The sequence below is a fragment of the Henckelia pumila genome, chromosome 3, assembly GCF_033568475.1.
Source record: "Henckelia pumila isolate YLH828 chromosome 3, ASM3356847v2, whole genome shotgun sequence".
NCBI lineage: Eukaryota > Viridiplantae > Streptophyta > Magnoliopsida > Lamiales > Gesneriaceae > Henckelia > Henckelia pumila.
This window is the reverse complement of record NC_133122.1, coordinates 161,101,387-161,173,475: the sequence shown is the minus strand read 5'-3', so window position 1 is coordinate 161,173,475 and position 72,089 is coordinate 161,101,387. Positions and strand designations below refer to the sequence as shown.

Genomic DNA, 72,089 nt, shown 5'->3' with positions numbered 1-72,089 from the left:
TCGACTTCTAGAAATCCAAGAACTTAGACAAGAGTTTTTGGTAAAGATACAAAGTATTCTTGATCGGTACAATCCATTTGTTCATGTATTTCGACAAATTGGCCAACGTCAGGACATACCTTCATGCAGACTAATCATCAAGCAACAAAATTCAAACCAACGACAATATTGTCTTCCAATAGCATCTGAAGTTGCAGCCGTTATTGCAGATAATGAAGGTTTAAAAAATTTTAATGGTAGGGATATTGTAGTCCATGGTGTCATTGGACGTCTTACAAACATTCAAGACATTACTGGCTATTATGATCCTTTACAATATCCTCTTCTCTTGCCATATGGTACATATGGATGGGATATAAATAGTCGCAATGTCGATGGAACTCGATTGACATGCTTAGACTATTATGCCTTCATCGTACAGGTTAGAAATAAAAAAATACACTAAATTTATATGAATATTGCAATCATAAATTATATTTTAAACATATTACTAATCTCATTGTTCAAATAAACATCTATATCAGATACAGACACATTCTGCATCTTTATATATTGCTTCGTAGAGGTCGCTTACTACAACAATATGTGGTTGATAACTATGTGAAGATTGAGACACAGAGACTAAGGTGGATACGAACAAATCAACATAATATTAGATCTGAGCTTTATCAAGAACTGCAAGATTGTCTAGATGTTGGTGAAAATAATGCAGTTAAATGACATCAATTATGAAAATGTCATGTTTGACATTATAATAGTTTCAAATTTGACACAAGCATAAACATGAATTATCACTGCATATGTATAACGACCATATATAATGCAGGAAATATTGGTCGTCGGATTGTACTTCCTTCATCCTTCATCGGAAGTCCACGTGACATGTACCAAAGATATCAAGATGTCATGACTTTGGTCCAAACTTATGGAGAACCAGATTTAATGTTGATAATGACATGCAATCCACATTGGAACGAAATAAAAGAGCAACTACTACCTGGACAACAACCTCAAGACCGTCCTGATTTGATAACAAGGGTATTCAGATCAAAGTTTGAGGAATTTAAAAAAGATATTGTCGAGAAAGGGGTTTTAGGAAAGGTTATCTCATATTCATATGTCATCGAGTTTCAAAAAAGAGGATTGCCTCATGTTCACATGTTTGTTATATTTGAAAACTTTGACAAGCTGTGTACTCCAGATGACTTAGATTCAGTTGTTCGTGCCGAAATACCATTAAGAACTGGGGAACCCAATCTTTTTGAAGCAGTTACCAATCACATGATACATAGACCATGTGGATTATTCAATCCTAATAGTCCATGCATGTCAGATGGTATTTGTAAAAAGAAATTTCCCAAACCATTTGCACCATACACAACCCGAGGAAATGATTCATACACTGTATATCAGAGACGTCAAGGACCTCCGGTGACGAGAAACGCTAATGATCAAGTAATGATTGATAATGGTTGGGTTGTTCCATATAATCTGTGGCTCTTGATGAAGTACGATTGCCATATCAATGTTGAAGTATGTGGTGGGATAAAATGTGTGAAATATATATATAAATATATTCATAAAGGACCTGATAGAGTCGCATTTGAATTATGTAATGTTCAGAACTCTGACGAAATAAAATAATATGTAGATGAAAGATGGATTTGTGCACCCGAGGCATTATGGAGACTTTATTCCTATGATCTTAGTAGGATGTATCCATCAATAATCAGACTGCAAATACATTTACCAAATCAGCAGCTAATTAGTTTCAATTCACAAGAGCATGTAAGTGATATACTTGCAAATGATGGTAACTCAATGACTATGCTCACAGAGTTCTTCAAAATGAATTGTTCTCCAGTGCTGAGAGGGAAATATTTGTATCATGAATTCCCACAACATTATAGGTGGATGCAAAATCAAAAGAAATGGGTTCAACGAACTGGAAATAATGAGGAGAAGAACTTTTCAGCACAACCTTTCACGCCATTTTCGTCCGTTCGAAGCTTCGATTCTTCGATATCCAGCCATCAGAATTCAGAATCGATTATATATATGTGATCACCACTTTGAGAGCTACATTTTGGTATATATTTTTTTAAGTTCTATCATCGTTTAATTTTTGAAGATATTATGGAATGTTATTATTATTGATTATATGAGTATATGAGCTAGCACCGAGCGTATATTTGAAGAAGTATCGGAAAAAGAACGCCGTACGGAATTTTTATGATTTTATGAAGCATTTTCGAAAATCCTACCTTCTGAATTTCTGTCTTGGAACGTGTATGTGCTGATATGGGATATATTTGAAGTGTATGAGATTGGTATATTGATTGTGATATTGATTCGATTACCGGTTTTCAGTCGTTATGCCGCCGGTTTATGATTTGAAATTGTTTTGTTATATTGTGAGTGAGATGAATCTGTTATGATGCTATTGCTGATATATATTGATTATGAACACTTAAATTTCAGTTTTGACAAGAGATTGATTGACTCGAGAGTTAGTCTTTAAACCGAGCAAGTTTTGATCAAGATAGAAGCGAGGTTTGAAGTTTTTTTGTATTGAAGATTGAGTTGGGAAAATGAATAGCTTTTGATCTGTGTTCTTGATGATTTATTTCAGATTTGTAGCATTTCAAGAACGAGAATAAGAAGGTATAAGATTACATCGAGAGTTAGGGATTCGAAACTCGAGAATGAAGCTTCTTGAGTTATCCCGTTAAATCACATACTTGTTTATCGTTTATTCTTGATTCAAAATTGATGTTGTCGATCCATTTCAGGCAGTGGATCTTTATTTGACTTGATATGGTAGGATATATGAATTTATTCTTATGTCAAGGTCTGATACAACCTTGGTTTTGAGTCAGATGTGACGACGATAGATGGATATCCATGTCAAGATTGAATACGAATCTTGATGGCAAAGTTTGATATGAATCAATTATTGATATATGCATTATATTACTCTATTCTTAAACCGATATGTTTAGAGTTTATATGATGTTATTTTCACGCATGTATATTTTGATTATACTAAGAATTATATTCTTATCGGATGTTTTTGGCTATTGTCTTGTTTTGTATGTGTGCATGGCAATAGATGGGGCAAGAGCTGGCCAGAATCGACGTGGGTAGCTCGAGAGAGAGTCTAGACGTGGGGCTCTGGTTGTTGTAGCTGAAGTGATGTCTTTAGAGCCTTATCAAGCATGTTTAGAAACTATATGGTTTGATTGTAGTTGAATAGCATGGTGAACAACTTGTGTAGTTTAATACTATTCATGTTTTGCAAACTACTAGTTGATGTAAGGATTGCATGAGTTTTTATTTAACACTTGAGACATGGTTATGTATATATTTTAGAATTGATTTTTATGCTTGGTAGCTAATTTTGACAGCAACATCACAAGAGCTGAATTGCAGATTTTTCGAGCAGGTAATGGCTCGCTCGATCGGCATTGTTGCACCAATCGAGCGAGGCCATTTTGGCTCACACCTGAGAGTTTCCATATTATGCTCGCTCGATCGGTCATTCTATGCAGATCGAGCGAGATCTGCTCGGTTTTAAAAAACAAAAAAAATAGTTTCTTGAATGATCTTGAATGTTTTGTTTAATCTTCTAATTATTGCCCTAAATTGAGATTAGCAACCCGAGGCCCCACAACAGGTGGTATCATAGAGTAGGTTCTGGACTGATTAAAAATGATTGAGTGGGGTAGATCGAGTTTTTTTTATTGTTTATTTATTCTTGAAGAATGTTTATGATCTGAACTGATTTACAACATTAAGAATTATGTGCTTACCTGATAATCTGATGTGATTGGAAGCATGTCTTGACTGAGAATGAATCAGAACTCGATCTCTTGAGAAGACATGATTATGCTAATCAGAGGAGGACTGAAACAGAATTTTTATATCTGATATTGAATTGTGTACTAATCTGTTTGATTATCAAATATGCCTCGATGACCAATTACGAGACAGACAGTCGTAGTTCCTCAACCAGAACATTCAGTTATAGCACCGACAGTGTCACCAGCAACAGAAATTCCTAGAACTGAATAGGGTAGTACTTACATAGATGTGATGGATGTGACTGCCAATCCGATGAAAACGTTGTTGAAAAGATTTCAATCCTTTAAACCGCCGACTTTGCATGGAACTGAGAATTCTGTGGAATGTGAGAGCTGGTTAGAGGATATTGATCAGCTATTTGATTCTCTAGATTATTTTGATGATTGCAGAATTTGACTCGTTATTCATCAACTGCATGAAGTGGCAAAGAGTTGGTGGATTTCAACCAAGAAAATATCGGAGAATCGAGGTACGATTTTTACCTGGTCTGTCTTTAAAATTTCATTCTATCAACGGTTCTTTTCAGTTTCTTACAAAAAGGACAAGGGAGCAGAATTTGCGAGTTTGTAGCAAGGACAGTTGAATATTGAAGAATATGTGGCTAAATTGTTTGCTGAAATTTGCTCCGCATATTGCTGAAAATGATGAGGCTCAAGCTGATCAGTTCATTAATGGGTTGAATCCTGATGTGTTTACGTTGGTAAATTCGGGGAGACCCAATAGCTTTGCAAATGCGCTGAATAGAGCCAAAGGAGCTGAAGCTGGTTTAATCAGATAGCGAGGAGCACCATTTGTGCCACAACCAGTTAGACTATCCCAAGTGCTGCCAGAGATTCCACCACTGCCTCGATTTGAAGGAGGAGGTAATAGCAGCAGTAAGAAGAGTTTCTTCAAAGGTAAAAGGAAGCAATTTAAACGTTCTGGAGGTAGTTCATCAAGCTCGAGTGGATCCAAACAGTTTAAGGCTGGACAGAAGTCTAGTGCTTCTGAAGTGTACTGTACCAAATGTGGAGGTCGTCATGCCAGCGACCAGTGTCGAAGAGTTTTTGGCAATTGTCATATTTGTAACCAGACGGAACATTTTGCGAGAGTTTGCCCACATCGTGGTTCTGGAAGTTTACAAGGTGCAGGGTCATCGAGATCAGTGGCTCAATTGGAGAGACAGGCATCTTCGGTTCATTCATTCCAACCACATTCTCAGCAACAAAGTAGACAAGGAGTAAGCCAGACAGTGATTCAACCTCCGAGATAGCAAGCTCGAGTTTTTGCTTTGATTGAGGAGCAATCTCAAGCAGCACCTGATGACGTGATAGCAGGTACTTGTTCTCTTTGTGGTTATCTTGCTTATGTGCTAGTAGATACAGGTGCTTCACATACCTTTATTCCTGAACAATTTGCTATATTGCATTCATTACCTGTCGAACCATTATCTGCGATAGTATCTATTTCTTCACCTTTGGGAAAAGGTATTGTGACTGTGAAATCAGTCAGAAATTGTACATTGCAGTATGACGGTAATGAGATAGAGATAGACTGTATTGTGCTTGGTTTATCAGACTTTTATTGTATTGTTGGCATAAACATGTTAACCAAGTACAGGGTTACAGTTGATTGTGTTCAGAAAGTTATACAATTCAGACCTGAGATGGCAGATGAATGGAGATTCTATGGAAAAGGTTTAAAATCTCGAATTCCTTTGATATTTGTTCTATCTATGACAGCAGAAAGAAGCAGAGGGATTCCTTGTATATGAAGTAGATGTGCAGAAAACTAGCCCAAAATTGGATGATTTGCCAGTGGTTAGTGAATTTGCTGATTCTTTCCTGATGAGATTCCAGTATTGCCTCCTTTTCGAGAGATAGACTTCACCATTGAACTGATGCCAGGTACGCAACCTATTTCGAAAGCACCTTACCAAATGGCACCAGTTGAATTGAAAGAGTTGAAAGAATAGTTGGAAGATCTCTTGGCTAAAAAGTACATCAGACCGAGTGTTTCTCCTTGGGGCGCACCGGTACTTTTTGTACGAAAGAAGGACGGATCAATGAGATTGTGCATCGACTACCTGACTGGCTAAATCGGTATGATTAAAAATCAACTGGCAAGCGCACCAGGTCAAATTATAGATAGTGAATAAAATTCGAATGTCGAACCCACAGGGACTGTATATATATGATTACCAAAATATATTTATTTCTACTTAATCTAGACTAATTAATAAAGATGATTCAGATTTTAAAATAAAAATAAAAATTGCAATTAAAATTTAATTAACTAAAACGCAGCAGAAAACTTTGGATTAATTCAAATATGGGAAAAATTCGATCAAGGACTCACGTAGGTACCAGACAATTCATGTAACAAGCAGTCGATCTAAGGCATCAGACTTAATCTTAATTCACGGAAATTTTCCTAATTTGTTCGAATGACTATTTCTAGAACAATCAAACCTATTCAAATATTGATGAACTAATCTTTCGTAATTCTAATCAAATTTGAATGCATGAATAACTGTGAAAATTCAGTTTACACCCAAACCGCATAATGAAACCGAATTCTATTTCTAGTCACTTTACACTATGTTGAATATCAAAGTGATCGAATTCGAAACCTCCTCTGTCGACTTGGAATCGATTAACAATCAAGCAAATAACTGGCCAGGAAATTCACAAGACAAATATAAATTCGACAAACAATAAATTCAAATCAAGTCTGAAAATCTCAAATAAACAAATCAAGTTTTATACATAAATTGTCTGGCCCAATCACGTGGCCTTGATCGAAAAAGAAAACTACTCAATAAATAAATTCATGATCAAACAAGGTTTTAATCATGAAAAGTAAAAATAAAACAAAAGAAAAGAAGAAGAAATCTTCTCCCAAGCCTGTAGCAGTAGCCGCCTTGCGTCTGAAATTCTCCAGCTCTGGAACCCTTCCTCATGTCTGAATAAGTCCCTTAAATACGAGTTTAAAAAGCCCATGAAAAATAGCCCGTAAAATAAGACTTTTTAATTTCCAAAATTCTAATTTTTTCTGATTCCCGACGCCTCGCTCGAGCGAGCACAAATCTCGCTCGAGCAAGAGACTCTCTGTTCCGAGGATTTTAATTCACGTATTTCTCGCTCGATCGAGCACAAGCTCTCGCTCGAGCGAGCATGATTCTGCCCGAAAAAAATAACACACGCACAGATCAAGCGCGATAGCTTCCTCTTTAGCGTGTTAGTGCCTTCTCATGCGCCCTTCACCTTCTTCAAAGCGCATTAGCACTCTTCCTAGTGCCAAACTCAAGTGCAATCGTGCTACAACACTCACCATCAGCGCAACTTTCAACCTGCTCCGAGCGACAAATTTGAAAAATTCATATCTTGAGTTCTAGTTGTCAGATTGACCTGAAATTTGGAAAACAGCTTCAAAACATCTCGGATTTCAATCTCTCTAAAATTAAATATGATTTTTCGATCAAGGCTGCTCCGTAATTACTCTTCAAAAATCCATTTTCCTACAAAATTAACCGAGAGAGTGAAATACACACACATGAACTAAAACACATAAAAACACATAAAAAAACAATATGAATGCACATAAAATAGACATAAAAATATCACAAACTAATGCATACAAAATGCACTTATCACTACCGACAACTGAATAAAACAACGGTAAAGAATCGTTATCCTTTACCTTCAATTGATGATTTATTTGATCAGTTTCAGGGTTCATCGATATATTCAAAAATTGATTTGAGATTCGGATATCATCAATTGAGGGTACGAGATGAAGATGTCTCTAAAACTGCATTTCGAACGAGGTATGGTCACTTTGAATTCATTGTTATGCCATTTGGTCTGACGAATGCTCCAACGGTATTTATGGGTCTTATGAATCGAGTGCTTCAGAAATGTCTTGATGATTTTGTTATCATATTTATTGACGATATTCTGATCTATTCCAAGAATCTTTGTGATCATGCTGACCATTTGAGAACTGTTCTGAAGACTTTGAGAGCAGAGAGATTGTATGCCAAGTTATCAAAGTGTGAATTTTGGTTGAGGAAGGTAGTATTTCTCGGACATATTATATATGGAGATGGTATTTCTGTTGATCCAATCAAGGTAGAAGCAGTGATCAGTTGTCCTAGACCGACGTCTGTACCAGAGATACATAGTTTTATGGGTTTAGCAGGTTATTATCGCCGCTTTATCAAAGATTTTTCTAGCATTGCCAAACCTATTACTCAACTTACTCAGAGGAATGCACCGTATATCTGGACTGAAGCTTGTGAAGATAGTTTTATTGAGTTGAAGAAGAGGCTGACGGGTGCACCAGTCTTGACTTCCGGTACTGGTTATTTCACTGTTTATTGTGATGTTTCTCACAGGGGACTAAGATGTGTTCTTAAGCAGAAAGAACATATTGTTGCTTATGCTTCGAGACAATTGAAGCCACATGAGACTAGATATCAAATTCATGATCTTGAATTGGCAGTCATTGAAAGAGTGGGTGCCCAGTGAGCCAACTTGTGGCTATGGGCTTTGATGACTATTTGTAAAAACAATCTTTTGTTTAATGTAATTTACACTTTTATTAATGGCAATGACTTTATATTACTTCATATTGTTATATTGTGATATACTATTGTTGTTTTGATAAAGACCTTGAATATACCATAGTGTATGTAAGATGTGGTAGAACATGGAGATGTCTATCATGAAATACATCTTATAGTCACTGTATATTCTAAACTGTTCCTAGTCGATTGAGCCGTCCGATAATAAGGATAAGGATCGCTCGAGTTTGAGACTAGCATTTGCGATGCGAAGTACCACGTTTCATTGGTAGGGAACATGGAGATGTTCGAAGCATGCAAATGGATATTCATAGGATGAATAATCGAACTACCCTATCCGGACTTTCCAAGTGGTTATCACTTATCGAGTGGATAAAGTCCGCGGTTTTGGTTGTACACCATTAGTCCTTACGACTTGAAACATCATGGAGACTCTATATGCTAGTGCTGTGCTTTGACTCGTTTACCGACTCTATGGGGTCATCAGGTGTCTAGATTGGGTACAGTTACGACACATATAGGAGTCGATGCATTGTTGTCAAGGATTCACCACATACTTGCGAGTGTGGATATCCTATGCGATCTGAGGAGATATTAGTGTGACAAATCTCTGGCCAGAGTACTTGATGTGATTTAAGAAATGGTTTCTTAGTAGCACATGCGATGTCACTAATTTGATCTTCAAGATGTATTGCATAGTTATCGAATCTTGAGCGACTCTCGATATACCAATGGTTGTTGATTCGATCGGGATATTTGGATGAAGGGACCGTACTGTACGCTAACCAAAATCTACTGGTTCTTGTAGGCACTATCAGTGATACCTAGGGAATCATGGGGCGATGTTGCTAGGCGCTTTACCATGATTCGTTGGGCAAGTCGGAAATCGTTGTTCCGAGTCACAAGGAGTTGTGAGCCCACGGCTAGCTGTATCCCTGAACCATTGAGGGTCACACAGTGTAATGGAGTTTTAATCCCCGTTGAGATAGTTAAATTTAAAGAGTTAAATTTAATGAACTAAGGAGTTGGACTTCTTAAATAAGAGTAAGGGAGTAGGATTTCCTAAAATGACATAGGGATGGACATTTTTGGAAACCACTGAATTCGGATTCAGGAAAATTTATTTTGACTTTAAAATGTGCAGAAATGGTTTCTGTGCACATTGGTGAAATCGGTTCATCAATCGGAGTCACGATGAATTTTATATTAATTTCTGAACGTGCGGGCTTTGCTTGTCGGGCCTCAACTTATGACTAATGGGCCCTAAGCTGTTAGTGGCCTGCATTATAAATAAGTTATTGCAGTACAGAAATTACGGACAACAGGTCATTATTTTGAGAGCAGAATTTTTGAAACCCTAGCCCCTTTCACTCTCACAATTCGGCCGCCCCTCCTTGCTCTGTCAGAGAATTTCCGGTCTGTGATTTTTAATTGCAGTCAGGAATAACGAATCAGATTCGTTTAATCTCTTCGCAGAAAACTTCTGATAGATTTTCTAGTGCAATCTATCAGAGGGATTTAAACCCCATTCGTGGACCTGATTGAAGGAGTTCATCGGTTCCAGGGAGAGACAACAAGAGCAGATTAATTCTGTTGGTGTCCAATAATCTCGCTTCGAGATTGAAGGTAAAATTTAATTAATTGTTATTTGAATTTTACACACACTTATAATTTAATCGTTGAACGGTTGATACCCACACCATGGAATTGTTCCATGATAAAATTTTAAACTTCCGCTGCACCGGGTATCAATCGTGATTGATCTGAACGCCAGTTTTCCTACAGTGGTATCAGAGTCAGGTTGCTCAGATCAAACGATTAAATTAATCGATTGTACAAAAAATTTTTGAGTCTCGGTTTTTGAAACAAAATAAATATTTTTAAATAAAAAAAAAAAAATTTCGGGGCAAAACCCGGGCAGCGATTGGATCGCTGCCCGGTGGGGCAGCAATTGTTGCTGCCCCGGGCGGCGCACGGCGCCGCCAGGGCAGCGCTGGGCGCTGCCCAGGCGCAGCACGGCGCCGCCCATGGGCGACGCTCGGCACCGCCCAGGGCGACGCACGGCGCCGCCCAGGCGCAGCGCCATGCGCCGCCAGGGCAGCAACTGTTGCTGCCCCGGCCCGCACCCACGGGTGCGGGCCGGCCCGGGAGTGTCCCGGGCGGCCCGCGGGAAAAATTAAATTTTTATTTAAAATTAATTTTAATGTGTTAAAATTTTATTTTTGGTCCGGTCAAAAATTGTTTTTGATTGGTTCACAAGATTTCGGATCGAATTGTTCGAGTCCGTAAACTTTAAAATTGATTTTTGGATAAATTTGAATTTTTGGAAAATTTTAATATTTTATCCTTAAATTGAATTTTGAAATCAATTATTTTTGGTACAATTGATGATAAGATTTGATCTTATGCATATATTGAGTAAAATATGATTTTATCCATAAAATTGGATTTTGTAGATAAAATATGATTTTATTTGATGAAGAGATAAAATATGATTTTATATGTAAAATGAGATTTTATATAAAAAATATGATTTTATCCTGTTTAAATTTGAATTGCCACTGCATGTTATCCAATAAATTAATTTTGAATTAAATGTTATTGGATAAGGATGATCGATTGCCATGACCAATTTTGTAGGTGTATGTTAGGAATTTACATTTGTTTTTATTGTTGTTGGTTTTATTAATGGGCCTGGTTTATGGCCCAGTATGAATGTCATATGTAATAAAAGTGGGCTTGGTTTATGGCCCGTTCCCACCCCTAAAAATGTATCCCCTACTTGTCATTGTTATTTATTGTAAATACATTAGATTTAGTGGGAGATCAAGATTTGAAGATGGTGGGCCCAGCAGACAATAAAGACAGAAGAAATGTAAATTGGAATCACATGTAATAGGATTGCATTGCATACTGCATATTACCTAGGATTGGACTAAGACTCGTGATTGGCAACCACGGGTCAATTAGAAATGGAATCGATCATCCTATATAATATATGATATTATGATTGTATGCATGTTTTAGACATAATTGCGTGAATCCGGCAAGCATGCAATAATTTGAAATTGATGAGACAAATTTTTATAATTAAAAATCTCTCATTTTAAATATGATTTAAAATTGATATCAAGATAAATAAAGGAAATTTAAATTTGTTTAAATGTTCCTACCTTCCATCAACGGTCAATGTATGTGATGCTACCCGCGGATACGGTCCGGCTCATATTATTGGGGGGGCCCGTCCGTCGGAAAGCTGTACATTGGATCGACACATGTTGTAAGTTGGGTGGAACTCCCATGGGATCGGCTCATATTATTGGGGGATCCACATGGCGACCGTCCATCACAACTTAATATTGATGGGTCATCTTGACATGTCACTTTAAACGGCGTCATATTATTGGGCCCTTATTGGACATGAGGTAAATACATGGGGGTTGCTTTGGAAGCAATTGGGCTCTACCTTTTGAGAATTATGGTTGGCTGATATTATTCGGGACCATAAGTTTGTCAATTGGACTCCATGTTCTCACTAAGGAAAAAGATTCCCGTTTTCACTAGAGGGTAGTGAAATCGTTAAAATAGTGGGAGTGAGATTCATAAAATTAAATTCGCCTATTTTATGTCTTAGTAAATTGCTTAAACAATCATTGATATATGTCTGTTTTTTTTTTCAGTATTTCATACGATGAATTCGCGTAATCCTTTATTCTCGATCCTCGAACAAAACAAGTTAACTGGCGCGAACTATACGGAATGGTTCCGGAAGTTGAAGATTGTCTTGACTTCGGAGAAGATGCTCTACGTGTTAGAGAAATCACCTCCGAAGGAAGCTCCAGCTGACGTAAGTCCGGAGGAATTGGCCAAACTTGATGCATGGTGGGACCATGACATCAAGACCAAATGCTATATGCAAGCCTCGATGTCTGATGAACTCCAGAGGCGATTTGAGGACACCGTGAATGCTGCTGACATTCACGCTCAACTCAAGGAACTTTTTGGGGCTCAATCGAGGGCTGAAAGGTTCGCTACTGTTAAGGAGCTAATGACGTGTCGCATGCGTGAAGGGACTTCGGTCCGTGATCATGGGGTACGAGTGATTTGGCTCATACAGAAGCTGGAGACCCTTGATTTGGTGTTGGAGCATGAACTCAATGTGGATTTACTGCTTCTGTCTCTTCCTTCTTCATTTGATGGATTTGTGGTAAATTTCAATATGAACAAGATAGAGGCCACCCTTGAAGAGATGGTCAATATGCTTGTGACATATGAAACCACACTTAAGAAGGATAAGCCAGCTTTCTTGGTGGGCTCCTCATCTTCTGCTAAGAAGGGGCCAAGTATGAAGGGCAAGAAACGTTCTGCCCCACCCAAGAAAGTCGAGCCCGAGAAGAAGCACAAGACAAAGGCTTCAAAAATGGAAAAATCCAAGGATGTTTGCCATTACTGCAAGAAGCCCGGTCATTGGAAGCGCAACTGCAAGGAATATCTAGAGCAGTTGGGAACTGCAAAGGGTATGTTCTATATTGAAATAAACATTTCACTTAATACTACTTCTTGGGTATTGGATACCGGATGTGGATCTCACATTTGCAATGATTTGCAGGTGATGACAAGAAGTCGCAGGCTTAGAATGGGTGAGACCCAGCTGAGGCTCGGGAATGGTTCCAGAGTTGAAGCTACAGCCATTGGAGATGTTTGTTTAATTTTGCAGAACGGTTTTAAGTTATTTTTAAGAGATATTTTATTTGTTCCGGATTTAATTAAAAACATTATTTCTGTTTCTATGTTAGATAGAGATGGTTATTCTTGCAATTTTGTGAATGGGATTTGCAATATTTACAAGAATGAATGTTTTATTGGAAATGGACAACTTGAAAACGATCTATACAACTTAAAACTGAAAGACGTTTCAATAAATTATATTGATAAACCGGCTACAACAAACAAAAGGAAAATCGATAGTCAAAACCCGGCAAACCTTTGGCACGCTAGGCTAGGTCATATTTCCTCAAGGAGGATGAACAAGCTAGTGGGAGAGGGCATGTTTGATATGTCTGATATTAACTCTCTACCTACTTGTGAATCCTGCCTAAAAGGAAAAATGACTAAATCTCCTTTTAAGGGGAAACCTGAGCGTAGTCAGAATCTGTTGGATTTGATCCATACAGATGTTTGTGGTCCATTTAGAGTAGGGACTCAACATGGCCACACCTACTTCATTACCTTTACTGGTGATTATTCAAGGTATGGGTATTTATATTTAATGAAATATAAGTCTGAAGCATTTGAAAAGTTCAAAGAATTCAGGGCTGAAGTAGAAAACAAGTTAGGTAAAAGTATTAAAGCACTTCGATCGGATCGAGGTGGAGAATACTTGAGTACCGAGTTTTTGGACTATCTGAAAGAGAATGGGATTCTCTCTCAGTGGACTCCTCCTATGACACCACAGCTTAATGGTGTATCGGAGCGTCGTAATCGAACTTTGTTGGACATGGTTCGATCTATGATGAGCTTCACTGAGCTTCCACCTTCGTTTTGGGGCTATGCGCTTGAAACGGCGGTATTGTTGTTGAACAACGTCCACACTAAAGCAGTGGACAAAACACCATACGAGTTATGGAATGGCAAAGCTCCTAAGTATTCGTACTTGAGGATTTGGGGATGTCCTGCTTACGTGAAGCAGACAGTGGGAGATAAGTTGGATAGTCGATCCAGCTTATGTTATTTTGTGGGGTATCCGAAGAACTCAATCGGATATTATTTCTATTATCCTGCTGAAACAAAGGTGTTTGTTTCTAGGAATGCCACCTTCTTGGAGAAGGAGTTCTTATTGGATAAGAAAGGCGAGATGATGGAACTCGAAGAAGTTCGAGAAGAACCCGAAATACAAAATAACGATCCTACACCTCAGGAACCATTGCTGGACACGTCTGAATCTAGAAGATCCGAGAGGACTTCTAGACCTCCAGTTCGATATGGTCTTCTTCTTGAAGGGGGTCAAGATGAACCCGACATTGGATGTGATCCAAGAAACTTCAAGGAAGCAATTTCTGATGCGGATTCGAATTTATGGCTTGAAGCTATGCAGTCAGAATTGGATTCGATGCATACAAACCAAGTTTGGTCTTTAGTAGATCCTCCCGATGGAATTGTTCCAATAGGGTGTAAATGGATCTACAAAAGAAAGCTTGGGCCTGATGGTAAGGTATTGACCTACAAGGCGCGATTGGTGGCGAAAGGTTATACTCAAAGGCAAGGAGTTGACTATGATGAAACCTTTTCACCAGTTGCTATGTTCAAGTCCATAAGAATCCTTATTGCCATAGCTGCATGGTATGACTATGAGATATGGCAAATGGATGTGAAGACTGCTTTTCTTAATGGAGACATTAAGGAGGAAATCTATATGAAGCAGCCTGAAGGGTTCACATCCATGGAAAGCGAGCATAAGGTATGCAAGCTTCAGAGATCAATTTATGGTCTAAAACAAGCATCAAGAAGTTGGAACCAGAAATTTGATGAAACAATAAAAGATTTTGGTTTCATCAAGAATCCGGAGGAACCATGCGTGTACAAGAAAGTAGTTAAGGATGCGGTGACATTCTTAGTACTTTATGTTGATGACATCCTACTCATTGGGAATGACGTAGGGATGTTGCAGTCAACAAAGATATGGTTATCAGGTAGATTCTCGATGAAGGATTTGGGTGAGGCATCCTACATTCTTGGGATACAGATCTATAGAGATAGATCTAAGAGAATGATAGGACTCACACAATCAACCTACATCGACACCATATTGAAACGGTTTTCAATGGATGGGTCCAAGAGAGGACATCTACCCATGTGTCATGGAGTTTCTTTATCCAAGTCTATGTGTCCCAAGACTGATGCAGAGATAGAGAATATGACACATGTACCATATGCGTCAGCTATAGGTAGTATCATGTATGGGATGATATCTACCAGGCCGGATGTAGCATTTGCTCTGAGTGTCACGAGCAGATATCAGTCTAATCCTGGTCAAATGCATTGGAAAGCCGTGAAGGACATTCTTAAGTACTTACGAAGGACTAAGAATATGTTCATGGTCTATGGAGGACGAGAACTCAAATTGGAAGGCTATACCGACTCTAGCTTCCAAAGTGACGTGGATGACTCGAAGTCAACCTCTGGATTTGTATTCATGCTCAATGGCGGTGCTGTCTCTTGGAAGAGTTCCAAGCAGGACACCACAGCGGATTCCACCACTGAGGCTGAATACATTGCAGCATCAGCTGCTGCTAAAGAGGCCGTTTGGATGAGGAATTTCGTCCAAGAGTTGGGCGTCATTCCTGAATTTGTTGGTCCAGTCCCGGTGTACTGCGACAACACGGGTGCCGTTGCTCAAGCAAAGGAACCAAGGTCTCATCAAAGATCCAAACACGTACTGAGGAAATACCACATCATCCGGGAGATTGTGGAAAGAGGAGACATCACTGTCGAACGAGTGGCCTCTGCAGACAATATCGCTGATCCGCTTACTAATCCCTTGCCAGGACCATTGTTTGACAAACATCGCGAAGCAATGGGTCTACGTAGTATGACTAGTTGGCTATAGGGCAAGTGGGAGATTGAAAGAGTGGGTGCCCAGTGAGCCAACTTGTGGCTATGGGCTTTGATGACTCTTTGTAAAAACAATCTTTTGTTTAATGTAATTTACACTTTTATTAATGGCAATGACTTTATATTACTTCATATTGTTATATTGTGATATACTATTGTTGTTTTGATAAAGATCTTGAATATACCATAGTGTATGTAAGATGTGGTAGAACATGGAGATGTCTATCATGAAATACATCTTATAGTCACTGTATATTCTAAACTGTTCCTAGTCGATTGAGCCGTCCGATAATAAGGATAAGGATCGCTCGAGTTTGAGACTAGCATTTGCGATGCGAAGTACCACGTTTCATTGGTAGGGAACATGGAGATGTTCGAAGCATGCAAATGGATATTCATAGGATGAATAATCGAACTACCCTATCCGGACTTTCCAAGTGGTTATCACTTATCGAGTGGATAAAGTCCGCGGTTTTGGTTGTACACCATTAGTCCTTACGACTTGAAACATCATGGAGACTCTATATGCTAGTGCTGTGCTTTGACTCGTTTACCGACTCTATGGGGTCATCAGGTGTCGAGATTGGGTACAGTTACGACACATATAGGAGTCGATGCATTGTTGTCAAGGATTCACCACATACTTGCGAGTGTGGATATCCTATGCGATCTGAGGAGATATTAGTGTGACAAATCTCTGGCCAGAGTACTTGATGTGATTTAAGAAATGGTTTCTTAGTAGCACATGCGATGTCACTAATTTGATCTTCAAGATGTATTGCATAGTTATCGAATCTTGAGCGACTCTCGATATACCAATGGTTGTTGATTCGATCGGGATATTTGGATGAAGGGACCGTACTGTACGCTAACCAAAATCTACTGGTTCTTGTAGGCACTATCAGTGATACCTAGGGAATCATGGGGCGATGTTGCTAGGCGCTTTACCATGATTCGTTGGGCAAGTCGGAAATCGTTGTTCCGAGTCACAAGGAGTTGTGAGCCCACGGCTAGCTGTATCCCTGAACCATTGAGGGTCACACAGTGTAATGGAGTTTTAATCCCCGTTGAGATAGTTAAATTTAAAGATTTAAATTTAATGAACTAAGGAGTTGGACTTCTTAAATAAGAGTAAGGGAGTAGGATTTCCTAAAATGACATAGGGATGGACATTTTTGGAAACCACTGAATTCGGATTCAGGAAAATTTATTTTGACTTTAAAATGTGCAGAAATGGTTTCTGTGCACATTGGTGAAATCGGTTCATCGATCGGAGTCACGATGAATTTTATATTAATTTCTGAACGTGCGGGCTTTGCTTGTCGGGCCTCAACTTATGACTAATGGGCCCTAAGCTGTTAGTGGCCTGCATTATAAATAAGTTATTGCAGTACAGAAATTACGGACAACAGGTCATTATTTTGAGAGCAGAATTTTCGAAACCCTAGCCCCTTTCACTCTCACAATTCGGCCGCCCCTCCTTGCTCTGTCAGAGAATTTCCGGTCTGTGATTTTTAATTGCAGTCAGGAATAACGAATCAGATTCGTTTAATCTCTTCGCAGAAAACTTCTGATAGATTTTCTAGTGCAATCTATCAGAGGGATTTAAACCCCATTCGTGGACCTGATTGAAGGAGTTCATCGGTTCCAGGGAGAGACAACAAGAGCAGATTAATTCTGTTGGTGTCCAATAATCTCGCTTCGAGATTGAAGGTAAAATTTAATTAATTGTTATTTGAATTTTACACACACTTATAATTTAATCGTTGAACGGTTGATACCCACACCATGGAATTGTTCCATGATAAAATTTTAAACTTCCGCTGCACCGGGTATCAATCGTGATTGATCTGAACGCCAGTTTTCCTACAGTCATTTGAAGATATGGCGACATTATCTGTACGATGAGAAGTTTGAAATTTATTCGGATCATAAGAGTCTGAAATATCTGTTTTCGCAATCTGAATTGAATATGAGGCAACGAAGATGGCTATATTTACTGAAGGACTTTGATTGTGAGATCAAATATTATCCAGGAAAGTCAAATGCTACATATGCCCTAAGTAGGAAGGTATGTGCTTTATCATTATCTATTGTAGGTGTATCTAGTTTGATTGAAGATTTTTGTATTTCTGGATTGACATTTGAGACATATATGAAGCCTATTCGAGTTTGTGCTATTCGATCTGAGCCTGAGTTGTTGATTCAAATTAAAGATGCACAGAAATAAGATCAGAGTATTCAGAAATCCGTTGAAATGGTTAAGTCTGGACATCAATCTGAATATAAGGTTAGATTTGATGATGTTTTATATGTGAATAACCGAATATTTGTTCCAGATGTTTCTGATTTGAAACAGCAGATACTAAAAAAAGCGCATTGTAGTAGATTCAGTATTCATCCGGGTGGCAGATAGATGTATAATGATTTGAAAAATCATTATTGGTGGAAACAGATGAAATCAGATGTCACTAAATATATATCTAAATGTATGAATTGCCAACAGGTGAAGGCTGAGAGAAAGAAACCTGATGGTCTATTACAGAGTTTGTCAATTTCTGAATGGAAATGGGATCATATTTCTATGGACTTTGTGACAAAGTTGCCACATTTATCCCGAGGTTGTGATGCGATTTGGGTGATTATTGACAGATTGAAGAAATCAGCTTGTTTCATTCCATACAGAATGACATATCGACATGATCAGATGACATAAATATATGTCAGAGAAGTGGTAAGATTGCATGGTGTGCCTAAATATATTGTGTCTGATCGTGACCCTAGATTTACTTCTCATTTTTGGCACAGTCTGCAACAATCTCTAGGTACGCAATTGAATTTAAGTATTGATTATCATCCTCAAACTAACGGACAGTCAGAACGAATGATTCAAACGCTTGAGGATATTCTCAGAGCTGTAGTGCTTGATTTTAGCACTAACTAGCAAGATTCATTACCACTCGTGGAGTTCTCGTACAACAACAGCTATCAGACTAGTATTGAGATGGCTCCATTTGAAGCGTTGTATGGAAAGAAGTGCAGATCACCATTGTACTGAGATGATATTACAGAGGTACCTGATATTGGTCCTGATATGATTAGAGAGATGACTGATAAGGTGAAACTCATTCAAAAGCGAATGAAGACAGCTCAGGATAGACAGGCAAAGTATGCAAATGTGAGACGTTGACCTTTGAGTTTTGAGCAGGGAGACAGAGTATTCTTGAAGATTTCACCTTTCAAATGTACAGTTCGATTTGGCAAGAGAGGGAAATTGTCTCCACGATTTATTGGACCTTATGAGATTCTGGAGAAGATAGGCGATCTTACTTATCGACTTGCATTGTCTTCAGCTTTATCTGGTATTCACGATGTATTCCATGTTTCTATGCTGAGGAAATGTCACCCTAATATATCACATATTATCCAAGTAGATGAAGCTGAACTCGATGATACTCTGAGTTATTTTGAGAAGCCGATTCAGATTCTTGATCGTAAATAAAAGCAACTCAGAAACAAGACTATTCCGTTAGTTAAAGTTCAGTGGAGTCGACATGGAACTGAAGAAGCTACGTGGGAGACTGAAAAAGACATGAGACAGAGGTTCCCTGATCTATTTCACTGGTGTGATTCTTATTCAGTATTTCTGTAATTTCATTGTCTTATTTGTTACAGATTGCTTATGAATTCGAGAACGAACTCATGTCTTAGAGAGGGAGAAATGTAATGCCCCAAAATTATTTAATTTTAATTCGAGATTATTTAATTTGAGAATATATGGAGTTTAGATTTAAATTCTAATATTCTTAAATTATTTAGGATTGAAATTGAATTAAAAAAATTGACGAGGATTGATTTGCAAGTACTGAAAGTTCTCAGGGGCTAAACTGCAAATATGCTTATATATCTCTCTTATTCCACTTGTTTCCTTAGCATTAAACGTGAATTCTTAGCAGAAGGAGGAGAAGAACTTTTCAGCACAACCCTTACGCCATTTTTGTCGGTTCGAAGCTTCGATTCTTTGATATTCGGCCGTCACAATTCAGAATCTATTATATATCTGTGATCACCGCTTTGAGAGCTACGTTCTGGTATATATTTTCTTAAGTTCTATCATCGTTGAATTTTTGAAGATATGATGGAATTTTATTATTATTGATTATATGCGTATAAGAGCTAGCACCGAGCGTATATTCGAAGACGGATCGGAAAAAGAACGTCGTACGGAATTGTTATGATTTTATGAAGCATTTTCGAAAATCCTACCTTCTGAATTTCTGTCTTGGAACGTGTATGTGCTGATATGGGATATATTTGAAGTGTATGAGATTGGTATATTGATTGTGATATTGATTCGGTTACCAGTTTTCAGTCGTTACGCCGTCGGTTTATGATTTGAAGTTGTTTTGTTATCTTGTGAGTGAGCTGAATATGTTATGATGCTATTGCTGATATATATTGCTTATGGACACTTAAATTTCAGTTTTGACAAGAGATTGATTGACTCGATAGTTAGTCTTTGAACCGAGCAAGCTTTGATCAAGATAGAAGCGAGGTTTGAAGTTTTTTTGTATTGAAGATTAAGTTGGGAAATTGAATAGATTTTGATGTGTGTTCTTGATGATTTATTTCAGATTTGTAGCATTTCAAGAACGAGAATAAGAAGGTATAAGATGACATCGAGATTCAGGGATTCGAAACTCGAGAATGAAGCTTCTTGATTTATCCCGTTAAATCACATACTTGTTTATCGTTTATTCTTGATTTAGAATTGATGTTGTCGATCCATTTCAGGTAGTGGATCTTTATTTGACTTTATATGATAGGATATATGAATTGATTCTTATGCCAAGGTCTGATACGACCTTAGTTTTGAGTCAGATGTGACGACGATAGATGGATATACATGTCAAGAACGGATACGAATCTTGATGGCAAAGTTTGATATGAATCAATTCTTGATATATGTGTTATATTACTCTATTCTTGAGTCGATATGTTTAGAGTTGATATGATGTTATTTTAACGCATGTATATGTTGATTATACTGAGAATTATATTCTTACAGGATGTTTTTGGCTGTTGTCTTGTTTTGTATGTGTGCATGACAACAGATGGGGTAGGAGCTGGCCAGAATCGACGTGGGTAGCGAGAGAGAGAGTCTAGACGTGGGACTCGGGTTGTTGTAGCTGAAGTGATGTCTTTAGAGCCTTATCAAGCATGTTTAGAAACTATATGGTTTGGTTGTAGTTGAATAGCATGGTGAACAACTTGTGTAGTTTAATATTTTTCATGTTTTGCAAACTACTAGTTGATGTAAGAATTGCATGAGTTTTTATTTAACACTTGAGACATGGTTATGTATATATTTCAGAATTGATTTTTATGCTTGGTACCTAATTTTGACAGCATCGCAAGAGCTGAACTGCATATTTTTCGAGCAGGTAATGGCTCGCTCGATCGGCATTGTTGCACCAATCGAGCGTGGCCCTTTTGGCTCATACCCGAGAGTTGCCATATTCTGCTCGCTCGATCGGTGATTCTATGCGGATCGAGCGAGATCTTCTCGATTTTAAAAAACAAAAAAAAAATAGTTGCTTGAATGATCTTGAATGTTTTGTTTTAGCTTCTAATTATTGCCCTAAATTGAGATTAGCAACCAAAGGCCCCACAAAAGGTGATCGAACCTTCCAATCGTGAGTTCGGAGCTTCCGAACTCACCCTCTGCCTCCGAAGTACATCGCTGCATTCGAACTGGTTCGGTGCTTTCGAGTTGATCTTCGGAGCTTCCGAACTATCCAACAACTTGAACCTCTCGAAACTATTTTCGATCGATTTGAATCCAATTTTTAACTCTTTAAATACAATTGGGTGTCCTTTAATCATGTTTTGACCAATAAGCATGTTTAAGTAGTTGATTAACTTAATTAAGAAATCAGGCTACTACAGTTTCTCTGCTACAACCATCGGTCATACCTTTGAATAAATCAAGGAGTACAGATGCATATAAGGAACATGCAACACCATCCTCGATTCCACGTTCTTGATTTTTTTCTTTTTCTATGCAAATGGGATTTGAAAAAATTGTTATCGATATTGATAATGAGATGGATGGGAAACAGACACCTTGGTCAGTTGACGAACTCAAGCTCCTTGCAAGGTCATGGGCCACTATTAGCATCGACCCAATCATCGGTAATGACCAGAAGGATCAAGCTTTCTGAAAATTAATTACAAATTACTACAACAAGCATCGTCCTACCGAATCTAAAGAGAGAGATTGGAAGAAGGTAAAATCACATTTCTATTTATTTCATCATTTGGTAAATAACTTTTCTGGTATATACAATAATTTATACAATCATCGTCCGAGCGGATGGAGCGATGATGATGTCCTTGTTAAAGCTCATGAAATATTGAAGACAAATCATAATAGCAAACTTTCAAGCATGAACATATGTGGAAATTTCTTAGAGAGTGTGAGAAATATGTTCCACAACATCGTCATGCTAATGAGAAAAGCTCTAACCTCTGAGTCAGAGGCACACAACCTTATCAAATTCGGATACGAGTGTTGGCGTAGATGATTGTCAAATTCACACGTATGATGAGAGAATGGACCATAGGTGGCAAAACATGGAAGAACTTTACATGTAGATAATGGAACTTAAAAAAAACAAAACAAAACGAGGCGACGACCCAGGAGCCTGAGGTCCTTCATAAGATTATGAAATCCTTATGAAAGATACTACTGGCTTGACATCGGAACAGCTTAATATACATCTCAAAATATACACAAAACTTAAAAAGAAGCATGACATAGAGCAAATGTATTTTAGTTATTTTTTAATATTGTTGTAATTTATGTATGTTTTTTTTATCTATTGAAGCATTGTGAAGTCGGAATTTTAATTATGAATTAAAGTTGAAGATTTAAATATCTTATATTTAATATTATGAATTATTTGTAATAAATAGTCATATTGTATCCTTATTTTAAAATTTATACATTTGAATAATATTTTTTAGTTTCATAATATATATATATATATAGTCAATATATATATATATATATATATATAAATTTCAGTTAATAATAATTATATTTATTGTTTTTATGAAATGTATATTATGTATACATTTAATTATATGAAACATATCTTTTCAAAAAAAATTATATGAAACATATAAATAATATTTCAAATATTTGCATTATTTTTTAAACAAATAAAGAGTGGTAAATTTGGGGAATGGATCCCCTGTTGTGGGGTGCTCACAACAGGGGTGCTGTGGCATCGTTTACCACCCACAATACAAAATTTAATTTTATTTTTTTTTGCTTTTTTAATATTATTAATTTTTTATTTTTATTTATGTTTTTGTGTTTTTTTTTGCTAATTTTTTTTGTGTTTTTTTTTTCAATTGAATATGAGATTTTTATCATAATAAAACACATTATACTTGATAAATTAAAAATAAGAAAAATTAAGTAAAATATTAAATATATAAACATTTAAAAATCAAAATCAAAATACGATCTATTTATAATTTTTTTAATTTGGTTAAATCGAATTTTTTTATGAAAACAAAAAATCAAATTGAATTATTTTTTAAAACTAAACCAAATTTTTGAATTAACCGAATCGAATGTTTGAATTCATTCGGTGAGTTAATAATTCGGTTTAACCGAAATAATGAACACCCATAATTTCTTTGAAATCATTAATTTCAATTATAAGACAAAAAAATGATACAAGATAATGACAAGATAAAAAAAAATGATGTTTTTTTTTAAAAAAAAATTAAAATTTATAGTATAAAAAGGTCAAAATAGAGAACAAAAGCCCCAAAAATTTTAGAAAAAAAAAAACTCAAAAATGTTTTAAAAAATAAATAATTAAATATATTTAAAAATGCAAAACAAAAATAATATTGAATATTGTGTTGTTGGTGGTATAAAAATAATTTAATTTAAAATGAATTTAAAATATATAAAAAAAATTATTAAAAAAAAAAAAAAGAAAGAAAAATGTGCTGTGGTGTGCCCTCTACTTGCCACAGTAGAGTAGAGGATCCTTTCCCGTAAATTTGATATGGTGATGTAGCTGAAATCAAAGGATAAGATACCAAAGCTCTGCAACTGCAAGAGAATGAAAATGGCTTCACCAATCTCCTTTTTCTCCTCCTCCATATTCATGCCCACTTCCAACACCAACACCAACCTCCATTTCCTCAAAGCCCAACCCCACCTCAGACTCCGGGCCACCGCCGCCCGCGCTCAGCTTGCCACTCTTCCTGTCCTCTCTTTCGAAGGAACCCAGGTCGGCTCAGCCACCCTCAACTTGAAATCCGCCCCTCCAGACACCGCTCGTGCTGTCGTCCACCGTGGCCTCACCACCGACCTCACCAACAGCCGCCGAGGAACCGCCTCCACCCTCACACGAGCGGAGGTTCGAGGTGGCGGCATTAAACCTTATCCCCAGAAGAAAACTGGCCGCGCTCGCCGTGGTTCCATCCGCACTCCCCTCCGCCCTGGCGGTGGTGTTATTTTCGGCCCCAAACCCAAAGACTGGTCCGTCAAAATCAACAAGAAGGAAAAGAGATTGGCCATCTCCACCGCCATTTCCAGCGCATTCGAAAGTACCGTCGTGGTTGAGGATTTTGACGATAAATTCGACAAGCCCAAAACTAAGGCGTTTGTCGAAATGCTGAAGAGACTTGGGCTCGACCCCAAGAAGAAGTCTTTGTTTTTAATGACGCAACTTTCGGACAATGTGAAGTTGTCGAGTAGGAATATTGGGACCTTGAAAATGTTGACGCCTAGGACCCTGAATTTGTTCGACATTTTGGATGCAGAGACTCTGATTCTTACTAAAGGGGCTGTCGAGTTCTTGAACGAGAGGTATGGAATCATTGAAAGTGAGGAGGAAGATGAATTTGAAGACGCCGGTGAAGGTAACTTCTCTTTGTTTTCTGAGTTTTTTTTTATCATACAATCCAAAATTTGATTCATTGAAAACTTATTATTTGATTCCAAGTATTGTTAGAAGTAGCAGAGTTTGAAATATTTAGCAGTTCTAAGACTTTATACAACACTGTTTAACTCTAGGCTTATTCAGCTTTATATTTCTTTTTTGTTTCTTTTTTGCTTTTTGTTTCATTTTGAGTCTGTATAAGAGTTTGGGTGCAGCATTGAGAACAGTTTCTGCACACAGTAATTTTGTTAAAGATTACAACTCAAATGAGTAGTGAATGTTGAGCTCAAGATGACTAAGTATTGAATTACTCGAGCTTGGGCTTGACAAGCTCAAAATTCAAGCATCAACTGAGTTCCATCTCAGGTATAAATACTAAAACAAGGAGTCGGACAAGGCAAATACTAAATCGCTCTACCTTTTACTGTTTTACATAAAAAAAAAACAAGTACGAGCTGTTCAATATGTAAACTTTAGAAGTAAGGATAACATGCTTAGTGAAATGTGTAAAAGTAAACATCATAGCTTTCCTTCATGTAGCCTAGTCATTACTGGAGCCAGAGTAAAAGGTAAGCAAGCTTTCCTCAAACAAATGCTTCAGCTGCTCAATTTTGTTCAAAATCTCGCTCGAGCCAAGCTTTGACTGATTGGCCTGTGAGCAAAACCCAGCACTGGTCTGTGAACACCTGTAGTTAAGCCCTCGGCTCGAAATTTTATGATACATTTTAATATATGTCATCTTTCGCTACGACAAAGTAGTTCATTGGGATCAAATTTGCCACTAACTTGTTTGCGTTTTGTTATCAGCATGAACCAAATTTGAAGGGGGATTTCTTATTCAACAGAGTAATGCTGCTACCTACATATGGATTAGAGTTCTTTCCGTTACGACTTTTCTGCCTGTTTTGATCTGAGTGATAATTTTTTAATTCATACCTCAAAATTCTTTAGGTTTTGATAGTTGACACTGTTGTATTACGGAGTATGATATGCTTATAATACTCTTTTTGCTGGTTAATGTATGGTAATCAATATAGAATTTCTGACCTTTTCTTTCTTATTTCCCACTTTACATACATATTATCTCTTCTTCCATTTCGTTATGCATCCAATTAATGAACATAGCACTTGTATGCAAGTTTGTGCTATTTGGATCAAGAAATTTAAGCTCCGAAAATATGTAGGACTTTCACAGTGGCTTGTAGATGAATAATGGTTGGTCTTAGGACTTGGAGACAATTTGTACGTATGTATCTATAGACACAACTATGAATAACTAATGCACTTGTTTCATCTATGCGAAGTTGGTATGATATGGTCATCTTGCTTGCGGTTAACAGTGCAACATATGCCTGGCAAAATCTTGAATCGAATTGATTACATGTTGGTGCAGAAGATGAGCGTAGATTTTCACGTTGTGACAACAAATTCGTTCAATTCAATTCCTGACACAATATGTACGATTATCCCACCCCAAAATCGCCCTTTTACAAATTCTGTTCCGATACATATTCCTCATCTCCAGATCGATTGGTCCGAGCATCAGTCCATCTTGTGGATGATCGTTTTCTATACTAAGATATTTTTGTGTTATGGATGTGATGCACGAAAGACGTGTACAAATGTAATAAAAATCTGATAAGATATAGATGAATCATGTATAGAGATAATAACAAGTTGTTTGTGTATATTGTTTAAATTTTGTGGGATTATTATTTTTACTATAATGTAATGTCTTGAATGCGCTTGTTAATTGTAAAAACAATTGTTGGGAAAATAGCTATATTATTAAAATATTTGTTCATATCAAGTCAATCATGTCTGATAACATGAGTTAGGAGTGATTTCTCGTCAAAACTCATATGCTAAGACATCACTTACCATGATATGAAATTAAGTTAGCTAAAAAATAAGACAAACATAGAATGAATAAAAATTGTAACTCATTTCATTTTCATCTATTATACCAAACAGTACCTAAGTATATTAAACGAATCAGCTCCAAAAAAATTGGCTTGCATTCAAAACTATCTAATTCGGTTCGAATTGTATATGTTAATACTATTTTTCGAGTCCGAGATTTAATATTTTATTAATATGATATAATCATATATAAATAAATACATTGGAATATTTCAAGCTCAACACGAGTATTTATTCTAATTGAATTTGAGCAAAAAATATAAAAAAGTTCGAGCTCCAAATTCAATTTGGTCTTGAAGATATCCGAACCAAATTTGAACTCAAATATATATATATATATATATATATATATATATATATACTACTCTTATAAATATATGAGTTTCAATTGTGAATTCTCTAGTGAATTCTCTAATTTACCCTTCTTTATCTTACATACTATTAATTAAATATTTTTGTCATTTTCAATGTTTTTTTAGGTTTTTCATTTTATTTTCTAGATAAGTCAAGAGTAATTAATTTTTGTCCATTTATTTATTCAAGGTATATTAATTTTTATTATTTAATTCATGTCTTAAATTAAAAAAGTTATTAATTGAAATTTATCTTAATTTTTTTGTCCATTAATTTATTATTCAAAGTAGATTAATTGTTAAATTTAATTCATTTCTTAAACTAAAAAATTATTATATTAATTGAAATATTTAATTTTTAATATTTAATTTTGTTTCACTTTAGTTATTATCTTTTTTATTTAATAATTAATATTTTTGTCTAATATTTTTTAAAATTTTAGGGACTACAAATATAATCAACATCAATATTTTCTTATCCAAGGTAAAAAATATACTCATTTCGTCTCATGTATTTAGGCTTATTTGTATTTTCACATATATATTAAGAAAGTGTTTGAAAAAGTAAATTTTGTAAAGAAATTTCTCATTTTGCCCTTATTTAATAAAATTTTAATAAAATAAAATAAATATACAAGTAGTTAATAATATGAATTTAATAAAGATAAATTGTTAAAAGAGTAGGATATATGATATTTAATATGAAAACTAGACTATATAATTGAGACATATAAAAAATAAATGTAATTTAAATAAGTGAGACATATAAAGTATGATTATAACTTACTTTTATGTTCATATTTGTATTACAGTATAATATTTGGCTAATAGAATCAATTTATACTAATAAAATAAAATAAAATAATTATACAAGTAGTTAATAATATGTATTTAATAGGGATACTACTCTCATAAATATATGAGTTTCAGTTGTGAATTCTCTAGTGAATTCTCTAATTTACCCTTCTTTATCTTACATACTATTAATTAAATATTTTTGTCATTTTCAATGTTTTTTTAGGTTTTTCATTTTATTTTCTAGATAAGTCAAGAGTAATTAATTTTTGTCCATTTATTTATTCAAGGTATATTAATTTTTATTATTTAATTCATGTCTTAAATTAAAAAAGTTATTAATTGAAATTTATCTTAATTTTTTTGTCCATTAATTTATTATTCAAAGTAGATTAATTGTTAAATTTAATTCATTTCTTAAACTAAAAAATTATTATATTAATTGAAATATTTAATTTTTAATATTTAATTTTGTTTCACTTTAGTTATTATCATTTTTTATTTAATAATTAATATTTTTGTCTAATATTTTTTAAAATTTTAGGGACTACAAATATAATCAACAACATCAATATTTTCTTATCCAAGGTAAAAAATATACTCATTTCGTCTCATGTATTTAGGCTTATTTGTATTTTCACATATATATTAAGAAAGTGTTTGAAAAAGTAAATTTTTTAAAGAAATTTCTCATTTTGCCCTTATTTAATAAAATTTTAATAAAATAAAATAAATATACAAGTAGTTAATAATATGAATTTAATAAAGATAAATTGTTAAAAGAGTAGGATATATGATATTTAATATGAAAACTAGACTATATAATTGAGACATATAAAAAATAAATGTAATTTAAATAAGTGAGACATATAAAGTATGATTATAACTTACTTTTATGTTCATATTTGTATTACAGTATAATATTTGGCTAATAGAATCAATTTATACTAATAAAATAAAATAAAATAATTATACAAGTAGTTAATAATATGTATTTAATAGGGATAAATCGGTAAAAGAATATGAAAATTTTAAAGAATTAATAAACAACATAAATATTTTCTTGTTCAAGGTAAAAAAAATATTCATTTCGTCTCATTTATTTAGGCTTGTGTGTATTTTCATATATATATATATATATTAAGAAAGTGTTTGTAAAAGTAAATTTTGTTAAATAATTTCTTATTTTTCCCTTATTTAATTAAATTTTAATAAAATAAAATAATTATACAAGTAGTTAATAATATGAATTTAATAGGGATAAATTGTTAAAAGAGTAGGACATATGATATTTAATATGAGAACTAAACTATATAATTGAGACAAATAAAAAAATAAATGTAGTTTAAATAAGTGAGACATAGATAATAATATGATTATAACTAAGTTTCATGCTGATATTTTATTACAGTATAATACTTGACTACTAGAATCAATTAATGTTAATTCTTAAGAAATCGTAAAAAGTTTGTGTGACAAAAAGTAAAAAATCACACTAAATTCAAATCGATTTTAAGTCAAACAAGTTATTCTTATATCTAAGTTACTTAAATACTATAAATGATTGATTATAAAAGTTTTTAACTTGTTTAAAATATGATTGCTCATCCTCTAAAAAATATTTTTTTTTCACATTTTTTTTGTGTACTCAAATTTTTATTGCAAATAATATATTTAACATACTATTATTAAAAATTATATATTAATTATCACACTCCATATAAATATTTTTTATGGCATGTACAACAACATGTGCTTTATATGCATATCAAATTTAAAACAACTCAATTGGATTATTATTGAAGAAAATTAAGAATAAAAACTTATTCAAGTCAAAAATTGAGATCGAACATTGTTGAATTGTCAAAAATCACATTAGCAATTGGACTAACAATAGTCGAAAATTAAATGTTAGTGTACCAAAACCAAATTTGACAACTCAATGGACTAAAACTCAAATTTGGACAAATTAATGAATCAAAAAATCATTTATCTGAAAGAAATTACTGTAGAAAGTTAAGCTACAAAAATTTGTGTAATGATTAACATGGTTTATCAGAGAAAAAATAATACGTGATTTATATTACTTTAACAATAGAAGATCAAAATTCATCTCTAAATAAATCTAGCTTTTAAATAAAGGAAAATTAGTTTTTTTGTGCACTAACTTATTTAATATTATGATTTGATCCACTAAGTTTACAAAGTTTGTTTGTGATACGCTAAATTTTAATTTGGCTACTTTTGGTCTAATTGGGGACGTGATACTGGAAAATACTGATTTATAATTAAAAAAAAATACTTACACGACGTAAAAATGCTGAAGTGAGAACGAACATTATTGAATTGTCAAATATCACGTCAGCAAGAGGACTAACAATAATTGAAAATAAAATGTTAGTGCATCATAACCAAATTTGACAACTCAATGGACTAAAATTCAAATTTGGACAAGTTAATGAATCAAAAAATCATTTCTCAGAAAGAAATTACTGTTTTTTCTTAAAAATGAATATAAGTAAAATTAGCATTTAACATAAATTGTTTATGCTGGAGTGCAATAATAGTCTCTGAGAGCATTAATCGAAACATGACGCTTGAGATTTTGTATTGTTTAAAATTTTGAGTCGTATTGTTACCATCAACTATAAATTTTGGTAAAGCGAGACGTGTTCGGTCATATAATTAATATCAGAGTCAAGCTCGTAGTTTCGATTCATATTTATTGAAAGCACAATTCTTGGTAAGGTGATTGTTTGAGTGCAATAATTGTCTCCTTGGGTTGAACAATTGAAATATGTATTCGTTTGAACTGCGATACAATCTAAAAGATTTGCGCTACACAATTATCACTAACTATAGCTTTTAGTAAAACACAAATCTCTTGATCCTATAGTTTGTAACGAATATATATATTTTACGTTTTTCAATAAATATATAACACATGTTATTGTTTTAAAATTGTTAGCTAAAAAATAAATCAAACTGAATGCATAAACATTTAATATCACTACAAAAAACCGTCGATCAGAAACCGACAAATATAACAAAAAAAATTTAATAGGTCATATGAGCACTTCAGTAGCTAATTAGATATTGAATCATGGTGACTAAAGTTTGAAGTTGCCCGTAAAAAGTATAACACTTGATTTTAATAAAGCTAAACATTCGAAATTTGATAACTTCGGTCTCAATCAAATAAAATTATTGTTACGTGCAACATACGTACATTTTTCTAATATATATATATATATATATATATATATATATATATAGATAAATTTTCAGCTGCCCAACAAGTGATGCTCACTTCGTGCCCGACCACTAAAAGCCAGTGCCGTATTTTAATGGCTAAAACCCGACACCGAATTTTAGTGATAGGGGACGAAGTGAGCAGAAATTTGTTTGACAGCTTAAAACTTCTATATATATATTTTTTACGTGATTCGGTTAATTAACTCTCCAATTTTATAGTGTGAGATGTAAATTGTTCAAATGCTGAAATCAATAATTATCAATCACAGGAGCATAATTACTGAAATTTGACCAGAGTCATAGGGCCATGCAATAATGCATTATGATCATATATATATTCAATTCTGTTGACTCCAAGTATAAACATTTAAAGTACCTGAGAAAAAGAAACAAGAGCAGACAACAATGGGGCGTGTGGGATCTTTCTATAATTAATAACTGGCATATACAACAATACGTTTCTGAAAGTTTACTCTAGTGTCAATTAACCGCTACAGCAAGACACCCTACGAGCAGCTGCGACCACAAGCTAATTTTCCCTCGAAAACATCTAGAGCTTTCTTCCTGTAGCCACTATTATTTGGCAAACACACTTTCTTTCCCAATATAATGTCCAAGAACTCAACATTCCAGCATCCTGCCACATGATGTTAATGTTGTGAAACAACAATTGTTCTTATTAGAGAGATGTATGTATTATGCACAACGATGGCATGAATAAGCCACCCGTCGCCCAGTTTTTTGCCAATGGCATCCTTGGTGGCATGAATGAATCTGCTGCATTCTTGAGAATTAACCATAGGCGAGTTTAACCCAATCTCTGGTTCTACGCTATGGAACTTTCAGTGAGCAACATTCGCTATCTAGACTCTGTTTGCAGTGGGAGAAGAGAACCTTGCTTTCCTCTGATGAAGAATGTCAGCTCTGCTGGCGCAACCACTAATTTCAACCGTTCTTGAAGTTCTTCACCTTCAACTTTCTCTTTTTCTAGAATAAATTGTACAGTCAGATCACTATATCACAATTCATTTTCCCTTTTCCTTCTCCAAATTCAAAAACACAATTCTAAAATATTTCATTGCAAACAAGGTCAACTGATCAAGTCACCAACTAGAAAGGGGGAAATATGCTTCAGGGTTCCAAATAACATAAAAAAACTAGGTAGCAGTAATGAAAGAAGCACACAGGACTCAAGAAGAAATCTATTCATGTCCGTCAGGATTCAGTTGTACTCATTCCTACCTACAGTTTCTATAAATCACCCAGGAACATTAAACTTGAAGTCATGTATATGAACTTGTTGCAATCAAAACAACATAGCTTTCATTCTGATTAAATATTACAATACAAGACTAAGCTTGCATAAGTAATTTCAACAGAGATTAATTGAGATGCTCGAGAGAAGTTCGACCCTCTTTTGTGTGAGCGAGTGTGACGCGTAGGGGGCCCTATCTGGATTGCTCGTTTAAACTTCACAGGTTAGAAAATTTGTGCCGCAGGCTTAAACCAAAAATTAAATGATACCTTACTTCAAAAAATTAAATAAACGAGATCTGGTTTTTTATTCACAGCAGTGCTTGGTGAAAGATTTATATCTAATAGAGGAGTGTGCCAGATTATGACCCAAGATAATATATTTTCTATGGACTTGCTCACATTTGTGGATGATAAATTGGACTGCTTATGTTTCACGATTCCATCGAAAACTGAAGTCAATTGCTGGCTTATCATTCCAATTTTATCAAGACAGATGTCCAAGGTGTCTAAGGCTTGCAGGATTTTATTCAAATACATGTCACCCAGGGATAGAAACTAGTAAAAAAAAAAGTATTACCTTCCAGGTGCGCCCCAAGTCCCTCCAAGACAGTAGGATTAGCGCGAACAACCGAGAGTGCAACATCAAATGCAGATTGCAGCAACGCTTTAACCTCTCTTTGAACAAGATCGACAAGGTGCCCCTATCAATTTAATATTTACAATCAATATGGATGCCATGGAACATGCTTACAATCAAATAGTCGCCTAAATCAAGAAGAAACATGAGAATGTATCATAGTACTTGATCTCTCCCCCAAGGTAGTGATCCCCCAGACTCGTCCATTCCACCAGCAGAAAGAGTTGCCAATGAAATAGGGCCTATGGTTTCGTTAAGACCATATTCAGCCACCGCTTTGTATGCCATATCTGTTGCTCTTCGAATATCATCAAGCGCACCTGTTGATACACGTCCAGAGTAGATAAGCTCTTCCGCTGCACGACCACCAAGAAGGGTAACAAGGCGCCCACGCAACTCATCAACGAAGAGCAAATACCTATCTTCGTTGGTTGGAGGGGTATAGGTAAACCCCAATGCTCCTCCAGATCTCGGTAATATGCTCAGCTTCTGGTGACAATAGAAATGATACATATATCCTTATGATATCACGACTACTTTATTAATCATCACCTTTGCATTGAAATGACTGATTGAAGAGAATTAAGCAAAATAAGCATCAACAGTCTTGGGATGATGAGGAAACTGTTAAAACTACATACGTTTAATATTAAATTAAGATATGAAAGATAAAATATATTTATAAAGCTGGATGAGGAACACTTCCAAACCGTTGACTGAGCTTTCTTCAAGCTAGGGCTTGTTCATGGCATCTATATTTATGTAACTGTAAGAACTTCCTCAGATGGAATTTATCTCGGAGTTCAGAAAGGAAGTCATGACCTTTGTCACTCTCCTCCAGATCATACGTTGATTCAGAATTTCAAATTAATGACAAGAATTAAACTAGGTGTTAAATCAGAATTATACGTAAGTATATCATTTTAATGTGGAATATTAAAAACATAGAATTTATGCTTCAACTCAAAATTACAAGTACTTATTGTGATGTTCAGGACTGAATATGAAAGTCGAGGATATTTTTCGATGATGGATGGGTGTAATTATATAGGCATGATATGCGTTTTTGCTAACTAGGGAAGTTATAACATCAATGTTCCTCCCCAAAAAAGTAATATCTCATCATTTTTAATATTTCTTTATATACAAAATTTATTAAAAAAGTTCCAACGCACACCAGGGCCTCAGCCAACCATAGGGGATGACAGGGTAAAACATAAACCAAACCAAATATAAGGCAGCAGCTCAGTGTTACCTCGACCCGAGGTTGACCAGGAAGAAGATTTGCGACTGCAGTTCCAACAACAGCGTGGCCAGCTTCATGCCGAGCAACAACAGCTTTCTCATTGCCCTGCAACTTGGCCGTCTTCTTCTCAATCCCCTGTCACATAGAAACACTCCCTCCTAAAGACTCAAGCTTACTAAATAACAAAGCCAGCAATACTAAAGCCAATATGGCAAAAACAATTTAGATATCACAGCTATAAGATCCGTTTTTATTCTTTCTCTATACGATATACATAATGCCCGAGTAACATATTTGGTTTGGCAGTTGGACAGTTACGATGAGTATCACAAGGAATTCAGTAATTGGTAAGTCTTCCTTCAAAATAAACAGTGGAGAGAGCAAGTTTACCGCTATCGACCTCTCTACAGCTTGAATGAAATCAATTTTCTCCACCACAATTTTATTGCTTCTTCCAGCCAATAAAGCAGCTTCATTTACCAAGTTTGCCAGGTCAGCCCTGTACGACATACAAAACGGAGAAAAAATATTTTCAAAAGTCTACAAATACTAATACCCCTTTATGCATCAAAATGCCTAATAGGTACCCTGTAAAACCAGTTGTCATGGAAGCAATATCACCCAAATCAACATCCTCGCCAAGAGGAAGTTCTTTCTTGGAAACATGCACTTCCAAAATGGTTTCTCTTCCACTCCGATCAGGTGGTTCCACCTAAGGGCCAGAAAATACAAACTAATTCTTAATAAAATTAGCCAAATAAACTCCTGTTCACCAACAAACACTCCGAATAAAGATGAAAACATTACAGTGATACAAGCAACTTAGCCTGAAGGCTAAACTCTAGGACTTAAACGAAAATTTAACTTTTTGGTAAAATCGTATGTTCTTGGAAAATAGTACCATCAATTTCTTTCTAGCGATTCAGAAAAGTTTGATGCAAGATTTAAAGAAATGTTTTTTTAAGTTTGTAGAAATGATTTCTGTTTGCCATCTGACTTTATTTGCAACTGTCCGGCATTTTGGGTTTTTCAAAGCATGAATTAATCAACGATTTCCAGTTCTGGTGCAACCCTTTCCCGATAAGAAAAAGACTCATGGATCTTATTTCAATCCAAATAAATATTTTGACATGCCTTTCCAAGAAATTTTGTAGTGAGTATCTGAAACATATTCAAACACTACTGGTGTCACGATCCTAATCCATCAGGATCAAGGTCTTTGGCAAAGGATAAACGAAGCCTAACTTGAAGGACTTGTTACGTATAAGAAAAAGACAAAACCGTGTTTCCTTAGGTGAGCATAGAATATCTCCTTAAGTTTATTTCCAATTTTTAAGAATTGATTGATTGTAGTCTGGGATTCACAAAAAAAATTGACAATGTGTGTTTGTGCGTCTCCAGGGTTATATAACAAATTAATTTAGTGGTCTAGGCTCTTAATCCAACAGAGCAAGACAGTTAAGTTCATATCGACTACCTTTATGATGTTAAAAAATTCATAGCGTCCCCACATACAATGAGTATGCAATACTACCTTTATGATGTTATGAAAATTCATACCCCCAGCCCCCACCATACAATTTAACCTGAACTGGCAAGTTAAAATTTATTGTTCAGGACCTGAAATAACGACTGGCAAGTTGCACTACATCATAAAATATCCAGAGTAACTTGCTTACCGTAACCACTCGGTCAAATCTACCAGGTCTGCGCAGTGCAGGATCTAAAACATCTGCTCTGTTTGTTGCTCCAAGTACAATCACCGCAGAGTTACTATCAAATCCATCCATTTCCTGCATGGTTCTCCTAGCATGCTTATTGAATTTCGATAATGTGAAGAAGTCCTTAAACTAAAACTTTAAATCTTAAAACCTTACAGTTAGCAGCTGATTTAAGGTCTGTTCACGCTCATCATTGCTGACCATGCGGAATCTACCATCCCGGCTCTTGGCGACAGCATCTATCTACAAATTGAGGAAATGATAGGTATCCAAGTGAAAATACTAGGATAACTTATGAGTTGGAACATCAATACCCAACAAAAAGAAGGGGTGGAGAGGATACCTCATCTATAAATATTATGGATGGAGCCTCCTTCTTTGCTCTGGCAAAGAGGTCTCTGACACGAGATGCACCCATACCAACATACAATTCTACAAACTCACTTGCTGAGCAGCTTATGAAGGGCACATCAGCTTCTCCGGCAACCGCTTTCGCTAAAAGTGTCTTACCTGTTCCGGGGAGACCAACCTGTTAAATAACCAGTGCTATATTTAGTATTTACAATTTGATTGCACATTTGAAAAGTTCAAAATAATAACGGAAACAAGTGCACCTGGACTGTTAAAAATAAAAAGGAATAAGGCCTAACCCAGAGCAGGATTAAATCCATCTATCTACCAATGAAATCATAAGAATTTTGGAGAAGTGATGGCAAAGAACCAGCCTAATGTGTTCTATATCTTAACTAACAAAGTATATGTGCTTGTGTATGGAGATGCTGTCCGTGAAGAAAGTGAAGAAATACATTCTTATGAAGCAACCACCATGAATTTTTCAGCTAATATAAGCACACAGTGGCAGAAAAAATGTATTTATTTTACAACATACATTTGTCAAAAACAACTCACCAAGAGAACACCTCTCGGAGGGCGTGCACCAAGTCTTACATACCTGTCTGGATTCCTAAGAAATTCCTGCCAGTGAGCAGATGAAAATTTTGAAATATGTACCTCCAAAATAAGATGATACAAATCTAGTATGCAAGTATTTTTTATCACTCAGGTAAGCTACAAAAAATTCAAGAGGATTTACACACCACGATTTCTTCTAGTTCCTCCTTCGCCTCGTCAACACCAGCAACATCAGCAAATGTAACAATTTCCCCTTGTTCAGACACTTTGGCGCCCTTTGAATTTGCAGACTTGCGGTTCCTAAGTTGTCCCGGAGTATTCTGTATATTTGCGATTTAAACAGAAAGAATGCCCATAACCTCGTTTTGACATAAAATAGAAAAGCATGATGGTTTATACCTGAAAAAAGTTCATAGGTAACCGATGGAGAAGACCAGCAAGCACTGCGGCGTAAAATAAAGCAATCTATATAACACAGAAGACAATGGAGTGAGTTTCATAGGTAAACTTGTCCAAGCTGTTTCAGCCATGCATAACAAAAACATAAAATCAGAAGAAGACAGTAGCAGCCGCCCGATGGAATTCGCAGGAGGCCCCCTGGCCTGTTGCATGAGTAAATCCCCTAATTTTTAGCAGAAACTAATATATATATATATATATCATTTCCCAAAAGGCATTAAATAAGTTGCAGCACAACTATGAACTGCTTTTCCTCTCATTTTCTTTACAATATTTCTTAGTTGTCTTGTTTCCTTTTTTCCTCTGTATTGAAATTAATTATAATATGCTGATATTTCTCAAATATAATACAGATTTGCTAACAACCAAGACATTTTCTGTAATTAATAACCAACATTAAAAGATTCTCTGCATTCCACACAAAATTCATAAAAAATTCATTACATTAACAATGACTTAAATCTACTTCACTTGCTGCCGACTGCCGAAATAATTTGATGTAATTACTTGGAGATCGAGGATAGATGGCAAGAATTAGTTGCAAAGGTACTGTGTAATTTGACATTTAGGGCATTCAAAGAATTGAATTTTCTTCACAAAAATTTCAGAATCTTATTTTATTTTCCTTCAAACTGAATATCTATTGAATATACATAATTTTTCTGTTCTCAGAAAGCAAAATAATCACCTTATTGTGCTAAGTACTAAGATATTGTGATTACAGCATGGGGAACCATCCCCATTTCATCAACAAAGTCAAGTAAAACTTTTATGTTTGTTGGATTGGAAATTGCCAACACTTCTCATATTCTTTAGAAATAAGCATTTTTTTCACCTATCATATACAAGGCCAGTGCTTTTTGGTGCTCAGGTAGTATTTGGGAGAGCTTCTAAGAATCAAGTCTCAGCTTTTCCTTAACAAAATTTCAAAATTTTGTTAATGAAAAGTTGAGAAGTGCTTTCTAGAAGTTCTCCCAAACACTGCGCCTACGAAGTCTTTGTACCCAGGTGGGGCCTTTGACAATGCCGCAGAGGTGATAGAAACACAGTTCTCAGCAGCTAGAAATTATTTAATCGGTAAAAAATAACTTCATTACTAAGTCCAGATAATTCATCATGAGCTCATTGCTACAGAAACAAAAAATTAATGAACTTCACAATCAAAAGAACTTGCAGACAAATATGACACCAAGTATTGCACGTTCATGGTGCTGATTATTCAACAAATAGTTGAAAAAAAAAACTAATTGGCAACTCACCAAAGCAGAACTCAAGAATCCACCAGACCTCTTATCAGGAGACCCAAACTCAACATCATTCTCCACCATCTTCTCATAGGGCGTTTTGATATCACTCGGCCTTGTGGTGGTGTACACTATTCTCTTAGTCGGATTGACACTCCGTAACAAAGAATCAGAGTCCTGCAGCTTACTATTCAGATCACCAACCACAGTCTCCACTCCCCCAATAGCCGTGGCTTCAGTCTTCAACCGAAACATTATATGCACCCCGTCAACCTCCACCTTCTGCACCTGGTTACTGTTGATCTTACTAAGAAAGTCACTATAAGGGACACTGACAAGTGTGGTAGGAGGGCGAGGCTCAGATCCCGGAAGGGTAATCCCCGGGCGGAGAAGCCTCATCACAAACATGACAATTCCTAATTGAACGAGCAAGACACCAATCTCTTGAGCTTGAATTATAGGCTTCCAAGTCCACTTACTGTGATTTCTCTTGGACTTCCACCACCAATTGTTCTTGTCCCGTCCGGGGCGGGGGGCTTTTTGAGGGTCGGGCCTGTTAGGCTCAGTCTGGTCCGTGGAATCCGTGTCGTGCTCACGGGAACTATGGACGTTGATGTTGGTGCATCTATTGCGGTTCTTGAGGAAACAATCCCTCCAGAGGTGAAGCTTGGAAACCCTCGATTGCAGCCGGAACGACACCGTATCGTAAAGCAGACGACTTGGGAAAGCTCCGTAGCGATATCGATTGGAGACGACGGTGAAATTGTAGTTGGGAAATTTGTAAGAATACATGGATAATTGCCTGTGAATTAATGGAGTCAAGGGTTCCATCATCGTCGCCATTTTACTATCTCATATATGTATATATTGCAAGAATCTTGCACATACATACACGCATACATACATACACGCAGTAGATATATATATATATACATATATGCTCAATTATTACATTCTATGTATATTATATGTACACCCGCAGATAAAAATATCGCAGTAGAATATGTCGGGGCAAATTTGGGCCGTTGGATTGTCTGGCGGCGGCGGGTTTTACCGTTTTAATTTTCTTTTCCCCAACAAAAAAAATTATACACAAGCGATAAATGTACAAAAATTAATTTTTTTGGTGAGATATATCAAGTGCAAATTGCTCAAAAATCCCCAATGCAAACATGTTTTCCTCTGCACTCCCTATTCATTTTTTTGTATCACATTTTTTGTTAATTTGTATCATATCTTGTATGGTTTTGTACCACATATTGTAATGTTTTGTACAACATTTTATGACTAGGGACTCCAAGGCAAAACATGTTTGCATTTGAGGATTTTTTAGCAAATTGCCCATATATCAACATTAAATTAATTTTTAAAATTAATATTTGAGGTTTTATTTTATTGAATTGTGTTTTATTTTATTCAAAAAATAATAGAACTGTGTTGGAGGGGTATTTTGTTGGAAAACGGTGATCAGATCAATTGGAATTGATACCCGGTGCAGCGGAAGTTTAAAAATTTTATATGGAACAATTCCATATCATGGACATCAAAACTTTACGATTAAATTGTGCGTGTAAAAATTAAATAACAATTAAATTTTTACCTCCAATCTTGAAACGAGATTATGGACACCAACAGATTACTCTGCTCTTGTTGTATATCCCAGGAACTGATGGACGAACAATTCTTCAATCAGGTCCACGAACAGAAGTTTAATCCCTCTGATAGATTGCACTAAAAAATCTATCAGAAGTTTCTACGAAGAGAATTAACGAATTTGATCCGTTAAACCAGACTGCAAATTCAAAATTCACAGGCTGGAATTTTCGAGTAGAGAGGGAGAGGGGGGCGGCCACTTAGAGAGAAAAACAGCTAGGGTTTTTCGAAAATTGTGACCTCTGTTGTGTAATTTCTGTACTGCAATAACTTATTTATAATGTGGGCTGCTAACAGCTTAGGGCCCATTAGTCATAAGTTCAAGCCTGACAAGCAAAGCCCGCATGTTCAGAAATTAATATAAAATTCATCGTGACTCAGATTGATAAACCAATTTCACATATGTGCACAGAAACCATTTCTGCATCTTTTAAAGTCAAGATAAATTTTCTGAATCCGAATTCAGTGGTTTCCAAAAATGCCCATCCCTATGTCATTTTAGGAAATCTTACTCCTCTACTCTTAAATAAGAAGTCACACTTCTTTGTTCATTAAATTTAACTCTTTAAATTTAACTATCTCAACGGGGATTAAAAATCCATTACTTGTGTGACACTCAATGGTTCAGGGATACAGCTAGCCGTGGGCTCACAACTCCTTGTGACTCGGAACAACAATTTCCGACTTGCCCATCGAATCATGGTAAGAGCGCCTAGCAACATCGCCCCATGATTCCCTAGGTATCACTGATAGTGCCTGCAAGAACCAATAGATTTTGGTTAGCGTACAGTACGGTCCCTTCATCCATATATCCCGATCGAATCAACAACCATTGGTAAATCGAGAGTCGTTCGAGATTCGATAACTATGCAATACATCTTGAAGATCAAATAGTGACATCGCATGTGCTACTAAGAAACCATTTCTTAAAACACATCATGTACTCTGGCCAGAGATTCGTCACACTAATATCTCCTCAGATTGCATAGGATATCCACACTAGCAAGTATGTGGTGAATCCTTGACAACAAAGCATCGAATCCTATATGTGTCATAACTGTACCCAATCCCGACACCTGATGACCCCAATAGAGTCGGTAAACGAGTCAAAGTACAGTACTAGCATATAGAGTCTCAATGATGTTTCAAGTAGTAAGGACTAATGGTGTACAACCAAAACCGCGGACTTTATCCACTCGATAAGTGATAACCACTTGGAAAGTCCGGATAGGGTAGTTCGATCATTCATCGTATGAATATCCATTTGCATGCTTTGAACATCTCTATGTTCCATACCAATGAAACGTGGTACTCGGCATCGCAAATGCTAGTCTCAATCTCGAGCGATCCTTATCCTTATTAACGGACGGCTCAATCGACTAGGAACCGTTTAGAATATACAGTGACTATAAGATGTGTTTCATGATAGACATCCCCATGTGCTACCACATCTTACATACACTATAGTATATTCAAGGTCTTCATCTAAACATCTTATAGTATGTCACAACATAATAATATGATAAAAGATAAAGTAAACGCCATTATAAAAGTGTAAATTATATTAAACAAAAGATTGTTTATACATAGAGTCATCAAAGCCCTTAGCCACAAGTTGGCTCACCGGGCACCCACTTTTTCAATCTCCCACTGGCCCTATAGCCAACTAGTCATACTACGCAGTCCCATTGCTTCGCGATGTTTGTCAAATAATGGTCCTGGCAAGGGCTTAGTAAGTGGATCAGCGATATTGTCTGCAGAGGCCACTCTCTCGACAGTGATGTCTCCTCTTTCCACGATCTCCCGGATGATGTGGTATTTCCTCAGTACGTGTTTGGATCTTTGATGAGACCTTGGTTCCTTTGCCTGAGCAACGGCACCCGTGTTGTCACAGTACACCGGGACTGGACCAACAACTTCAGGAATGACGCCCAACTCTTGGACGAAATTTCTCATCCAAACGGCCTCTTTAGCAGCAGCTGATGCCGCAATGTATTCTACCTCAGTGGTGAAATCCGCTGTGGTGTCCTGCTTGGAACTCTTCCAAGAGACAGCACCACCATTGAGCATGAACACAAATTCAGAGGTTGACTTCGAGTCATCCACGTCACTTTGGAAGCTACAGTCGGTATAGCCTTCCAATTTCAGTTCTCTTCCTCCATATACCATGAACATATTCTTAGTCCTTCGTAAGTACTTAAGAATGTCCTTCACGGCTTTCCAATGCATTTGACCGGGATTAGCTTAATATCTGCTCGTGACACTCAGAGCAAATGCTACATCCGGTCTGGTAGATATCATCCCATACATGATACTACCTATGGCTGACGCATATGGTACATGTGTCATTTTCTCTATCTCTTCATCAGTCTTGGGACACATGAACTTGGATAGAGAAACTCCATGACACATAGGTAGATGTCCTCTCTTGGACCCATCCATTGAAAACCTTTTCAATATGGTTTCGATGTAAGTAGCTTGAGTAAGTCCTATCATTCTCTTAGATCTATCTCTATATATCTGTATCCCTAGAATATAGGATGTCTCACCCAAATCCTTCATCGAGAATCTACCTGATAACCTTATCTTTGTTGACTGCAACATCCCTACATCATTTCCAATGAGTAGGATGTCATCAACATAAAGTACTAAGAATGTCACAGCATCCTTAACTGCTTTCTTGTATACACACGGTTCCTCCGGGTTCTTGATGAAACCAAAATCCTTTATTGTTTCATCAAATTTTTGGTTCCAACTTCTTGATGCTTGTTTGAGACCATAGATTGATCTCTGAAGCTTGCATACCTTATGCTCGCTTCCCATGGATGTGTATCCCTCAGGCTGCGTCATATAGATCTCTTTCTTAATGTTTCCATTAAGAAATGCAGTCTTCACATCCATTTGCCATATCTCATAGTCATACCAAGCAGCTATGGCAATAAAGATTCTTATGGACTTGAACATTGCAACTGGTGAAAAGGTTTCATCATAGTCAACTCCTTGTCTTTGAGTATAACCTTTCGCCACCAATCGTGCCTTGTAGGTCAATACCTTACCATCAGGCCCAAGCTTTCTCTTGTAGATCCATTTACACCCTATTGGAACAATTCCATCGGGAGGATCTACTAAAGACCAAACTTGGTTTGTATGCATAGAATCTATTTCCGACTGCATAGCTTCAAGCCATAAATTTGAATCCGCATCAAAAATTGCTTCCTTGAAGTTTCTTGGATCACATCCAACGTCGGGTTCATCTTGATCCCCTTCAAGAAGAAGACCATATCGAATAGGAGGTCTAGAAGTCCTCTCGGATCTTCTAGGTATAGGCGTGTCCATCAATGGTTCCTGAGGTGTAGGATCATTATTTTGTATTTCGGGTTCTTCTCGAATTTCTTCGAGTTCCATCATCTTGCCTTTCTTATCCAATAAGAACTCCTTCTCCAAGAAGGTGGCATTCCTTGAAACAAACACTTTTGTTTCAGTAGGATGATAGAAATAATATCCGATTAAATTCTTCGGATACCCTACAAAATAACATAAGGTGGATCGACTATCCAACTTATCTCCCACTGTCTGCTTCACGTAAGCAGGACATCCCCAAATCCTCAAGTACGAATACTTAGGAGCTTTGCCATTCCATAACTCGTATGGTGTTTTATCCACTACTTTGGTGTGGACGTTGTTCAACAACAATACCGCCGTTTCAAGCGCATAGCCCCAAAACGAAGGTGGAAGCTCAGTGAAGCTCATCATGGATCGAACCATGTCCAACAAAGTTCGATTACGACGCTCCGATACACCATTCAGCTGAGGTGTCATAGGAGGAGTCCACTGAGAGAGAATCCCATTCTCTTTCAGATAGTCCAAAAACTCGGTACTTAAGTATTCTCCACCTCGATCCGATCGAAGTGCTTTAATACTTTTACCTAGCTTGTTTTCTACTTCAGCCTTGAATTCTTTGAACTTTTCAAATGCTTCAGACTTATATTTCATTAAATATAAATACCCATACCTTGAATAATCATCAGTAAAGGTAATGAAGTAGGTGTGGCCAAATTGAATACTAATTCTAAATGGACCACAAACATCTGTATGGATCAAATCCAACAGATTTTGACTACGCTCAGGTTTCCCCTTAAAAGGAGATTTAGTCATTTTTCCTTTCAGGCAGGACTCACAAGTAGGTAGAGAGTTAATATCAGACATATCAAACATGCCCTCTCCCACTAGCTTGTTCATCCTCCTTGAGGAAATATGACCTAGCCTAGCATGCCAAAGGTTTGCCGGGTTTTGACTATCGATTTTCCTTTTGTTCGTTGTTACCGGTTTATCAACATAATTTATTGGAACGTCTTTTAATTTTAAGTTATATAGATCGTTTTCAAGTTGTCCATTTCCAATCAAACATTCATTCTTGTAAATATTGCAAATCTCATTCACAAAATTGCAAGAAAAACCATCTCTATCAAGCATAGAAACAGAAATAATGTTTTTAATCAAATCTGGAACAAATAAAACATCTCTCAAAATAACTTAAAATTGTTCTGCAAAATTAAATAAATGTCTCCTATAGCTTTGGCTTCGACTCTAGAACCATTCCCGAGCCTTATCTGGGTCTCACCCATCCTTAGCTTATTACTTCTTGTCATCATTTGCAACTCATTGCAAATATGAGATCTACATCTGGTATCCAATACCCAAGAAGTAGTATTAAAAACATTTATTTCAATGTAAAACATACCCTTTGCAGTTCGCAACTTCTCGAGGTATTCCTTGCAGTTACGTTTCCAATAACCGGGTTTCTTGCAGTGATGGCAAATTTGTTTAGACTTGTCCAATTTTGCATGTAACATTTGGCCTTGAGATCATGGTCCAACCATTTCTCTAGTTCGGCCAACCTTTCGGCAGTTACATCAGCCGGGGCTGTTTTCGGAGAAGCCTTTTCTAACACTTAGAAAATCTTTTCCGAACTTAGGACAATCTTAATTTATGGAATCATTTTGTATTGTTTGCGCCAGTAAGTTTGTTTTGTTCGAGAATTGAAACATGTGGATTACGAAGATTCATCATAATGATATACTGAGATGAAACAGACAATTATCGATGATTGTTTAATTAATTTACTAAGACATAAAATAGGCGAAATTTATTTTATGAATCTCACTCCCACTATTTTAACGATTTCACTACCCTCTAGTGAAAACGGGAAACTGTTTTCCTTAGTGTGAACATGGAGTCCAATTGACAAACTATGATCCCGAATAATATCAGCCAACCATAATTTTCAAAAGATAGAGCCCAATTGCTTCCAAAGCAACCTCCACGTTTTTACCTCATGTCCAATAAGGGCCCAATAATATGACGCCGTTTATTGTGACATGTCAAGATGACCCATCAATATTAAGTTGTGATGGACGGTCGCCATGTGGATCCCCCAATAATATGAGCCGATCCCATGGGAGTTCCACCCAACTTACAACATGTGTCGATCCAATGTACAACTTTCCGACGAACGGGCCCCCCCCAATAATATGAGCCAGACCGTATCCGCGGGTAGCATCTCATACATTAATCGTTGATGGAAGGTAGGAACATTTAAACAATATTTAAATTTCCTTTTAATCTTGATATCAATTTTAAATCACATTTAAAATGAGGGATTTTAATTTTGAAAATTTGTCTCATCATTTAAAAATTTGTATGCTTGCGGGATTCATACAATTTAGTCTAAAACATGCATACAACGATAATATCATATATTATATAGGATGATCGATTCCATTTCTAATCGACCCGTGGTTGCCAATCACAAGTCTAAGTCCAATCCTAGGTAATATGCAGGTATGCAATGCAATCCTATTACATTGAGCTTCCAATTTACATTTCTTCAGTCTTTATTGTCTGCTGGGCCCACCTCCGTCTTCAAATTTTCATCTCCCACTAAGTCTAATGTATTTACAATAAATAACTATGACAAGTAGGGGATACATTTTAAGGGGTGGGAACGGGCCATAAACCAGGCCCACTTTTATTACATATGACAATTCATATTGGGCCATAAACCAGGCCCATTAATAAATCCAACAACAAAAAAAACAAATGTAAATTCCTAACATACACCTACAAAATTGGTCATGGCAATCGATCATCCTTATCCAATAATATTTAATTCAAAATTAATTTATTGGATAACATGCAATGACAATTAAATTAAAAGGATAAAATCATATTCCATATATAAAATCTTATTTTACATACAAAATCATATTTTATCTTTTTATCAAATAAAATCATATTTTACATATAAAATCCAATTTTATACATAAAATCATATTTTACTCAATATTTCCATAAGAATATATCTTATCATCAATTGTACCAAAAATAATTAATTTCATAAAATCTGATTTAACGGATAAAATCTATAAATTTTCCAAAAATTCAAATTTATCCAAAAATTAATTTTAAAATTTTCGGACTCGAACAATTCGATCCGACGCCTCGTGGACCAATCAAAAACAATTTTCGATCGGACCAAAAATAAAATTTTAACATATTAAAATTTTAATTTAAAATAAAAAAATTAATTTTTCCCGGGCCGCTCGGGACGATCCCGGGCAGCGACGATCGCTGCCCCCCGATCGCTGCCCGTGTTTTGCCCGAAAAAAAAAAATTTTATTTTTTAAAAAAATTTATTTTGTTTCAAAAACCGAGGCTTAAAAGTTTTTGTACAATCGATTAATTTAATCGCTTGATCTGAGCAACCTGGCTCTGATACCACTGTTGGAAAACGGTGATCAGATCAATTGGAATTGATACCCGGTGCAGCGGAAGTTTAAAAATTTTATATGGAACAATTCCATATCATGGACATCAAAACTTTACGATTAAATTGTGCGTGTAAAAATTAAATAACAATTAAATTTTTACCTCCAATCTCGAAACGAGATTATGGACACCAACAGATTACTCTGCTCTTGTTGTATATCCCAGGAACTGATGGACGAACAATTCTTCAATCAGGTCCACGAACAGAAGTTTAATCCCTCTGATAGATTGCACTAGAAAATCTATCAGAAGTTTCTACGAAGAGAATTAACGAATTTGATCCGTTAAACCAGACTGCAAATTCAAAATTCACAGGCTGGAATTTTCGAGCAGAGAGGGAGAGGGGGGCGGCCACTTAGAGAGAAAAACAGCTAGGGTTTTTCGAAAATTGTGACCTATGTTGTGTAATTTATGTACTGCAATAACTTATTTATAATGTGGGCTGCTAACAGCTTAGGGCCCATTAGTCATAAGTTCAAGCCTGACAAGCAAAGCCCACATGTTCAGAAATTAATATAAAATTCATCGTGACTCAGATTGATAAACCAATTTCACCAATGTGCACAGAAACCATTTCTGCATCTTTTAAAGTCAAGATAAATTTTCTGAATCTGAATTCAGTGGTTTCCAAAAATGCCCATCCCTATGTCATTTTAGGAAATCTTACTCCTCTACTATTAAATAAGAAGTCCCACTTCTTTGTTCATTAAATTTAACTCTTTAAATTTAACTATCTCAACGGGGATTAAAAATCCATTACTTGTGTGACCCTCAATGGTGCAGGGATACAGCTAGCCGTGGGCTCACAACTCCTTGTGACTCGGAACAACAATTTTCGACTTGCCCATCGAATCATGGTAAGAGCGCCTAGCAACATCGCCCCATGATTCCCTAGGTATCACTGATAGTGCCTGCAAGAACCAATAGATTTTGGTTAGCGTACAGTACGGTCCCTTCATCCATATATCCCGATCGAATCAACAACCATTGGTAAATCGAGAGTCGTTCGAGATTCGATAACTATGCAATACATCTTGAAGATCAAATAGTAACATCGCATGTGCTACTAAGAAACCATTTCTTAAAACACATCATGTACTCTGGCCAGAGATTCGTCACACTAATATCTCCTCAGATTGCATAGGATATCCACACTAGCAAGTATGTGGTGAATCCTTGACAACAAAGCATCGACTCCTATATGTGTCATAACTGTACCCAATCCTGACACCTGATGACCCCAATAGAGTCGGTAAACGAGTCAAAGTACAGTACTAGCATATAGAGTCTCAATGATGTTTCAAGTAGTAAGGACTAATGGTGTACAACCAAAACCGCGGACTTTATCCACTCGATAAGTGATAACCACTTGGAAAGTCCGGATAGGGTAGTTCGATCATTCATCGTATGAATATCCATTTGCATACTTTGAACATCTCTATGTTCCATACCAATGAAACGTGGTACTCGGCATCGCAAATGCTAGTCTCAATCTCGAGCGATCCTTATCCTTATTAACGGACGGCTCAATCGATTAGGAACCGTTTAGAATATACAGTGACTATAAGATGTGTTTCATGATAGACATCCCCATGTGCTACCACATCTTACATACACTATAGTATATTCAAGGTCTTCATCTAAACATCTTATAGTATGTCACAACATAATAATATGATAAAAGATAAAGTAAACGCCATTATAAAAGTATAAATTATATTAAACAAAAGATTGTTTATACATAGAGTCATCAAAGCCCTTAGCCACAAGTTGGCTCACCGGGCACCCACTCTTTCAAATTTAAGAGAAAAAAATTTGTTATGTCATAAGATACCGACTAATGTGATTTTATTATATATATATATATATATATATATATATATATATATACTGCCACCTTTTATCTATGTCATACATGTATATATATTAATTTTACCTTTTATCTATGTCATACATGCATATATATTAATTTTTTTAAATAATTATTTTTGGATGATACATTTTCTATTTTATGGTGATCTGATTATTAAAAATTCAAAAATATAGATAAAGATAAAAAAAATTTATGGTGATATGATTCAAATCCTGCAAGAAATGGGCATACTTTATAGCAAACTATGATTGAGATATGTAGACAAAATGGCAACAAATCGATAAACTTCTATTGATACTCATCAATCGTCAGATTGTCTTTCTTTAGATTCACTAACTCAATCGATTTAGCTTGACGAAAAGCTGGAGAAAAATACAGATTCAGGAAAGCTTTACGGAAATCTGTCCAGAATACTTGACCACGCTCATGAATCACCGGTTCGGACGCCGACCTCCACCACTTATGTGCTCGGCCCTCAAGTAAGAAACTCATAACCTCTATTTCTGCTCCTCGATACACTGAAATACCCAGAAGCAACTCTTCATATGTTTAAGTAATGTCTCACATCCTACCAATGGCTTAGGTTCCATCTAGAAGAATCAATGCAGATCATAACGACGGCGACCCCCTCACGATGATATAATGGTGTCCTTAAGGATGTCTCTATGCATCATTATTATCTCCCCAACGTCCGACACTACTGTTACTATCATTGTGGCATGCCATTTGAAAGGGTAAACGATCATTAATCCAAAACACATTATCTAAGTCCCAAAAGAATCTTATGCATTCTCGGATACCATAAATATAGTGATTAGACCCGGTTCACCTACTAATCAAACTTAAGCATGCAACTAACTTAAAAAGATAAACATTAATCAGAAACTAACTATAGAAACGATAAGATTTATCCAAAATAAACCCGACAAAAATACAACCAGAACGACGACTGAAACCCCATATCACTTTATACAACCAAATCAAATCAGTATCTGGAAATCAACATAAACAAGTGAAACAAATGGATAAACATCCACAAGTGGTCACTGGCTCCGCCTCTAAACTTGCCCTGATCTTCATGTCTCATCCAACTTGAAATCTATCATGTCGAATGGGGTGTTAAAAATAATACCAAGGACCTAAGCGACTAACGTCCAGTACGTAAATTAGAGTATACAAATCTATATGCGCATGAAACAAGATGTGACCGGGTAATTCGGTCAACTAGATCAATCATACTCAGATTAGATGCCACGAGTAAGTAGTACCATCTGAGATCATATCTGCTAGGTAGCTCACATATTTGTCTAGATCGTCTGTAGTGACCCATCTCGGAATCACTAAGTAACCAAATCTTAAGCATGCAATTAAAACCTAAATAACAAAATCAGAGAAAAACTGTGAAAACTTAAATCAAATACTAACCCGGCAGAATACAATCGGTAAATAACTGAAACCCATAAATAATACAACCCAATCAAAAATCCAATACAAAAGGTCTTCCCAGCTCTTCGGTTGCCAACTACTCACTGGTCCCCGAACCTGGGAAAGCTGCAATTGTCCCGTCGAATGGGGTGTCCAATAAAACACACGGACGTGAGAAAATAATGCTCAGCATGAAGGTATGAGTATACACACGCTATGAATGAAAATACAAATACATATGAATGGGTACCGGAAACCTATCATAGATAGAACACACCTAAGTCAAAGGCTCCATGGTATGTAGCACGTTGAGCCGTAGCATCCGGAGGTGGCTCCCATACCATAAACCCGTGGACTATCTGGATCCAAAATTATGGTATCCATTGACAAAATATCATGGGGTTGAGCGACCCCTCTACTAGTTATCTCAATGAAATACAGGCTCAACGTGCCAATGCATGCAGCATAACATCTGTGACATAATAAATGCTCATATTATCAATGCCACATAAAACATGCAATCATAAAAAATGCATACTCAATCAGGGTATCTCGGACAACACGTCTGTACCTCAAATCATGCAACTCAAGCGACCTAGTCACCTGGGTACTCAAGTCCAAGACTATAAGCATATAATCACTATATCACTTATAGCCCACTAAAAACCTTGACTAGTATAACAGATACTCACTTAAGCTAATCTGAGTCTAGTATAATACCTGCGTCCGTCGTCAGTCCACTGATGGCGATAGTCCCAAAACTTGGGCACAACTCGCTACAACCCCAGCAGCTCCGTCACCTCACGACCCCGAGAAGAACACCTAAAAACCCCTAGAATTGACCTAGAATAGGATAGGAGGATGTGATTAGTGCATTTGAAAATGGGGCTCTCGACCCCTATATATAGACACAGATCGGATCGTCCGATCTCCTCCAAGTAACTCCCTCTGAACATGTGTCCTCCTTGCTGCCGACAGTAGATCGGACGGTCCGATCTCCTCTTTGGATCGTCCAATCCCGGAGTGCTGTCACATCAAATCTTTATCTCTTATCGAAATGAGATCGGATCGTCCGATCCTTACCTTCGGATCATCCGATCTCTTTGGAGCTTCCAATATTACAACTTTAGCTTCCAAAGTGTTCGGATGGTCTGATCTCTGTGCTTTCTTGGTTCGGATCGTCCGAACTCCCAAGCACTTGGAACTCTTCTTGGACCATTTTGAACATCCTAAATCCAATTTTTCACTCTTTTAACCCATTAGAGAATCCTATTATCATGGTTTAATCATTCTAAACATGCTTAGTCTTTATTATTACTAGAATGAAAATCGGGTTACTACATCGTCGTAGCTTCGATCCCCGTCATAACGATGGATCCCAGTGTCCGATTGTATATCATGTATAAAGCTGAGCGATCCTACTAGAATGGATATCTCGAAGAAGATACATAATTAAGATGATATATGTAAAAGCATATTCTATGTAAAAGCATGAATAAAAATCTCAATTTTTTTTACATGTTTACCCTCAATATTGTAATAGTTCTCGATTTTTCCCTTAATATTTATCACTCGCCGACTTTTGGCATTCCGGGAATTCCATTAACAGATGGAAAAGATAATCAACAATTAATTAATTAATTACTTTTCAAATTTTAGTGTTCCGGGCATTCCAACGGATAGGAAAGATAACCATTAATTAATTAATTAATTAAATCAAATTTTAAATCTTTGAAAAAGATCGGCTCTTCTAAATTTTTGGAGAAGAAAATAATAACTGAGATGATTAATTGGGGTTACTAATTGAACATTCTAATTATTTTTTTTGACAGAAAACTTGTAACTTTATTGAATACTAGAAATACAAGTAATTACAAGATTAACCAACCAACAAGGAAAACTCTCAGGCACCCAACAAAAAGATGCAGAGGATGAACAAGAAAATTTAGCTAAGGAATGGTCCAAAACATTGGCCGATCTCCTAACATGAAATAAAGAGACAGTGGATATGCATGCTTACGTGTTGCATTTATGTGCCAAGATTGTAGGTTACTGCTTTGATATATTATGTTGCATATGCATAGATCATATTGAGTTAGTGTCTCTTTCGAGATGACCTAGAGTTGTAGGGTTCTTAGTCCTTTTTAGGACGTTGGGACACTGAGAGTCACTCCGATCGATGGGTCGCGCAGACTCTAGTGATCCATACATTTTAGATCGATGTCCAGTAGGATTGAGTGGTTGAACCCAGTGGTTTGATTCCCTGAGGTTACCGCTCATGTCCTAGGCGCCAGTTTGAGCAGATTTGATCAGTATATCCCAAATATGGATACCCGGACATTTCATTATGCATGCATCATGTTTGTATGTTTATCTGTACTACCGTACTGAGCCTTATGCTCACGTTCAGTGTTTTCTGTGTTGTGTAGACACCCCATTCGACGGGGCAGTTTCAGGTAGTTCATCCAGGGATTTGGAGTGGTGACCAGGATGTGACAACGGGATTAGATGTTAGGTTATATTTTATTAAGTTTCATTCGATTGAGTTGTACTATTTGGATTTGTTTAGCTGGTTGTATTCTGTCGGTTCAATATTATTTGGTTTTCCGCAGTGTATCCCTGATTATGTTAAATTCATGCTTAATTAAGCTTTTTAATCTCTGATTAGTAGATGACCTGGGTAATGGTTACTACATTTATGGTATCAGAGATTTTTGGGACATAGTATTAGTATTTTGGGATTAACCTGGGTTATTCTTGTAGGCACCGTTCTGTTCACCATATTACTAATATACGTATAACTCATCTCATCTCATCCACGTTCTTCTCATCATATTATTTATCTATATATTAACTAATTATTTTACGTCAATCAAATCATTAATTATTTATCTCACATCAATCAAATCATTGAACTCAAATTACTATATTACCCCTTATAAATAATATAATTTTTTTTATTTATTGTTAAAAGGACAAAATAGTCATTTAATATTTTTATATAAAATTTAATCAATCAAATAAAATAAACCATAATCTATCAATCAAATCCTATAGCACCCGGAAATTTTTATACGTAAATTCGCATGCATAATTAGGAAAGTTTAATTTTTAAATTTTAGAAATATGGGTTAAATATTATTTATGTGTTATTATGTGTATTAGGTGCATGATTAAAATTATTTTAGCATTTAACCCATAATTATGGAAATTCTAGATTTTTAAGAAATTTATTATTTTGATTGCGTAGACGGAACCGTGGACGGACGAGATATTGATTTTTCACCCCAATTATTTTTAGGAGATTTTAATAGCCATAAATTATTATTTTGAATTTTTTATTCTGAAAAATTATGGTATTTTATTTATTTATTTTCGCGAGCCCATTTTTAGCCAAAATAAGTCATTTTAATGACGTTTATTGACTTTTAAAAATCCTTTAAAAATCAATTTCGGGATTTATGATATTTTAGCAACATGATATATTTTACTATGATTTTTAAAGGTATTTTTTTGGTAGGATTTTATCCTAAATTAGTTATTATCTTAATTAAATTCTAATTAACCAAAAAAATCTATCCTATCTACCCTAAACCTACGTTAATTCTCTCCTAAGCCGCCTCCACCCTCTCCATCTTCATCCCTCGCGTTTCAGCGGCAGTAGAGACTCCATAGCCGATTCCCTTCAAGTTTTCTTGGAAATCTTCACCGCCCCATCATCCCGGAGCCCCGCATACACGATATTTTTCGATAATAAATTACAAGGCATGTTTAATTCTTTTCCTTGAACACCATATAAGCTATCTAATTTGTTTAGGTCAGATTTTTAATGGTTTGTGGATGTTTTGTTCGGATTTACTGATATTTTCCCTGTTGGATCATGAATCACGCATGGTTGCTACTTTCCTTTACATACTCACGTTTCATGGCATGGGACGACTCAAGGCTGCTGGGTCTCGGTCAAGGGGTGTGCTAGAGTCCTAAGGGTCGAGCTATGGATGGGTTAGGAGCTGGAGAGGGCTAGATCGAAGCATGGCTTGGTTATGGTGTGCTGGTGCTCAGTTTAGGGCTGTTAGGAAGAGGGGTTGGCTGGCTCATGCATGGCCATGAACCAGCCGACTGACTGCCAGGTTAGGACCGGCAGGACCCTGGAAAGGTCCAATGAAGGCCTGCTGCTCTCGGCCGAGAGGGAGAGGAGAAGGGGGGGTTCGGGCATGGGGTTTTGGGTGGGTTTCGGGTCGGGTTTTTTGGATCTGGGTCGGGTCTGGGTGTCGTGGGTCGGGTTTGTAGGGTCTGGGTCCGGGTTAGGTGGGCCGGGCTCGGGTATTTTTAATTTTAAGTAATTAGGAGTTTAAATGATTTTTAGGCCAATTTTTATGTTTAAAAAATTATTTGGGCCTTCAAATAATTTTATTTGGGTCTTAAATAATTTATTTAAGTTAGCCTAATGATTTTTATGGGCTTGAGAGCCCATGAGAATTTTTGGACCAGTCTAGGAATTTATTTGGACTTAATTAACTTAATGGGCTTAAATATGTTTATTTAGGCCCAGTTAAGTTTAAGTAATTTATTTGGGCTAAAATATAATTTTGGGCTTAGTTTAAGTTAATGGGTTTAAATGTTCTTGTTTAGGCCCATTTATGATTAAGGGGCTTTTATTTAAGAATTAATTAGCAATTGGGCTTTTATTTAGTTAATGGGCCATATTAAGATTTAATGGGCTTAGATTGAGTGATCAGCAGTCTGGACCTACCCATGAAAATTACTAAGTCCGAAATATATATTTAATTTATTTTATGCATGAAAGTATTTTAAGTATAATTCTATTTATTATGAAAATCAATTAAATATATATTACGGACATATTTTCAGTGCATGCATTCATGAAATGTTACATGTTATGATTATGATAATTGTTGAGCTATAAAATATTTTATGATGGAAATTGAAGTAGTGTGATAGCACAGAGGTGGTTATCCACTATTTAAGTTAAGAGATAGTTTACTACCAGCAAGAGATGATTTATCACCGCCACGTACGTTGGTTCAGGAGATTGATCAGTTGGCACAGATTTAGTCACACTTACTGATAGGACCATAGACTGTTTCAAAATATCATGCTCAACTATATTAAGTATGTTTATGATGTCAAGTTATGCTTATGTTTATGATGAAAATTAAAATTTGTAATTATTTATATGTTAAAAAGTTTGTTTTAAAATTAAAGTTTCATTAAAATTATGAAGCTGTATTATTTTAGTGTTATGTGTTTATATTTAAATATTTTACTAAAAATGTTGTATTTTATGTTTTGCGCAGGTTTGGTAAAAATAAAATTACTCAAGCTACAAAGGTCATATTGGAGTAATCTCAAATCCTGTAGAATCACAAAAGAGGCATCTTCAACTTTGTAGAAGACAAAAAATTCCAAAAATCTCATTAAAATGATCAAAATAATCAAACATCAAAATGGAGACAGATTTACTTTTACTATGACCAGCTTGTAGTAAAAATATCATAACTATTTCACCTTTTACCCAAAAGAGGTGAATTATATGTCCAAACATATCTACACAAAATATCCTACGTGTTCTATGTTAAATGAAAAGGCTGAATAAGTGGTCTAAGGCATCAAACATGCCAATTAAAGTTGGATCATGGTATCGACATTCAAGGAGACAAGCACCCACCAACTTTACTATTCCACATTTAATGAGCCTTAGACTCTTGCTCTCATTTGGCCTATAAATAGATGTGTTGTATAAGCTTTGTAGTGTGCAAAAGTGTAGAAAAATTTCTCACTTGTAAAATAAATATTGTGTGTGTAAGAATAAAAGGTTGAATATGCATATTTCTCCAAGTTTAAGTATGAAATTTCTTTTATCCTTACTCTTGAGTCTTATGTTCATGGCAAGCTAAATCCTTATATGTCAAGGTGAAAATGTTTCATTGTTGGTCAAGTAAGATTGTTTATATTTTGTATATTCTTTTATTTTCTATTTTTATTTTTACTAATTGATCTTTATTTGTAGATATAATTTGATGATTTATTGTTATCTATTTACATGAAATATTTGGTACCTTGAATGTGGTTACCTTGATTTGTTGTCTAATATGATACAATAAATACTATAATAATTATATACTATAAATATATGTATCAATTTATAATAAAGTCATATATATTATTTAAACAATAGCGTGGCTCTGTCGGTTGTTCTAAATAATATATTGTGATTTGATCTAACATTTACTTTTTCGCAACTAACATTTACTTTCTTGCATCTAACCTTTACTTTCTCGCAACTAACATTTACTTTCTCGCATCTAACATAAAACAAAAGTCATATATTTTATTTAGACGATAGCGTGGCTCTGCCGGTTGTTATAAATGAAATATGGTGATTTGATCTAACATTTAATTTTATGTCAATTTATATTTATGCACTTATATATATTATGGGTACCATATATTAATTATCGGTTAATCTGATATTAATATAGTGGGAACTATATTATATGATATATTTGTTTAAATATTTAATTGTTCTTTTATGTTTATATTTATGCATCTATATATATATTATGTGTACCATGTATTAAATATCGGTTAATATGATATTAATATAGTGAGAACTATATTATATGATATATTTGTTTAAATATTTCATTGTTCTTTTATGTTTATTCTTATTTTAGTTTCTTTTATTTATTTTTTATTAAGAAATCTTAAATAAATCAACAATGAACCTTTGAAGCCTTGACAATTTTATAATTTTTGTATTTGAAGTTTTATAATAATATTTCCATCTATAATATATCATTGCTAAAATTAAACTTACAGCATCTTCTCCGTGGATCGATCTCGTACTCACGAGTATATTACTTGCAGACAACCTACACTTGGGTGAATTACAATTTAAGTTGTAGCAAGTTTTTGGCTCCGTTGCCTGGGAGGTATAAATTAAGTTTAATTTTTGTTATTTATGTTATTTATGTAAATAGTATGTTGTTTTTAATTGTATGATTGTTTGGAGTCATAAACAAAGTGGTAGACTTGTTCGAGTATTTAAAAATATTTTAAACATGGAGGATAATTCTAATAATCAAGATGATAATAATAATAATAATCAAGAACATGAACAACCAAGAACACTTAGGCACCATATGAATCCAATAAGAACTAGTACACCATCTTGTTTAGTTTTTTTTATCCTGATGCATCTAATTTAAATTTTAAACCTCAAATTATTCAACTTTTACCAAATTTTCATGGCCTAGATTCTGAAAAATCCATATTTCCATTTAAGAGAATTTGAGGAGGTTTGCAACACTTATAATGATCAAAATTGTAGCATGGATATTGTTCGATTAAAGCTTTTCACTTTTTTTTTAAAAGATAAAGCTAAAACATGGTTGCAAAATTTGAGATCAAGTTCAATAAGATCATGGGAAGAAATGCAACAACAATTTCTAAAAAAGTTTTTCCCCTCCCATAGAACAAACTCTTTTAAAAGACAAATTACAACTTTTTCTCAAAAACAAGGGGAAACATTTTATCAATGTTGAGATAGATATAAAGAGTTACTTAATACATGCCCACATCATGGTTTTGAAATATGGAGGATAGTTTCTCACTTTTATGAAAGTTTAATACATAAAGATAGACAAATGATAGAATTCATGTGTAATGGAACTTTTGAAGATAAAAACTCAAATGAAGCTATGGAATATTTGGAGTCATTAGCAGAAAATGCTCAAAATTGGGATAATATAGGCTCAATTGAACCAACAAGTAAAACCAATAATTCAAAAAATGGGGTTGGTATTTACCATCTTAAAGATGATGTAGATATTGCCAAACTTGCATCTTTAGCAAGAAAAATTGAGTCATTAGAAATGAAAAAGAGTGATCAATTAAAAAGTGTTCAAGAAATTGTTTGTCATATTTGTGATACACATGATCATCTCACAAAAAATTGTCCAACTTTGCCTTCATTTAAAGAATGTCTCCATGAACAAGCCAATTATGTTAACAATTTTAAAAAACCAACATTAGACCCTTTTTCACAAACATATAATCCTGGTTGGAGAAATCATCCTAATTTTAGTTGGAGGAACGATAATAATGCACAACCTTCACAACAACCTTTTCAAAATAACCAAAATCATCAAGGTTATGCTCCTTATATCCCACCTCCAAGAAAACATTTTGAAGATGAAATTCATGCATACATTCAAAAGCAAGAGTCTATCAATATTCAAAACATTCAATCTATGAATGATTTGAAAGAAACTCTTGCAAAATTTGCATCTGCACTTAATATTCATGAAAAAGGAAAATTTCCATCTCAACCACAACCTAATCCTAAAAATCAAAAATCAAGATAAATTTGATCAAGTAAAAGCTATTATTACTCTTAGAAGTGGTAAAATAATTAATGATCCATATAGTGATGAAAACAAAGATCATTTAAACTCAAAGAGTAAAGGTGAAAATCTTGATACTTTCGAGAAAGATGATACTTTGAGTCCTAAAAATAAGAAAGTTGATGATAAAGTAATAAGTGAGTCAAATAAACCTATTCCTATTCCACATGCATTAGTAAATAATAAAAAAACAAAAAAATGATTCTGATATTTATGAAGTTTTTAAACAAGTAAAAATAAATATTCCATTATTAGATGCTATTAAACAAGTGCATTCTTATGCAAACTTTTTAAAAGATTTATGTACTGTGAAAAGACAATTGCATGTAAAGAAAAAAGCATTCTTAACTGAACAAGTAAGTTTTATTATTCAAAATAATTCTACTTTGAAATATAAAGATCCAGGTTGTCCAACAATTTCATGTATTATTGGAAAAAATAAAATTAAAAAAGCTTTGTTAGATTTGGGAGCAAGTGTGAATTTACTTCCTTATTCAGTTTATGAAAAACTTAAGTTGGGAGATTTAAAACCTACATCTGTCACTCTTTTACTAGCCGATAGGTCAATCAAAATACCTAGAGGTATCGTAGAAGATGTGTTGGTTCAATTCGATAAATTTATATATCCTGTGGATTTTATTGTCTTGGATACTCAACCAATAGAAATGTATAATGAAATTCCAGTAATATTGGGACGTCCATTTCTAGCAACTTCAAATGCTTTAATTAATTGTCGAAATGGAATAGTGAAATTATCTTTTGGAAATATGACTTTAGAACTTAATGTGTTCAACTTATGTAAACAACCAATTATTAATGAAGATGAAGATGATAATGCAATAGAAACAATTGTGGAAGAAAATATATACCAAGAAAACGTAAATCAACAATCTGAAGTTTGTGTAGTGGAAAATATTTTTAAATCAAAGTTATTTGAAGAAATTAATGAACTTGAAGAAGTAAAAGAAGATTATCATCCAAAACTTGAATTAAAACCTTTGCCAAAAGAACTAAAATATGCTTTTCTCGGTGAAAATCAAACATACCCTATTGTAATATCTTCTACCCTCTTACCAAAACAAAAAGAAGAATTAATAATATTACTTAAAAAACATAAAAATGCAATTGGATGAACTTTTCAAGATATAAAAGGTATAAATCCTTTAATCTGTACACATAGAATTCACTGGGAAGAAAATGCTAAAACATATCAACAACCACAAAAAAGATTAAATCCACACATGAAAGAAGTTGTTAAAACTGAAGTGTTAAAATTATTAAATGCCGAAATTATTTATCCAATCTCGGATAGTAAATGGGCAAGTCCAACATAAGTAGTACTAAAAAAATCAGGCATCACTGTTATAAAAAATGAAAAAGGAGAATTATTACAAGCTAGGATTCCATCTAGTTGGCGTATGTGCATTGATTATAGAAAATTAAATGATGCAACTAGAAAAGATCACTTTCCGTTACCATTTTTAGATCAAATTTTAGAGAAAGTGGCAGGTAATCCTTATTATTGTTTTCTTGATGGGTATTCGGGGTATTATCAAATACCAATATCATTATAAGATCAAGAAAAAACTACTTTCACTTGTCCTTTTGGAACTTTTGCATTAAAAAGAATGCCATTTGGTTAATGTAATGCTCCGGCTACTTTTCAAAAATGCATGCTAAGTATTTTTAGTGACATGATTGAAGAATTTGTGGAAGTTTTTATGGATGGTATAACTGTTTTTGGAAACTCATTTGAAAACTGTCTTAAAAATTTGGAAGAATTTTTAAAAAGATGTGAAGAAAAAAATCTTGTTTTAAATTGGGAAAAATGTCACTACATGGTTAAATCCGAAATTGTGTTAGGGCATGTCATATCTGAAAAAGGAATTGAAGTTGATAAAGCTAAGGTTGATGTTATTGCTAATTTACCATCACCAAACACGATCAAAGAAATTCGATCATTTTTGGGTCATGCGGGATTTTATAAAAGATTCATAAAAAATTTTAGCATAATATCGAAACCAATTTCAAATCTTTTAACAAAAGATGTACAATTTGAATGGACTCAAGAATGTGAAACTGCTTTTAAAAAGATAATTAATCTTTTAACTACATCACCTATTTTACAACCTCCTGATTGGTCTTTACCATTTGAATTAATGTGTGATGCAAGTGATTATGCTGTAGGAGCCGTGTTAGGACAAAAAAAAGAAGGTAAACCTCATGTGATCTAATATGCTATTAGAACCTTAAATAGTGCTAAAATCAATTATTCAACAACTGAAAAAGAATTACTTTCAGTAGTGTTTGCATTAGATAAATTTCGATCCTATTTAATTGGTTCTACTACTATTGTTTATACTGATCATTCTGCCATAAAATATTTATCAAATAAATAAGATGCTAAGCCGAGATTAATAAGATGAATTTTTTTGTTACAAGAATTTGATCTTGTAATAAAAGATAAAAAGGAAAAGAAAATGTAGTAGCCGATCATTTATCAAGAATAATTTTCGAATCGTCTCAAAATGAAATACCAATAAATGAAAATTTTCCGGATGATCAACTATTCTATGCTACTACTATGCCTTGGTTTGCTAATATTGTAAATTTTCTTGTGACAAATAAAATGCTTTCTCATTGGAGTTCACAAGATAAAAATAAATTCTTGAAAGAGGTCAAAAAATTTTATTGGGATGATCCTTATTTGTTTAAGTATAGTCCTGATCAAATTTTTCGACGATGCATACCCGAAAATGAGGTAAGTAGTGTCATTAAATTTTGTCATTCTGAGGCATGTGGAGGTCATTTTTCGTCAAAAAAAACAGCTTGTTAGGTTCGAAATATGTGTAGAGAGAGGGGGGGGGGGGGGTGAATACACAATATAAAATTTTGCGAGTACTTCGATCTGATTTGTAAGAATCAGACAGAAGTTTTGTTTGCTTAAAACTTTTGATCTGTTCGAAAGATCTGAGCAAGTCAGGAGGAAATAATCTTCCTCACAGATTGAATGCCTAATAGTACTAATGCAAATGAAATGAAATAATTGCAGTAAAGAGATAGAGTTGTTTCTGGATGTTCGGAGATGAATTCTCCTACGTCACCCCTTCTTCTGTTTCCAGAAGGATTCTACTAGAAGACTTTGACTTATACAATTCCTTTGTACAAATCCAATCCAATTAATCCTTTGATAGGAACTCCTAGCAATACTCTAACTCGAAGTAGAACAATTTTTCTACTTAGAGTTTACAAGATGAAGCAACAGAGTATGCTTCGATGGTTTGAACTGGGAAGCTGTAGCTTTGATCTGGATCGATTTGAAGTGTATCTTTGAGCTTGATCGATCTGTGTTGTGTTCTAACTCAGAATATCGAGACTTTGATCTGATGAAATAAGTATCTGAGTTGGTATATTGAGTGAAGGCTTTTTTGACTTTGAATTTGATTGCTTTGTAATTTTCACTCTTGGTCTCGTGTCTTGAATTTTTGAAATGCTTGAGTATTTATAGTTTCCAAAAGTAGACAGTGAGCCGCCAACAATTTCTGATATTGGGCTGCCAACATATCTCATAAATAGCTCACAAATCTTTACTTAAAGCGAAGGCCGATCAACGTTCAAATTCTCATTAAATGATTTTGTCGTTTTCTTGAATTACAGCAACGGATAGATTCCTGATGAAGCTTCAATCTGGTTGTTTACCATTTGATCTTGTGTCAATCGATCCGGTGTAATAAGATCTGTAGAGCTTGATCTGTATCTTGATTTAATCACGATACTTTGATCTGGCAACTTTCGTAGAAATCTTTAGTATTTAATATTTGATGAGTCCGATTAATTTATTTACTTGGTTTTGTTTTGACTTTGTAATTACTGAAATTCTAGAGTTTGATCTCCAACAATTTCCCCCTTTTTGGTGATGTCAAAACCAAGTTAATATTTGGATCAAAAATATGATGAAGACGATAGATCGAAAATCTTTTCAAAAATTTTATGTCATAGATCAAATAATAATTTTAGACAAAATAAATGTCAAAAATTAATTCTTCAGATCTTCTTGTCTCTATTTTTCTTCTGATCTGAAAATTTTACTTCTTTCCCTTGCATTTAGCCTTTTCCTCCTTTTTGGCAGCACCACCCTTAGATAAAAGATCTAGAATAACTGTGAGCTGAGTACCAAAAGTGTCATGAATCTGTTTGGTGTGAGCTTCAGTGGAGGCTTCGATACCTTCAAGCTTCCAAAGAATATTTATATATTCTGCAGTGTGTTGCTTTCGGACATGCAGAACATATTCACTAATGTTGTTTACCATTGTCAGCACATGTGATTTGAAATCACGTAGCTCAGTAAAAGTTTGCAGCTGATTAGCTTGCAGTTCACCGACTATAATAGAGAGTTGAGTGAGTGAATTAGCCAAGTGTTGATCTGGTCTGATGTCAACCGAATGAGAGAGATGAGCTTCAGTGGCGTCAGTAGAAGTAGAAGCACTAATTTGAAGTAGTGAAGCAGAAGCAACAGGAGGTGTAAGGGTAATGTCCTTCATAAGCTCGGATGTTCTCTCTGGATCTGGGATGCAAATCTCTGAGAGAGATGTAGATGGAAGATCCAACTTGTCTTTGAACATAATGGTAATAGGCCTGAATATACTATGAATAAGATCAGTTCTAACTATCTCAAAGATAGGAGGAAAATCCATTACCAATTGCTCAGAAGGATCTATCATCAGAGACTCGTCAGATAAGAGACAACTTTGTTCTTCCATTGGAACAAATGGTACCAGTGCTGTGTGCGGATCAATAGCAGAGGTCTTTGTTTGTTCTGGAGAGTCCATGATGATATCTTCAATATGGGAATCATTCGGAATAGAGGTATCCACTAGCAATTCATCTGCAACTTGTTCTTCACCAGAGATAATAGTTTCAACTGGTGGAGTGTTGAGAACCGTAGATGCAGCTAGTGGTACTTCTATTTCTTTCTCAGTGGTTGAAAGGTCAGGAGGAACAAAAGAGTTAGGCTGTTCTGTATTGACAGATCGATCAGCTAACACATCTTCAGAGATCGGAGGAATCAATGGTTCCTTGTATTGAAATTCCTGAGCAGACTGATCTGTGGGAACAACATCAATGATTAATGACTCTTCTGTAATAGAAGTATCCTTACCTGATGAAATGCTCGTATCGATTGGTTTGGCAGAGAGAGTGAGTTCATCTATCAGAGATAGTTTATCTGTTTCAGACGGATGAGCTTAAGATGAAGGTTGAACTCTGACTGGTGCTTCAGATGGAAATTCTTGTCTCATAAGTTGAGCATTTGCTGTCATCAGATTAGCATCATTCTCCAGATGGTTAAATGCGGCGGTCTTATCAAAAATATCCAGACTGGTTGGATTGAACTTGTCTCTCTGTGTTTGAATGATGTGTCGAAGAGTGCTTTCCCGTAGCCTAAGTTGAACAAACTCTCTTCTGTTCAAGTCTCTAGACACCATTTTTGTTTCAGCCCATTCAAGAATTTTATCTTCAAGGACTGCAATTTTGTCCAGTGTGTTCAATTCCTTGATGTTGAAGAAATGATCCTCAGTCCGATGAAAGACCCATCTGTCAAACGACTTCATTTTTAGATCCACATTTTTGATAATGTGTTCAGCAGTCAGATCAATAATCCTTTGAATGTTTGACAGTATATTTGGTACATCATCAGTCTGTTTGAAGAATCCGGACTGAAGCATGGATACATTAAGTTGAGTCACTGGTGGAACAACATCTTCTACCATGGAGAGAGGAATAGCTGGAACTGGTGCAGATGGAATAGGCATTGGAATCCGAGGAAGCCTGACTATTCTTCTTCTTTTCTGCGGATGAGGTGGAATGATGACAGCAGTAGTAATTTGATCCGTTTCAGAAGATTCGGACTCAGATGAAATTGCTAAAACTTTTCTCTTTGCTGTAGTCTTTCTTCTAGGAACTGTTCTCCTTGTAGGCGTAGCTTCCTTTGTTGATGCGATGGCCAATGATTTAGATTCATCCTGGAGCGTTAAGTCTTCAATCTCATCCGAGTGAGATGAACCATGCTTGAAAATAATCAGCTGTTTAGCTTTGTATACATCAATGGATCTTTCATTTAAAGTCTTGTGTGGATGAAGTGCAGACGATGGTCCCAGATGGACATTCAGATCATTCAGAATATCTCCGATTTGAACTGCAAATCCTTGAGATTGTTCTGTAGGTGTAGTTATCATAGCAGATAGAATATTGAACATAACAACTGACCAATTTATGGTAATACCAGCAGATATAGCAACCATAACATCAAATTTCTTAGATGTAATTGCATCGAAAGAACCTGCTTTGGCCAGAAGAGATTTGGCCACAATATCGTGCAAAATCCTGAATTCCATCTTCAATTTCGTCTTCTTGCACGGAATGCGAATTGGCTTGTTTGTCAAGGAGTACATGCTCTTCATCTGCTTCTTTGTTTCAGTAGAGATTGATGAGAAATCAGTGATACCCTGTCTCGGCAAATCAAATGACGAAGTGAAAAAGGTAGAGGTGATGCGGACAGATTCTCCACCAAGACTTGCAGAGATGGAGTCGTCTTCAACTTTGGCCGTTTGAAAGAATTTGGGTAGGGCTTGCTTGTAAAGAAATTTCCCGCCTTCGAGAAATTTCCGCAGCCCAGATGCTTCAATCGTTCTGAACATATCCACCAATCCTTGATCTGTCAGATCAAATATTGTGTGAAAATCGATGAGAAGAACGTTTTGGGTAATGGGCGTCATCTTTGTCCTGCAAATCGAAAAATAAATGCGAGTAATCTCGTTTTTGCGAAGAAGGAGCAAATTAGGGCTCAGAGGAATGCGAAGTGTAGAAGAGGCATTTTTTCCGATAATTTTTAAGAGGCTAAGCACGTGGAAGATGACGTAAGCGACTTTTCAAATTCAAAAAGTGCGGCTGATGTGGGATTCCAAGAACGCGGTAAAAAAAATACTATTTAATATTATCTTGGGAATGCATATCGACATAAATAAATAAATAAGTAAATAAATCCCTTATAAATAGATCACTCGGATGTATCTTCCGAGTATTCCGTTTCATACTCAAACTATAAACTCAAATAAGGGAAATGAGTTCTAATCTGTCTCTTGAGGAATTTAAGGAAGAACTTCAGGAATTTATCCTGAAGTGGGTAATGCGTCTCTGGTTCAAAGTGGAAGAGATCCGGATGTATCATCAGGCGCCATTTCCTCCACGCAAGCATGAGGATGTTTGCGAGCTTGAGGATTGCAAGGACAAGTACAAGGAGTTGCTGGGTGCCATAAGCGTTGAGGAGATCCTCTTGAATCAGGGTGTTTCCTTTCTGATGTACAGGAAATAAGTAAGGGTCCTCACTCATCTGATCAATGCAGGTGAGTTCAAAGGGAGGCATTTTGATCCGGTTGTGTTGGAATGGTTGAACAGGTGGCGTTTGGATGCTGATGTGAGAAAGCGGGTCTGGGGGCCAATGAGAGAAAATTTAGGGGATTAATCTAGTATGAAGAGTATGATGTACTACCTTTGAATTATGCAATGAAATATTATGTTTTATCTGTTAAATGTACTGGAACGAGCAGATATAAAAATTAAGTGTTAAGCAGATATTTCCCCTAAACATGTGATTTATTTAATCGATATCAACTAAACCAAGAACATTTCGAAAATAAGAAAACTTACCGTCGGGTAATGGTTTGGTGAAAATATCGGCAACTTGCAAATCGGTTGAAACATGTTCCAGACGAACATCTTTCTTTTGAACATGATCTCGAATGAAATGGTGACGAATATCAATATGTTTTGTTCTGGAATGTAGAACCGGATTGTATGTGATAGCAATTGCACTTGTATTATCACAGAAAATTGGTGATTCAGATGAATCAACACCATAATCTTTGAGTTGTTGTTGTATCCAGAGCAATTGTGTACAACAACTTCCAGCGGCTAAGTATTCTGATTCTGCTGTAGATGTAGCAATAGATGTTTGTTTCTTACTGAACCAAGAAATAAGCCCGTCACCAAGAAATTGACAAGTCCCACTTGTGCTTTTACGATCAATTCTGCAACCTGCATAATCTGCATCTGAGTAACCAATTAGATTAAAACTATAATCTTTTGGATACCATAATCCAACATTCTGAGTTCCCTTGAGATATTTTAGTATTCTTTTTGCGGCAATATAGTGAGATTGCTTCGGATCAGATTGAAATCTTGCACACAGACCGACTGAGAACATAATATCCGGTCTGCTTGCTGTCAGATAGAGTAAGGAACCTATAAGTCCCCTGAATAGAGTTTGATCTACCGAAGGTCCAGCTTCATCTTTATCCAATTTGATTGAAGCACTCATTGGAGTACTAGCAGCAGAGCAATTCTCCATTCCAAACTTCTTTAAAAGTTCTTTTGTGTATTTGACCTGGTTAATGAATATTCCCTTTTCCATCTGTCTGACTTGCAATCCCAGAAAGAATGTTAGTTCTCCCATCATACTCATCTCGAATTTGTCCTGCATCATCTTAGAAAACTTTTTGCATAATTTGGGGTTAGATGACCCAAATATGATATCATCAACATATATTTGTACTAATAAAGTATGATCGTCTTTGACAAACTTAAAAAGTGTTTTATCTACAGAGCCAATAGTAAAACCGTGATCATTAAGAAAAAGTGAAAGAGTATCATACCAAGCTCGTGGAGCTTGTTTTAACCCATAAAGAGCTTTATCTAGTTTGAATACATGATCTGGATAAGTTTGACTTTCAAATCCTGGGGGTTGTTCTACAAACAATTCTTCTTGGAGAAGACCATTTAGAAATGCGCTTTTAACATCCATCTGGAATACCTTAAAATTCTTGAAAGCAGCATAAGCAAGGAAAATTTGAATAGCTTCAAGTCTAGCTACAGGAGCAAAGGTTTCGTCAAAATCAATGCCCTATTCTTGTCTGTAACCCTGTGCTACTAATCGAGCCTTATTTCTTACTACATTACCACTTTCATTGAGTTTATTTTTAAATACCCATCTAGTTCCTATTATAGAATTATCTAAAGGTCTAGGAACTAAATGCCAGACAGAATTTCTTTCGAATTGATTCAATTCATCTTGCATGGCTTCTATCCAATTACTGTCAAGAAGAGCTTCTTCTACTTTCTTAGGTTCTATATGAGAAATAAAAGCAGCATGCATGAATTCATTAATCATATGACCTCTGGTTCTCAAAGGTGCAGATGGATTACCTATTACTAAGTTTGGTGGATGAGTTTTGGACCATCTGTAATTTGGACCAAGTTGATTTGTGTTTCCTTGTTGATCTTGATCATCGTGATGTGCAATATGATCTGTGTTTGTTGTAATCTCATTCTCAACTGGTGGTTCTTCTGGTCTCTGTTCTTCAACTTGATCTGGTTCACATTGAATATTTTGTATGATCTGGATTTCTTCTTCATCATCTGAATCAAGCTTTGCATCCTCAATTCTGTTACTGAGATCATTTAGGCTTGAAGATTCATTAGTGACAGATGTTTCATCAAAAACAACATGTATAGATTCTTCAACTGTTAGAGATTTAGTATTATATACTCTATAAACTTTACTAACAGATGAATATCCAAGAAACAAACCAGCATCTGATCTGACATCGAGTGCAGTCAGATGAGTCTTACCATTGTTGTGAATGAAACATTTGCAACCAAATACCTTGAAGTATGATATCACTGGAACTTTATCATACCAGATTTCATAAGGTGTTTTTACAACTTTCTTATTAATCATTGATCTGTTCTGAGTGTAACAAGCTATGTTTACAGCTTCTGCCCAAAAATTTTGTGAAATACCTGAATCAGCAATCATTGTTCTAGCAGCTTCCTTTAGAGTTCTATTTCTCCTTTCTGCAACACCATTTTGTTGTGGCGTTCTAGCTGCTGAATACTCATGCTTGATTCCATGATTTTCAAGATAAGTAGACATAGTTTGATTTGTAAACTCGATTCCTCTGTCACTTCTAATTTTATCAATCGATTGAGATTTCTCATTTTGAAGTCTTAAAAGGAGTTTAATCAATTGGGTGGCAGTTTGATCTTTGGATTTTAAAAATATCACCCAAGTGAATCTTGAGAAATCATCAACAATAACCAAGGTGTACTTCATTCCCCCTAAGCTTGTTACTGGTATAGGACCAAAAAGATCCATGTGCAATAGTTCTAAGCTTTTGGAGGATGATTTACATCCTTTGTTTTTAAAAGTTGATCTGATCTGCTTACCTTTTTGGCAGGCAGAACAAATTTTATCTTTTGAAAACTCGATTTAGGCAGACCTGCAACCAATTCATATTTACTCAGATTGGCTAATGCTTTGAAGTTCAAGTGATTGAGTCTCTTGTGCCATAACCAATTTTGGTTCACTTTTGCTGCTACCAAACAGACTGAAATGAATGGTTGATCCGACCAATTGACTTTATAAGTGTTTCCATTTCTTTCAACTGTCATAATGATTAGTCCAGATTGATCTTTTACAGTGCAAGTGTGCTTTTGGAACTCTACGCAGTAGTCATAGTCACACAATTGACTAATACTAATCAGATTGTATTTCAAATTTTCTACGAGTAATACATCTTTAATATGAATATTTCCATGGATAAGCTTACCCTTACCCATGGTTGTACCTTTAGAGTTATCTCCGAAAGTAATCTTAGGTCCTGATCCTGGTATATATTCAGATAGCATTCTTCTGTCTCCTGTCATATGCCTTGAGCATCCACTATCCAGATACCACACTGTTTGTTTGATCAATTCGCCCTTGTTTTCCTACAAAAAGAAAGTAAAATAACTTTGGTCCCCATTCCTACTTGGGTCCACGCTGGATTAATCCCTTTGGAATCCATACTTGGATTATCCTTATAGGCTTTCCATGATGTTTTCCTTTGGGAATAACATATTTATCTGATGACCTTTGTGCTGTGTGTGCCAAGTGTTGTGATCAGATCGATTATTCCCATTTGAATTCCAATACTTTCTATACGAGCTGTTAGAATGTGGTTTATGTTGAGTTGACGAAGTTCTCTGTCTTTCAGAACTATTTCTAGACCAATTTGATCTAGATCTAGTCCATCCTGACTTAGATCTATCTGGCTCAACATATCCCAGCCCTCTGTGTAAGAGTTTGCTCTGATGAGGTATTGAATATGTCATAGGGATCTCTGGTTCATATATCGTGCTAGATCTCACAAACTTCATATACTTTAAGCTGTTATTTTCCAGACACGATTGAGTGATTGGAGTAGATGAACATCCTTCATTTGTGCTGTAGCCTAAGACAGATTTATCTCCAGCTTGCTTTTGCATTCCGGTAAGTTTATCTAAGGATATCGATGCTTTATTCCAAGAGTTTACTAGATCTGTTAATCTCTGATTTTTAGATAAAGTTTTTTGTAGCTTGCTTCTCATATCATTGTTTTCGGTCATTAGCAAATTTATCTGAGCTCTTAGAATGTCTGATCCAGTGTACTCATTCAAGTTACTTTGATCTGACTTATCTATTGTGCTCTTTCCATTGGTTCTGACTTCATCAAACTTAAGAGATAGCATGCGATATTCATTAACCATCTCATTTAATGCATTGATAAGATCTTCCTTACTAAATTCATCAGAAGTAAAGTCAAGTACCTCTCCATCGTCTGGAATGTCAGCGTTATTAGCCATAAGACATTTGACAGCTTCATCTTCACTTTCACTTTACGATGCTTCTGAGTCGGATGAGGTGGAATCTGATTCTGCCCATTTGCTATTGCTTTCATCTGCTAAGAGGGCCTTTTGTTCTTTCTTCCTGCTGAATCTTTTCCTTTCTTCTCTTGAGTTCTTCTTGTATGATGTTCTTTTCTCATCCTTTTTGGGTTTGGTACAGTCAGCTATGAAGTGTCCTTCTTTTCCACAGTTGTAACAAGCTCGATTTTCTCAACTGGTTCTTTTGGTTTGAAGCTTGATCTGTTAGCTCTTTGGAAACTGTTGTGATTCTTTCTCATGAATCTTCCAAACTTCTTTAAAAATAGTGACATTGCATCGCTACTGATTTGTTCTGCAGTCTTGGTTGCTGGAATTTCATATGCTGCAGTGAGAGCTTTGGTAACTTGTGATGTTGATGTGTCTTCCTCAGTTCGAACTCCCAGTTCGAATTCATAAGCTTTAAGATATGCAAATAGATAATGTAGTTCGATCTTATTGAGATCCTTGGATTCCCTCATAGCGACTGTCTTTACATCCCATTCTCGTGGCAGAGCTCTTATGACTTTGAGTGTTACTTCACGATTGCTGTAACTCTTTCCAAGTGCATTTAGCTCGATCATAATGCTGCTAAATCTTTCATCAAATTCATTCATTGTTTCTCCTGATTTCATCTTGATATTGTCAAACTTTTGAATAGCCACCATGAGTTTGTTTTCCTTCGTTTGATCATTTCCTTCACATAATTGAGTGAGCTTCTCCCATATTTCTTTGGCAGTAGTGCAGCTTTTGATCTTGCTAAACATGTTTTTGTCCAGAGTTTTGTATAGAATATCTCTGGCAACATTGTCAAGATTGGCTTTCCTTTTATCTTCAGAAGTCCATTCAGATCGAGGCTTTTCTATCATCTGAGGATCACCTTCAGTAATAGCAACAACAATGTTGACTTTCATAATCTTCATTAGTCCATCTGTTACAACGAACCACATATCATCATCCAGTGCTGATAGATGTTCCTGCATACGAATTTTCCAGTCATCATAATCTTCTTTTGAAAACATAGGGATTTTGCTAAATGATGTCATAGCTAAATATGCCATAGTTTAAGAGACGATTCAGGTGATAAGCAAGAACCGCTCTGATGCCACTTGTTAGGATCGAAATATGTGTAGAGAGGGGTGTGGGAGGGGGGGGGGGTGAATACACAATATAAAATTTTGCGAGTACTTCGATCTGATTTGTAATAATCAGACAGAAGTTTCGTTTGCTTAAAACTTTTGATCTGTTCGAAAGATGTGAGCAAGTCAGGCGGAAATAATCTTCCTC

At 35.5% G+C, this 72,089-nt stretch overlaps 2 protein-coding genes and 1 non-coding gene across 3 annotated transcripts; 1 reads left to right on the top strand and 2 right to left on the bottom strand.

Moving 5' to 3' along the window:
- The first annotated feature begins 24,126 nt into the window (after positions 1-24,126).
- Positions 24,127-26,077, top strand: LOC140891382 (large ribosomal subunit protein uL4c). Its single transcript, XM_073299841.1, has 2 exons — positions 24,127-24,997; positions 25,825-26,077. Exons 1-2 carry the CDS (start codon positions 24,193-24,195, stop codon positions 25,827-25,829), a joined length of 810 nt encoding a protein of 269 aa, XP_073155942.1. The 5' UTR covers positions 24,127-24,192; the 3' UTR covers positions 25,830-26,077.
- Positions 26,078-31,756: 5,679 nt separating this feature from the next.
- LOC140890150 (ATP-dependent zinc metalloprotease FTSH 9, chloroplastic-like) lies at positions 31,757-39,719 on the bottom strand. Its single transcript, XM_073297908.1, has 13 exons — positions 38,835-39,719; positions 37,516-37,581; positions 37,302-37,436; positions 37,114-37,179; positions 36,548-36,733; positions 36,361-36,447; positions 36,163-36,276; positions 35,071-35,195; positions 34,874-34,982; positions 34,493-34,618; positions 33,403-33,726; positions 33,178-33,301; positions 31,757-32,330 (listed from the first exon to the last, which is right to left on the bottom strand). The coding sequence occupies exons 1-13, from the start codon at positions 39,660-39,662 to the stop codon at positions 32,203-32,205; spliced, it is 2,418 nt and encodes an 805-aa protein (XP_073154009.1). The 5' UTR covers positions 39,663-39,719; the 3' UTR covers positions 31,757-32,202.
- An 18,380-nt stretch (positions 39,720-58,099) lies between these two features.
- LOC140894166 (small nucleolar RNA R71) lies at positions 58,100-58,210 on the bottom strand. Its single transcript, XR_012153712.1, has one exon. It is a non-coding gene; the product is annotated as a small nucleolar RNA R71 (small nucleolar RNA).
- Between the last annotated feature and the right edge of the window lie 13,879 nt (positions 58,211-72,089).

What these genes read in the sequence shown, in the direction of transcription:
- LOC140890150 (XM_073297908.1), bottom strand. Translation starts at nt 39,662, where the DNA reads ATGGCGACGATGATGGAACCCTTGACTCCATTAATTCACAGGCAATTA. An exon ending in GATTTGACCGAGTGGTTACG is followed by an intron (nt 35,196 to 36,162) that starts GTAAGCAAGTTA and finishes TCTGGCCCTTAG; the next exon opens with GTGGAACCACCTGATCGGAG. An exon ending in TACCTTGGGGGAGAGATCAA is followed by an intron (nt 33,302 to 33,402) that starts GTACTATGATAC and finishes TTAAATTGATAG; the next exon opens with GGGCACCTTGTCGATCTTGT.
- LOC140891382 (XM_073299841.1), top strand. Translation starts at nt 24,193, where the DNA reads ATGAAAATGGCTTCACCAATCTCCTTTTTCTCCTCCTCCATATTCATG.